Genomic DNA, 72,089 nt, shown 5'->3' with positions numbered 1-72,089 from the left:
TCTACACACAGAATCAATGGGAGCTATCATAATGTGCTGTTTATTTAAAGTCATATTGACACCGGACTACACAGTGGGGAAAAGAGCAATATGAGTCCTTTCCTGATTTCTTGTATTATGTCATGCACATTGATGGTACCTCAAACTGCTCCATTGGATTTGTAGTTCACTTGATCAAGTGCCTAGTCTGAACTTATCTCACAGTTTACTGTGACAATTTATTAAAGTAATATCATGACACAATTTTGCCTAAATGTTGGGGTGGTTTCAAATAGAGGGGGGAAAGCTTGTAAGATGTAAGTCAGCAGCAGCAGTTTAGCAGATCAGAAGCTTAAGTGTAGCAGAAGAGCAAATAAGCTTCAAAAATACAGGAGTAGAATCAAGTTTAAAAGTTATAAAATAACTACATTACTATATAGGGAGGTAAAATTAGGGCCTAACTCTCTAACTCTCTGAAGCAGACATCTTGTCTCTCCATGCTCGCAGAACAAAATGGGGGGCTTGGGAGCTTGCTATGTGGTAGTAAACTAGAGAAAAGGGGAATGTCCCTGAGAAGTATCAGTCTAACAATCAGGGGAGCGAGAGAGAACAGAGACAGGGAAAGAGAGCAATGGGGGAAGGACTTTCCCTACCAGCTAACTCACTGGCCTATCACCTTACTGAGGACTGCAAACTTGTGTAGGATGAGGTTGAGTCGCAATACTAAATAGCACAGGATTGTGTTAAAGACAGGTGATAGAGATTTTTTTTTCATTTTGGTTTAAAATTACTGAAACAGTAAGTGTAACTTAATAATTATTATTGGATTAAATAAAAAGTACAATGCACTATTAATGAGACTGCCAGTGACAATTCAATAAATTCAACAATTTGGGACTGTGGCTCAGCTGGCTGGGAGTCAGCTGCATTAAGATCACTACTGACCGAAAGGTCATGGGTTCAAAGCCAGCCTAGGTCAGAGTGAGTGTCTGACCAATTTGTGTAGCTTGCTGTCGACCTTTGCAGCCCAAAAGACAGTTGCATCTGTCAAGTAGGAAATTTAGGTACCACTTTGTGGGGAGGCTAATTTAACTCATTTACGAAGCCATAAAAATCTCCAGGAAGTATGCAAAGAATGAGGAACTGACAGCTCCCCTGGTGGCCAGAAGCTGGAATATTAAATAGCCTCTGTGTGTCTGTCTATATATGTTGTGTATCTATGGCATTGAATGTTTGCCATGTATATGTACATTGTAGTCCGCCCTGAGTCCCCTGCAGGGTAAGAAAGGTGGAATATAAATACTGTAAATAAATAAATAAATAAATAAATAAATAAATATGTATCTTTGTTTAAAGAAATAAATGCATAAAATATGCTGTACAGTCTAAAGTTTACAGGCACAAAGAAGTAATAAAAGTAGAAGTAAATTAGAAATACCTTGTAAATTAGAAATACTGTAGGTTGTTTGTCCTCTTAGTTGTTATTGCTGTGTATTTTCAAATCATTTCTGACCAATGGAAATCCCAAAATGAACCTATCACAGGGTCTTATCAACAGAATTTATTCAAAGTGGGCTTGCTATTGGTTTCATCAGGTGCCGTACCACATGTCTCAGTTTTGCAGGAACAGTCCTCATTAATCCTGTCATTCCATTTTTTAAAAATGTCCCAGCATCTTTCTCCTGTCCCACTTTCACCTTTTGTCCTCAATTGTGCCAAACTGAATTCAACGTACAAAAGCAATTTTACTCCATTTAGTATAAGGAAGAGTAGATTAGGAGTCAGAATCTTGCTCTTCCCTTCGGCAAAAACAAACTGCTGCAGTTTTTCCTTGCTTCTCTGTTCTTCCTCATTAATAACATATGTCATCTTGGCCAGGCATGTCCTAGGTTTCATCTGTGAAAAGTTGGAGGATGTGCGTGAATTTGACATGTGCGTGAATTTGAGAAGGGAGAAAGAGACCAAAGAGTTGGGCCATTTGTGCTATACTTCTTTTGACCTAAAATACCATATCCAATTGCATAATAGTCATACTTTCTTTAGTTGGAAAAAATGGGTGTGACTATTACACGATGAAAAAAAATAGGTGCCTTGTGTTTGCAGGCTTCTTTAAAAAAAAAACAATCTTACCTCTAAGACGAAGAGTAGGGAGAAAGTTCCACATTTCCTCAAGCCCTTGTTCACAATGTGGGGCACACATCCGTCAGGGTGGGGGAGCAATTTGATTTTTAAAGGGGGGGGGGGGAATTCAATAATATTTATTTTATTGATCGTGTCAGAAACAATTGAGAATACAGTTATAATGCATAAAAAACTACAGACAAAGTTAAAAACTTGGCATTATACTACTTTGAGTGCCTCTGGTGTCATTGTAAGAAGGTTTTTTTTTTTTTTTCCCAAGATGGCGCTGTGAAGACACACAGCACTGCCAGCTCCAGGGGTGAGTTTAATCTGCCCCGTCTCCCCCCCCTCTCGCGGCTCCCTTTACCATCAAATTTGGGGAAGGCATCCCCCCTGAGTGATCCGGGGGGCAACGAGAAGGAAGAGGGCCTCCGAAGGCCGGAATAGCTGCGCGCCGCCGCCATTCCACCGCGGCCGGTCGCGCAACGCCGCCTTTCTTCCGCGGCTGCCCCCGCCGTCCGCTGCCACTCCATCGCCGGGAAAGCCACGGGACCTCCCGCTGACGCGCCCTCCCACCTCCCGCCATCCCGGGGGAGGTTGGTGTGAGGACTCACTGCTCGCCGCGGGGCCTATTCCATCCAGGCCCGTGGCCTGCTAGGCCGCACCGCGGCGTGCCCACCCCCTGCCATACCGGAGGGGGCGTGCCCACCCCCTGCCATCCCGTTCAGCCGATCCCTTGCGCGCCGCCGGAAGCCTCCCCAGCCGGGTGGAGAGCAAAAGGGCCCATTAGACCCAGCCGCGCAGCCACCGCCCCCTCCTTTACCACCTGGAGGGGGTGAAGAAGTAGAGCTTGTCAGCCGCGGCGCCTCCGGCCCCTCTGCAACATCGAGAAGGGGCCGTGGGAGAGCGCCGGGCTGCACTGCCTCTGCCCCCTCCCTTGTCATCCGGGAGGGGTGAAAGAGAGCCGGCTGCCCGCGATTCGATCCGGCCCCTCCGTCCATCAGGAAGGGGCCGTGGGAAGAGCTCCGCGCCACGTTCCGCCGCCCCCTTCCATCGGGAGGCGAGTGAAGTGAGCCGGCCAGCCGCGGCTCACCCGCCCCCCCCCCCCCGTTCCACCTAAGAAGGGGCCCAGAGAGAGCACTAACCACGCCGCCGCCGCCCCTCCCTGTCATCCGGTTGGGGTGAAGATTGCTCCAGCCAGCTGTGGCCTTTGTTGACCCTCCTGCACCGAGAGGGGGTCGAAGAGCTCCAGGAAGCTGCTGTTTCAAGTGCTCGAGTGTCTGCACTGGGAAGGAATTTTATCGCCATCTGACTCTTTTTTATTGTTTTATGTTTTGTTGTTTTATTATTTTTATTCTTACTCTATTTTCCCACTTTCTCTTTTTGGCTAGTGTTTTTTGGTTTTAGATTTAGGATAGTTGGCTATATGTTGCATGTTGTCTGTTTGGTTTTAATTGCTGAGTGTATGTTAGGAGGTCATAGTGATTTATAGGTTTTGATATTGGAGGATTGGATCGCCGGGGTGGGTTAGGGAAGAGGCCCAGGAGAGCGCATGAGTCTGGCTGTGACATAGAAATACTATATAGGAAGGTGCGGATGGTAGCTGAGTGTGTTTAGACTAGGGTGTGATAAAGTGATTCATAGGAATGTAGTGGATGTTTGTTGGGGTGTGTTTAGTCTAGTGAGAGAGTGAGTTGGCTTAGTCTAACTGTCCGAGTGATTTGTGGGAGAGGGTGGAGAGTGTGACATAGGAAGTGCGCATGATTACTGGGGGTGGTTAGCTTAGTGTGTGTGAGCGTAGGCTAGTGTGGCTGGTAGAGTGTATGGTGGGAGAGAGAGGAGTGTGTGGATCCTTGGAGTGCCTGGGAGTGGCTGGCTGTGTTGGAAGCGAATGTGAGTGAAGCGAGTGGGAGTGCCCAGATTGAGTGTTGTGAGAGCTACCTTTAGACATAGGAATGGATGTAGCAGAACCTCATGCGAAGAATGATCTTTTGCACTTTTACGACCTCCTGAGGGAATCGTTTAACCATGTGTTATTACAACTCAGGTTTTTAAACGAGAAAATGGACCACCTCCTTAGAGGTTTTGCCTCTTTCTCAGGAATTCCTGTGCAATCCTTTTCCCCAAAGACTGAGAACTCTTTGTGTGCAGATATAGCTAAGGACTTGTGCCAAAATGGGGAGAAAGGCACGTCGGATCTTGGGGTTCTTGGGGCTGAACGAGGAATGATTGATGAGTTGACTGAGGGAAGGGGAGAATCTTCGGGCAGTCATAGGATTGAGAACATCGTGGAGTGGCAGCGGTCTGTGATGGCCGCTCAGAGGACGATCAATAATACAACAACAGATCTTTTGGTTCAGCCAACCGCAGCCTGCAATCAGGACCAACATCTACAAACTGATATGTTCGCGGTGGACATTGCTGACCAAATGGTGAACAGAGGCAGATGGACCTCTAAGAGGGCAGTTTGTAATTCTTTGGCCCAAATCCTGGGTAAAAAACCACAGGAAATAAGACTAGAAGCCATAGTTTGGTTATGGAGGGACTACCAATCATCTGACCGTTCCTCCCGTCTTCAGATAACACCAGAAGACAATTCATGGCTCGGAGAGCTAATGGCAAAGCGCTCTGGCTTAAAGAAATGGGGCATTACCATCAGGAGGGTAGTTGTGGACCCACAGATACGCCCCTTGTTTGCTTCCGGGGTTCCTTTTCGCCATGCTCCATCAGGTCCCCATGTGAACTCCACAACTAGCTCTCCGGTTAGGGCCTCCCCCTCCCCCCCTCCTGGTTCATACCATTTTGAGACCCCATCTGCCCCGGTCGCCTCCACTCAACCAGCCACACTCCTTCGCTCGAGAACACTTCCCTTATTCAGCCCACTCAGCTCCCTTGATGTTTCATTATCTACCTCATCATCAGAAACATCCTTACCTAACGCCCAAGGGAGATTATTCCCCAGCCCGACTTCTTCCTCTGAGAGCTGACTAGTTACAGATCCTGGCCATGTAGGGGGTGGGAGGGTCCCAGAGGAAGGGGGTGCCATTCAAGTCGTGTGGGGGAGGAGAACAGCGGGTCACCAACATCCCAGGGAGAAGCGCAACAGAGTTCTTGCGACCCTGGAGAAGGTAGGTAGTGGTAGGCTCCATGGCAGCCCCCTTGGTCTTAAGGTCCTGCTGATTAATGCCAGATCCGTTAATGGGAAGACCGCGGCCATCCAGGACTTGATCCTGGATGAGAGGGCGGATCTGGCATGCATCACCGAGACCTGGTTGGACGAGCTGGGGGGAGTAAATCTCACTCAGTTGTGTCCACCAGGTTTCGGAGTGCATCAGCAGGCCAGACAAGGGGGGCGGGGAGGAGGGGTCGCAGTAGTCTTTCGGCAATCCATCGCCGTGATCAGATGCGCTGTTCCGCAGGCTTCTGGGTTTGAGTGTGTCCACTTGAAAGTGGGGAGCCGTGACAGTGTGGGGTTCCTGCTGGTGTACCGCCCACCCCGCGACCCAGTAGTTTCCCTGTCTGAGCTAGCGGAGGTGGTCTCTAATTCGGCCTTGGTCTCCCAGCGCCTGGTGGTGCTGGGAGACTTTAACATCCACGCCGAGACCACCCTATCTGGTGCAGCTCAGGACTTTATGGCCACCATGTCGACCATAGGACTGTCACAAATAATATCTGGCCCCACTCATCAAGCTGGACACACTCTTGACCTTGTTTTTGTGGCGGACAACGAAATGATCAGAGTGGAAGATCAAAACATCCTTCCAGTGTCATGGTCTGACCATCATCTGATCACATTTAGACTTATTGCGACCCTAAACCTCCGCAGGGGTGGAGGACAAATTAAGATGGTCCGCCCTAGGAGACTGATGGATCCGGACGGATTCCTGAGGAATCTTAGGGTTCTTCCTGCCTTGGAGCCTGGCGATTCTATCGACGCCTTGGTAACTCTCTATAATGGGGAGATGGCCAGGGCGTTAGATACGATCGCACCTGAACGCCCCATCTCGTTGCGTCGTGACAGGCCATCTCCTTGGTTCACCAAGGAGCTGGCTGTGATGAAGCATACGAGAAGGGGGCTAGAGCGCAAATGGAGGAAATCTCGAGTTGTATCTGATCGAACACGGGCTAGAGCCTCTCTTAAGGCATACTCCGTGGCTATACGGGTGGCCAGGAAATCATTCACGACCGCTCGTATAGCATCTGCAGCAAATAGATCATCGGAGCTGTTTCGGGTCGTGGGAGAACTCCTCCACCCACCTGTGGTGGAGGAGGTCCCTGACGACCCCACAGCTAGGTGTCGCGATTTCGCACACCATTTTGCAGATAAAGTCGCCCAGATACGTCTCGAGCTCGACTCCAATTCCATCGCAGTGCCAGAAGAGGTGACGGAGGCACCTGCTTGTCCAATTTTGTGGGATTCTTTTAGGCTTGTCCTTCCTGAAACCGTGGAGGAGATTCTTGGGGCTGTGAGAGCGACCACCTCATCTCTAGACCCATGCCCATCTTGGCTCATAAAATCAGCCAGAGGGGGGTTGCTTGACTGGTTTGTAATGATTATCAATGCATCGTTGGAGCAAGGAATTTTTCCATCTAATTTGAAGCAGGCCGTGGTTCGCCCACTCATTAAAAAAGCTTCCCTTGACTCCACGGTGCTGAATAACTACAGGCCGATCTCCAACCTCCCCTTTTTGGGTAAGGTGCTGGAGAGGGTGGTCGCCTCTCAGCTCCAGGGTTTCCTAGACGATACCAACTACCTAGATCAGTCACAGTCTGGTTTCAGGCCTGGTCATGGCACCGAGACAGCCTTGGTCGCCTTGGTGGATGACCTCCGCAGAGAGCTGGACAGGGGGAGTGTGACTCTGCTGGTTCTCTTGGACATCTCAGCGGCTTTCGATACCATCGATCATGGTATCCTTCTGGGTCGTCTCTCCGGGATGGGCCTTGGGGGCACGGTTCTGTCGTGGCTCCAGTCCTTCCTGGAGGGACGAACTCAGATGGTGAAGCTGGGAGACGCCTGCTCTGACCCCTGGCCTTTGTCCTGTGGGGTCCCGCAAGGCTCCATTTTGTCGCCCATGCTTTTTAACATCTACATGAAACCACTGGGAGAGGTCATCCGGAGTTTTGGAGTTGGGTGCCATCTCTACGCGGATGACACACAACTCTACTACTCCTTTCCACCTAATTCCAAGGAGGCTTCTCAGGTGCTAGACGAGTGCCTGGCCGCTGTGTCGATCTGGATGAGGAAGAACAAGCTGAAGATCAATCCCGACAAGACAGAGGTCCTCCTGGTCGATCGTAAACCGGATCGGGGTATAGGGTGGTCACCTGTGTTGGACGGGGTTACACTCCCCCTAAAGCCACAGGTCCGCAGTTTGGGTGTCCTCTTGGATTCTTCGCTTACACTTGAGGCTCAGGTGTCGGCGGTATCTGGGAGGGCCTTTGCGCAACTGAGACTTGTGCGCCAACTGCGACCATACCTCGTGAAGGCTGATCTGGCCGGGGTGGTCCACGCCTTGGTCACCTCTAGAATGGATTACTGCAATGCGCTCTACGTGGGGCTGCCCTTGAAGACGGCTCGGAAACTTCAATTGGTCCAGCGGGCAGCAGCCAGGATGCTAACCGGGGCTCATTATCAAGAGAGGTCTACCCCTCTGTTTAAGGAGCTCCACTGGCTGCCATTTATTTTCCGAGCCCAATTCAAGGTGCAGGTGCTCACCTACAAAGCCCTAAACGGTTTGGGACCACCCTACCTGCGTGACCGCATCACCATCTACGAACCCACACGCTCGCTCCGGTCATCTGGAGAGGCCTTGCTCGTGATCCCACCCACGTCGCAAGCGCGTCTGGTGGGGACACGGGACAGGGCCTTTTCTGTGGCGGCCCCCCCGACTTTGGAACGCCCTCCCAAAAGATCTCAGACAGGCCCCTACTCTAGCCGTTTTCAGAAGGAATTTAAAAACTTGGCTGTTCCGTTGTGCCTTCTCAGACTAGGAATCCCCACCCCAAGTCCTAGTAGCACCTTAACATAACTAATCGTCGCTGCACACCGCACTTTTAATCCTACGTGCCTCCTGCCATTTCAGCACTTTTAACCTTTGTACCCCAGTGCGCCGGCCGAACCAGTTTTAATAATGTCTTGATGTATTGCTATTGTCGTTATTTTGCTTATTGTTTTGATTTGCTTTGTTATTGTTGTGTTATGTTTTCTATTGTGTTGTGTTTTGAGGCTTTGGCCTGTGTAAGCCGCATCGAGTCCTGCGGGAGATGCTAGCGGGGTACAAATAAAGTTAATAATAAAAATAATAATAATAAGGTCCTCCATTGTGCATGGGGCAGGGCTCAGGCTGCATTGTAGTAAGTGGTCTGTGTGGCTCTTCTGTGTGGCTCTTCTCCACACTTGCATGTCGTGGACTTCATTTTGTAACAACATTTCTTTAGATTAGATCGAGCATGGTCTAGTCCATGAGGTTACGAACATTTCTTTAGATTAGATCTGGATCTTGTGGTACTACAGCACAGTCTGTTCAGAGTCTTCTAATGACTTCCTCACACAGAGAATGAATCCACTTTAAATCCAGTTTCTGCCTCCTGTAGAACTCCTGTAGAATTCAGGGGTTTGTAGTTTAGTGAGGCTGTTAAATGCTCCTCCCTGAACTACAAACCCCAGAATTCTGCAGGAGGCAGCGCCCAGATTTAAATTGGATTAATTCTCTAACAAGTTGCCCAGCCTTCTGTGTGCCATGGAGGGAATTTCTCATCTGCTCTCGGCCACCGATTGAGGTTCCGGGGTTTAACCTGCCACTTTTGGACTCTCGTTTGCTGAGGTATTCAGCAACTATCTCTGTAGATCTTAGAAAGCTATTTCTTGATTTAAGATGTTGGCTGATATCCAAACAGAAGATGGGCCAGAGATGTCACTGCCTTGGTCCTTTCATTACTAGCTGCTACGTCCCAATGACTATCAGGTGGTGAAATATAGGCTAAATAGTATAATTTCTCCAATTCGAGAATGAGCTATCCAAAGCTTTTTGTGTGTGTGCTAGAGTTACACTTTAAAAATCTATCTGTTGGATTTGGAAACAAATTTAACATAAGAACAAACCTGCAGCACCTATCTTGTTTGTAACTTGGGGACTGCCTGTATACAAATATATATTGTGACATGAACAATATTACCCTAAATTTGATGCAGATGACTCAAATAAATTCATTCTTTTTTCTCTCTCTTTCATGGATGCCATGCATAGACTTTTAGGCTGCATCCACAAGAAGAAGGAGGAGCTTGCTTTTTGAATAAGAATTCTATGTCACAGGGGCAGGGACATATGGGCGGAGCGGGGGCATTTTGGGGGTGCTGGGGGGGGGCAGGTCCCAAAAAAGGCTAGGAACCATTGGTTTGAAACTGTCTTAGAGAGGGAAAGGGGGGAGGTTCTGTGTTTTTGTTTTGTTTAAGGGAGGAAAGGGGGGGAAACCCACTTTGGGATCCAAAACTGGAGGGAGGAGGTTGTGACAATTACATGGTGGCAACCATTAACGTGGTGAAAGATAGTACCTCAGAGTTGTTGTGAGGACAGGCAAAGAAAGACTCATATAACCCACCTTATGTCATTCAGAAGAAAAGGAAGAAAATGGTCATATTATTACCTCACCTCATACACATATGTGGTTTGGGTCCAGATGATCTGAAGAAGCCTGTCTCCCTTTATGAGCCCCTCGAGGCTCTAAAATAATCCGGAGAGGCCCTTCTCTCTGTCCCACCATCTTCCCAGGCTTTTTTTTTTTTTTGGTGTGAACCTGGGAGACAGGGCCTTTTGGGTAGCTGCCTCCAGACACTGGAACTCCTCCATAAAAAGGCTGGGATGGCTCTGTCCTTGCTCCTTTTCTGTCAGCAGGTCAAGCTTTTGCAAACTGACTAGAGGTGCCCTGCAACTCTGTTCTTCAGGTTTGTTGTAGACGTTTTGATGGATTTTGAAGCTATTCTCACTTCATAATTTTTAAATCTTATCTTTATTATATATATTTTTTCTGGCTTATTACTGTTTTCCATTTATAATGTATATAATATGTTGTGAGCTATAGGGCCAAAGGCACCGGATCCCAGGGCTTGGAAGCTAAGCAGTCAGCCCGGAGTAGTACTTGGAAGAGAGACCACCAACAAATATCAGGTGCTCTGGTCCCGCTTCCCAAAGAAAGGAATTGGCAAAACTACCTCTTAAATATTCCTTGCCTAAGAAAACCCCATGAAATTAATGGGGTCACCATAAGTCCACTGGCAGTTTGAAGGCATAGACACAAATACAACGTGAGAAGTTAGCTAGATTCATACTTGAGGAACTTAAAAAGTACTAGAAAGGCGTTTTCTGGGATAAAATGACCAGAGAGGCATTCTCTGAAGTAAATTACTAGAGAGGTATTGTCTGAGTTAAAATTCTAGAGTTCTCTGAGGTAAAATTACTAGACTTTTGCTTTAGGTAAAATTACTAGAGTTCTCTGACTAAAATTACTAATGAGTTATTACTTGAGGTAAAATTACTAGTTTTCCAAGGTAAAATTACCAGACAGGTATTGCTTGAGGTAAAAGTACTAGTTTCTGAGGTAAAATAACTAGAGAGGTATTACTTGAGGTAAAATTACAAGTTCTCTGAAGTAAAATCACTGGAGTGGTATTGCTTGAGGTAACATTACTAGTTCCCTGAGGTAAAATCCCTGGAGTGATATTGCTTGAGGTAATATTACTAGTTCTCGAATGTAAATTCACTAGAGAGGTATTGCTTGGGGTAGAATTACTAGTTTTCTGAAGTAAAATCGCTAGAGGTATTGCTTGAGGTAAAATTACTAGTTCTCGGAGGTAAAATCACTAGAGAGGTATTGCTTGAGGCAGGCCCGTAGCCAGGATTTTGATCTTTGGGGGTGGGGGGCTCAGGATCTACCCTAGCAAACCTTTAGTATCGTTACCCCAATACCCCCATGCATATGGGATATATTGAGCATGGTGATCATATCATGATATGAATAAACATCAGTTTATAATGTAGCAGCAAGTCCTTCTCACTGACCAGCCGGCTATGAGCCTGGCTTGAGGTAAAATTACTAGTTCTCGGAGGTAAAATCACTAGAGAGGTATTGCTTGAGATAAAATTACTAGTTCTCGGAGGTAAAATCACTAGAGAGGTATTGCTTGAGGTACAATTACTAATTCTCGAAGGTAAAATCACTAGAGAGGTATTGCTTGAGGTACAATTACTAATTCTTGAAGGTAAAATCACTAGAGAGGTATTGCTTTAGGTAGTTCTCTGAGAAGTAGAATCACTAGAGAGGTAGTGCTTTGAGGTAAAATTACTAATTCTCAGTTAAAATCAGGAGAGGTACTGCTTGAAGTAAAATCACTAGCAGGCCTGTAGCCAGGATTTTGCTTGGGGGGGGGGGGGGGCTGAGTTTGGTTCGGGGTAAAGGCTGAGTCTGAGTGAAAGAGGGTCTACCCTAGCAAGCCTTTTGTATCGTTACCCCAATACCCCCATGCATATGGGAAATATTGAGCATGGTGATCAGATCATGATATGAATAAACATAACAGTTTAAATAATGTAGCAGTAAGGCCATCTCGCAGACCACCATCAGAATTTCGGGGGGGGGGGGGCTGAAGCCCCCAAGCCCACCCCCCCCCCACCCCGGCTACATGCCTGGCTTGAAGTAAAAATGCTAGTTCTCTGAGGTAAAATCACTAGAGGTATTGCTTGAGGTAAAAATACAAATTCTCTGAGGCAAAATCACTAGAGAGGTATTGCTTTGAGGTAAAATTACTAATTCTCAGTTAAAATCAAGAGGTACTGCTTGAAGTGAAATCACTAGTTTTCTGGGGTAAACTCACCAGACAGGTATTGCTTGAGGTAAAAATACAAATTCTCTGAGGCAAAATCACTAGAGAGGTACTGCTTGAAGTGAAATCACTAGTTTTATGAGGTAAAATTACCAGACAGGTATTGCTTGAGGTAAAAGTACTAGTTTCTGAGGTAAAATCACTGAAGAGGTATTGCTTGAGATATAATTACTGATTGTCTGAGGTAAAATCACTAGAGAAGTATTGCTTGAGGTAAAATTACTAGTTCTCGGAGTTAAAATCATCAGAGAGGTACTGCTTGAGGTAAAATGACTGGTTTTCTGAGGTAAAATCACCAAAGGTAAAAGAATATTAGATTTTTAAGGATTATATCACTAGAGAGGTGGTGGCTGAAGTTACTAGAAAGAAAAAAAGAATTTGTGGCTTTTCCTTTGCTCTCAAACTGGCTCAAAGGCAACAATAATCTCTCCTTCCTCAGATTCCCGCTCAAAACAACACACTGAAGAGAAAGGAGGAGAAGAGGGCGTGGCTGCTTTCTTTCTTTTTTTTACGACGCCCGCGAGGCCTGCGCTCGCTTTACGGCGGCGCTCCAGAGGGGGAGGCTGAACTGAGGCTGCCTTTACGACGCTCGCTTTACGGCTCTCTTCAGAGGAGAGCCAAGGGTCTTGCAGGAAGGGAGAGAGGGGAGCGGAGGGGCTGCTCCCTCTCCTCCACGGGACTCGGGGGACATGGTGAGTGGGCTTTTGGTGGGCCTTCGACAGGAGAAAGGGTCATGGTCATGGGGTTGTGTGTTTTCTGGTCTGTATGGGCCATGCTTTAGAAGCATTCTCTCCTGACGTTTCGCTTAAGCGGCTGAGGGGCAAAAGGAAGGGGCCTGAGGCCTCACAACCTCTGAGGATGCCTGCCATAGATGTGGGCGAAATGTCAGGAGAGAATGCTTCTGAAAAAAATGGCCCCTTACAGCCCGGGGAACACAACAACCCAGTGATTCTGGCCATGAAAGCCTTACAATACATTGGTCATGGTCATAATTCCTAAATTCTCAATTTTTTTCCTTTCACTTTTCATATCCAGGTTAAGGAGTAATGGTTGCCTTCCCTGAACCATAAACAACATTGCTATGCATGTATATGTGTGATATCATACTGAAAAATATCCCCTTGACACACACACACATACATATATATATATATATATATATATATATATATATATATATATATATATATAAAAAGAGAGGAAGAAAAGGGGTTACTTATAATATATATTAAATGACCAGTGCAAAATATTATGACATCCCCGGTGGGCGCAGTGCATTGTTGACCGAAAGGTTTCAGGTTCGATTCCAGGGAGCAGCATGAGCTCCTGCTGTTAGCCCTAGCTTCTGCCAACCTAGCAGTTTGAAAACATGCAAATGTGAGTAGATCAATAGGTACCGCTCCGGCGGGAAGGTAACAGCGCTCCATGCAGTCATGCCGGCCACATGACTTTGGAGGTTTTTCTTTTTGTTTATTTTCGGTCGTGTCAGGAGCGACTTGAGAAACTGCAAGTCCCTTCTGATGTGAGAGAACTGGCCGTCTGCAGGGACATTGCCCAGGGGATGATTTGATGTTTTTATCATCCTTGTGGGAGGCTTCTCTCATGTCCCCACATGAGAAATAAAGGTAGCTCATTCGCCTCTCCCCGGATTTGAACCTGCAACCTGTCGGTCTTCAGTCCTGCCGGCTCAGGGGTTTAACCCACTGCGCCACGGGGGCTCCACCTTGGAGGTGTCTACGGACAACGCCGGCTCTTCGGCTTAGAAATGGAGATGAGCAGCACACCCCAGAGTCAGACATGACTGGACTTAATGTCAGGGGACAACCTTTACCTTTTATGATATCTGTCCTGCAGACTCAGGCCTGTGTTTTCCTGATTGCATCCTGCCTATTTGGAACGTGGCCTTCGTCTTTTCCTATTACTTTCCCTTGCATTATGATCTTTTCTAGTTTATTTATTGGATCAAGGGTCTGGAGAACAAGCCCTATGAGGAGCGGCTTAAAGAGCTGGGCATGTTTACCCTGAAGAAGAAAAGGCTGAGAGGAGACATGATAGCCATGTATAAATATGTGAGAGGAAGCCACAGGGAGGAGGGAGCAAGCTTGTTTCCTGCTGCCCTGGAGACTAGACACCAAGTTAAACATGAGCCAACAACGTGATGTGGTGGCAAAAAAAGCCAATGGGATTTTGGCCTGCATCAATAGGAGCATAGTGTCTAGATCTAGGGTAGTCATGCTACCCCTCTATTCAGCCTTGGTTAGACCACACCTGGAATATTGTGTCCAGTTCTGGGCACCACAATTGAAGAGAGATATTGACAAGCTGGAATGTGTCCAGAGGAGGGCAACTAAAATGATCAAGGGTCTGGAGAACAAGTCCTATGAGGAGCTGCTTAAAGAGCTGGGCATGTTTAGCCTGAAGAAGAGAAGGTTGAGGGGAGACATGATAGCCATGTATAAATACGTGAGAGGAAGTCATAGGGAGGAGGGAGTAAGCTTGTTTTCCGCTGCCCTGGAGACTAGGACGTGGAACAATGGCTTCAGACTATAAGAGAGGAGATTCCATCTGAACATTAGGAAGAACTTCCTGACTGTGAGAGCCGTTCAGCAGTGGAACTCTCTGCCTCGGAGTGTGGTGGAGGCTCCTTCTTTGTGTTTCGCCCACATCTATGGCAGACATCCTCAGATGTTCTGGCCTCACAATCTCTGAGGATGCCTGCCATAGATGTGGGCAAAACGTCAGGGGAGAATGTTTCTGGAACATGACCATACTGCCCGGAAAACACATAATAAACTTTATTTGTATCCCGTCCTATCTCCGCAATGGGAACTCTGGGTGGCCAATAACGTTCAGCCAACAAATAATAAGACATGTATTTTGGAAAATGGCAGCATTCATAACCTTTTGGAAAAACATCTTTTGGAGATCGTAACTTAGAAAAGCATGGCCTTTCAAAGAAAAGCCAAAAACTCTTTAGAGTAGAATCTTCTCTTGTGATATACAACCAGATTATGCAAGGCAATGGTTTTGATACTCCAAATCATCTGAGTCCCAATAGTATTTATATGGTATGTATGGAAATATGCTACTTTTCATTTTATGGTATTGCTTGTCCCCTTCCCTTTCTTTTTGTAGGCTAGTACTATGATAGCGGTTGGTCTGACAATAGCTGCTGCTGGATATGCAGGTTTGTATTTGGACTCCATGATTTATTTCTCCCTGGGTTGAACAAAACACCATATAGTCCAGTGAGGACTGGCCTGCTAGCCTCCAAGGGCTACTTTGGTGCAAAAGCAATGGCTAAGTGCCAAATCTGTACATTTTTAGTGACTCTTGCTATTGACCTCTTTTCATTTGTCTACCAATTTATTTTAATGTATGCCATTTTCTATGCCTTGAGTTAGATACTATGTTAGGAAAAAGATGTTCAATATAAAACTATGTAAACCCAAAACTGTTGTCTCCCGGGGGTCTTTGAATTTGTACTCCTTTTTAATTGTGATCTTTGTTGTGGTATATATGTCTGTTGAGGTGTGTAATTCCAACGACTGTTCTCCTTGGAACTGGTGGGTTTTTAGCTATTTTTGAGAATTGAGTTTTATTGCTGTAAACCAACTACCTTTGTTTTTTTATATTGCTCAACATAGTTTATAGGTGGTATCTCTGATTTAGTAGTAAAAAGTGGTAAAGGCAAGGAAGTAAGCAGTCTCCTGGTACAGGGTGTGATTCAAGGATCTATGGCACTTAGTATATGAAATAATTAGTTCTCTAAGTGGGATCATTTCTTTTAAAAAAATCCTCACAATTACACTTTAAAAAAGATCCTGCACAAAGAAGACAGTGTGACTACACTCACAGGGTTATGTAATGATGGCACATTAGTGAACAGTACACAAATAAACATGCAAACAAATACAAAATGCATGTTTGCAGTGCTCAATACTAATCTCTACTTGCAATGTACAGTGGCTTCATTTGCACACTGGCACATTATATGAAACTCTGCTTTTGCCACCTTTGGTGAATGTGGAATTTTGCCATGGCTAGAAAAGTAGACATATATGTTTGGGTATTTATGCGTATGTAATACATCAACAGGATGCCAGCTTTAATTTAGGTTTCCTTTTATGGTATCTATTGAACTGTATCTCTGCTGTCAGGAGTACTTTCTTTATTGTCAGCAGTAGAAGAAAACATGATGCGAGTTTATGGGACTCAATGACCTTATGTAGCCCTTGTCTAGTTTAAATTAGTCTGAAAACTCTACAGAAGGGTGAGTTGGTTAACCCACAAGTGTAAAATTTCCTGCGCATTTACTGTTTTTGGTTATGGACTCTTGAAAGTAGTGTACATTGATTTCCTTGATTTGTCGTAGCCACCATCTTCACTCAGGATTAACCAGAGCACTAAATGTATTCATGCAATGGTTGTAGAATAATTACATTTTCTGGGAAGACTAATGGAAAGGAGGTATCAGTGATAGTTTAGTACTTGGGAGGAATGTATGCACCTGTCTGCAGGCTCTTGCACCCGTTGTATTAGTATTTGGAAGCATTGTGTCTCATCAAGACTCTCCTAGAAATGCCGTGCTGTCCAGCAGCACCATCTCAATCAGTCTCAAAGTAGCTGAATTTGAATTCTTCCCTTTCTTTGAGGTCGTTATGCACTGCAGGCAATGAAGCAAATGGAGCCACAAGTAAAGCAAGCTCTTCAGTCCCTGCCCAAAGCTGTGAGTTTGTTTTACTGAATTTTCTTTGGCAGCAATATTGTTTTCAACTTTTTTGAAAAAAAATCTATTATTTGACAGTGAACAAAAATAATTAACTGCGCAAGAATTTGGGATGTTGAAGATAGTTTGTAATTATAGTGAGCCATATGCATTTTATCAGTTTTTGTCTCAAATGGGGAAGAAAGGCCAAAGTAAATGGGAGTGAAGGATGAGAATCAGCAGCAAGTAGTATACTAAGTTGCAAAGTAGTGTAGATGTAGATGGTCTCTTCCATCCTTTTTCCAAAATTCGTGATGTGGATTTTGAATTTCCTTGCCCATTGATGATGACATCGCTTAACACTTTTATTAATACTGGTGTGTATCTTATTTCAGGCCTTCAGTGGTTATTACAGAGGAGGATTCGAAACCAAAATGAGCAAGCGGGAAGCTGCTTTAATATTAGGAGTGAGGTAAACAAATCAGAGCATTGTTTTCCAAAGATTTGGGGGGGGGGGGGGGAGGCAGAAAAACAGGCCTTAGTGACTTTCCTTAGATGTTGTCATGGTTGGAATGTTGAATTTAAAATTGAAGAGGAGACAATCTAGTCCACATAATGGTATAGCTTTTGAAGATTACTGGCTTTCTGAAGCAAGCAAACTGTAATTCAATGCAGACTCTGACTGCTAGAGGTACTGCTAATGGCACGGGCACTTGAGATAACTGATGGCATGCATGATAAATGGTAAATGTTTGTTGCTTAAATACAGCCATCTTCAAGGCTCCCAGATAAACAAATAGATGGATTTGGAGAACTAGTATTTTGTTGTATACTTAAACAGGTTGGACATCCCTTATCCAGAATTCCAAAACCGTCCACATCAATGGCTGATATACTGACTGCTTCCTGGCGCTTCAGTGCACAGAACCTTTGCTTCATGCACCAAAATATTTTAATTTTTGTTTTATGAATTATTTGTTTAGACTAGGATCTCTCATTATGTACACATATCTAAATATAGGTGGCTCAAAACATTTCTGGTAAGGGATACTCAAACTGTATCAGTGCTAGTGGGAATCAACAATAGGGCCTGTGAAAAAAATGCTTTTATCTATTAGTTTACATAGTTAAAGAGTGCTCAGGTATAATGGATTCTGTGTACCTGCTAATAGATGTTTCTATGTATTATTGTGTAGCTCAGAAATTCTTGTTAAATGCTTTTAAGCTGTTTCGACCTCATTATGAACATAAGGCAAACTTATGAGTGTTTTCTTGACAAGTTTTATTCAGAAGACATTTGCCATTCCCTCTAAGCAGAGAGTGGGTTTTCACCCAGTGGGTTTCATGGGCTGAGTGAGGATTCAAATCCTGATCTTTATGGTCATATTTCAACTCTCAAATTATTTACACCAATTGTCTTACACCAATTGTCTTAATTGATATAAGACTACAATAATACTGAACGATTTTCCATTAACTGCCATTTTGTTAGCTGGGAAAAATAATCTGTCTCTATCACTTACACCTGACAAACTTATTACAGATTGCTAGTTCTTCATATGTAGCTTTCGAAGATTAAATTGATCTTGGTTTTCTTTTTAATCTATTAGTCCTACAGCAAATAAAGGAAAAATTAGAGAAGCTCACAGACGAATCATGCTATTAAACCATCCTGATAAAGGTAAATCAAAATACATTTTGCAGGGATTGGAGATTTCATTCTAATCTAGAATTCAGCTATGCTGTGGAATTAAATGGGAAGTTTTGGGGGCCTCTCTGGATTTTTCAGCGCCTGGAAAGGCTTTTATTTTGGAAAGCATTGTTATGTTAATACGAACTTTGCATATACATCATTATTTGTGCCAGGCATCCTCTAAAATCATTTTTAAAGGTCACCCTATGCTTTATATCAGTTTTAGGCAGATACAGATGTATATTATCTTCAGCAAAAAACAGGACAAATATTCCTCTTATGGATTATGACATACATATTTTTCTTTCTAACAGGTGGATCTCCATATGTGGCAGCCAAAATTAACGAAGCTAAAGATTTGCTGGAGGGTCAAGCTAAAAAGTGAAAAGACACACCTAATCAGTGATTGAAAGTGTATTGTTAAAATAATCCAAAGAGCAATGGGAAAAGGGTACCTGCCATGAGGGACTTCCATTGTAGGTGATCCTCCTTATTTTCAAAAATAAATCTTATCTGCAGTGTCTAGTAAAAGAATTAAGGCAGCTAGACACATGCACAGCAGTTGCATTGGGTCAGTTTGATTAAGTCAGACTCTGGTATCGGAGGTTCCTGCTGCTATGATTTGGGATGTCAAGGTTTACGCAGATAATGTTGACATCCAGGACTGGATTAAGAAAATTGTTCGATAAAATGTGGCATTTTAAAATATTTATCAGGTAAAAATGATGACAATTGTATGAATTATCATGGAATTTATCTCAACCTGATGCATTTAGCTGTTCTATATCTTTCCCTGTTTCTGAGCAATAAAAGTGTTATCGTTTTATTTCAGTGCAATGTTAGATCATCTTTAGGGTAACCAAATTGAGATTTGTTGCAGGGGTTTTGTTTGTTTAGTTCCATTCGTTCTTCAAAACACCAAGGACTTAAGTCAGCAATCTCTTTGACAGACCCACAAGGCATTTGAACTATTTTCTTCCAAGTAACGGCATTTTTCTCCACCAAGAAAGACCCAACTTCACATTCTGTGTCATCCTTACCCTCATTTTATGAACTTTTAAAGATGACACATCAGTAACTGCTAAAAGAAACAGGAATAACACCATAGATTTTTTTAAAAAGCAAAGCTGGATGTTATTATAGCTCCAATATAGAAACTTTTACCTTTACGTTCTGAACACTAATTCTGTATATAGTCTATATTCTATAGTTGTCCAAGCTATGAAGAGAAATACAACTAAGCCTTTTGTTTTTATCTTCTGTTTCACCGTGGTAAGTCCAGCTTACAGATCTGTCCTCCTTAAAAGCTTTGCATATGTCACTAATCACGCATCCAGGACTATACAATCCAGATTTCCCTAATAGTATACTATCAACAAAAAAGGCTACAGGACTATCCTGAAAAAAATCTTCAATTTCATGGGCCTAACAGGACAAAATGTTTCATTATTGTATTACTTCATTTGGCTTAGCTGGCTGCCAAAGCTCAAAAAAGACAGCAAGTGCCTCATGGTTCACAATCTAAAACCAGAGAGAAACAGGATTGGAAGGAAAATAAGCAAATGCAGGCATTAAACTCCTAATATTGTTCACTAGGCAACAGAGCTAGACTCAAATGCAATATAATAAATTTCTTTTTTCTCATAGCCTCAAATGTTTGTTGTTACACAGAGTAAGTATTAGCACTGAAGCATCTCAGGTGTCAGACTATGGCTACCTTCCAGGGAGGAAAGGATTCTTAGATGGTTTCTACTCCATCAAGGCTTAGTCAATGATAGGAACATGATAGAAGGCAGCAGCTCTCTGGCTATAGTAACAACTGCCCCACCATATTGTGGACCATTTTAAAGGGAGGGGGGGAGGAATTCTGTATTTATTTCAATTCTGGAAAGCTGATGCATCACTTCCACTTAAATATAACCTTAATTTGCCATTTCCCCTGCAACCTTTAGAAGGGTAATATCAGGAAACTAAACATGAGCAAATTCAAAGCTATGTTGATTCCAGTTTCTTTCATCCAGAATAAGCAGACTTTCAATCACAAAAGGAACGGAGAAAGTGCACAGAGAATGAGTGTGCATCTACACTATAGAATTAATGCAGTTTGACACTACTTTTAACTGCCATAGCTCAATGCGATGGAATAATGCAAGTTGTAGTTTTACCCTGTCTTTAGCCTTCTCTGCCATAGTCTTGCCTCACTAAGCTACAAATCCCAGGGTTCCACAGTATTGAGCCATAGCAGTCAAAATGCATTAATTCAACAGTGTATGCACCCTAGGTGACATGGGACATTAAATCTGACATTTCATTCAGATATGAGATAATCATGTTGTATTCGACAGTTCTGTTTCCAGGATAAAGAGAATGTTATTGTGGTATAAAGACATCAAACCCTATTTATAAATAAATATAATTTTCAAATATCACTACAAAGCAAACATTCCCCTAAAGTTTCTAGGTCAAGTTAAGCAGCATGGCTAAAAGCTGTGAATGGATTTCCAAGGTTTTTTTAGTGAAAACTAGTAAGGGGAACTACTTCAGAGTTCCGCTGATATGGGAGGGGATTTCAGCATTTCTTCCCAGTACAGTAAGAAATTTGCAATAATACAAACAAAATTATTGAGATCAAGAAAATAATCTTTTCCAGAGGCATCCAACCTTTAAAGGAAAAACAGGCCATATAGTAAAGATGTACCTTTTCATGTCACCTGATCTATATGGATTAGGAGAGGCAGCACCCTAACCAAAGCAAAAGTTTTGATTCCGAATTTAATAAATTATTGTAATGAATTCATAACTGTGTCAAGTATTTAAGGATCAACCAATGGAAGATCAAAGTTTATTTATTTTTCTACCAGCATACAAAAACATATTGCACATCAAACAACCAAAACAAAAATAAAAATACTCTAAGGACTAACGTATGTAGTTTATACAGAATAAACTTTCTGGAAATTGATCTTTTCAGTAGTTCTGGTTTTGTCTTATATGGACATGACTATTTCAGCTTAAATGTTTTAACTAAAGCTGTGTTTGATTTTTAAATACTGTACAGTTTAATAAATAAATCAAACAAAGCCTCAATGTAGAACAGTCACTGCCAATGTCACCCAATATCCCTGCAGGTTGAGAATTTAATAAATGTATTCCAGTGGTCTGCAGTTTTTCCCCACTACATACAGCATTTAAAAAACACGTATTAAAACAGACCAGTTTCCAGACTAAACTAATGGAGAAATTACAGTTCAGTGCAAAATATTTTTAGACTGCATTTTTCTAGTTTTCCTCAGGTGAAGAAGTGGTTGCATATTATTAAAAATGTAACAAAAGCAGCTAATGCTTTCATAAAGAAGGTTATGTTAGGGATTCCCCTTCCCCCCACATCTCTGCCATATTTTGAAAACAAAATAACATTTCCTATAGCCAGCAATTTGTTTTTATTTAAATGTTACATATACTATTCTCAAGGCACATCTGATGATATTTATAACACAGTAGGTGTCAAAGTATGTTCAACATTGGATTTCTTCAGGATCCCTCCCTGTTCTGTTTTCCAAAATGGAGGAACTGAAAGTGCGGTGTCAAGACTCGCAATCCATATTCTATCTTTGGCAAGCTTATACAAGCACTATTGTAAAATGTAATGTAAAAGAACTGTAAACTAGGAACTCTGTTTATGAAACACCATTCAACACAGCTTCTTCCTGTTTATTTCCGTCTTCTTGTACAGTACTAGGACTTTCTTCAGGACTGTGCTGCAGCTTTGAAGGCTCAGTTCCAGGAACAACTGCAGGACCATTTATGGCCTTTTCAGGAACAACAACTTCTTCAATTACATCTTTTGCCTTTTGAAAGAAAAAATAGAAAGGAGTAGTGACTGGACCACTTTTTAAAAAACCATATCACAAGTTAAACTAACTTCTCCACTCTTCTTTGTTCAATCATTCCAAGGAAACAGAGCAGTGATTGGTTCTTGAGTTGTTTTGGACTTCAACTCCCAGAAGTTCCAGCTTGACCAATGATCAGAAATTCTGGGAGCTGAAATTCAAAACTGGAAGACCAAACTTTGAGAAACACTGAGATCGTATTTTGTATTTTTAGGAGGAGCTAGTTAACGAATAAGACACTGCAAGTAGATGATCTATCAAAACCACAGTTGTTAGTAACAGGCTATTTATTTATTTATTTATTTATTTACTGTACTTGTATACCGCGATTTCTCAGCCTAAATGGCGACCCAATGCGGTTTACAACAAACTACAACAATCAACAATATACAATTTAAAACCATAAAACACAATACACATTATTAGCACATCAATAACCATCCAGTGCATCTCCTAACTAAAATCATGATCCAGTTTTCGTCGTCCATTTTACCAGTCCTTTGATCGTTACATTCAATTGCACCGAATTAACCAAATGCCTGTTCGAACATCCAGGTTTTTAGTCTTCTTCGGAAAACCATCAGCGAGGGGGCTGCTCTTATCTCCATGGGGAGGGCGTTCCATAGCCGAGGGGCCACCACAGAAAAGGCCCTGTCTCTCGTCCCCGCCAGCCACACCTGTGAAGCAGGCGGGATAGAGAGCAGGGCCTCCTCAGAAGATCTTAGGGTCCTAGTGGGCTGATAGGCCGAGATACATTCGGATAGGTAGGTTGGGCCAGAACCGTTTAGGGCTTTAAAGGCCAACGCCAGCACTTTGAATTGAGCCCGGTAGCAAATCGGTAGCCAGTGGAGCTGGTGCAGCAGAGGAGTTGTATGCTCCCTGCGCTCCGCTCCTGTTAGTATCAAGGCTGCCGACCGTTGGACTAATTGGAGCTTCCGAGCCGTCTTCAAAGGCAACCCCACGTAGAGAGCGTTGCAGTAGTCTAAACGGGATGTAACCAGAGCGTGGACTACCGTGGCCAAGTCAGACTTCCCAAGGTACAGGCGCAGTTGGCGCACGAGTTTTAACTGTGCAAATGCTCCCCTGGTCACCGCCGAAACATGGGGTTCCAGGCTCAGCGATGAGTCCAGGATCACACCCAAACTGCGAACCTGCGTCTTCAGGGGGAGTGCGACCCCATCCAACACAGGCTGTAACCCTATACCCTGTTCGGCCTTACGACTGACCAGGAGTACCTCTGTCTTGTCTGGATTCAATTTCAATTTGTTCTCCCCCATCCAGACCGTCACAGCGGCCAAGCACCGGTTCAGGACCTGGACAGCCTCCTTAGTAGCAGGTGGAAAGGAGTGACAGAGTTGGACATCATCTGCATACAGGTGACATTGCACTCCGAAACTCCGGATGATCTCACCCAGCGGCTTCATGTAGATGTTAAACAACATGGGAGACAATATTGAACCCTGAGGAACCCCACAAGACAAAGGTTGTGGGGTTGAACAGGAGTCCCCCAGTAACACCTTCTGAGACCGACCCTCAAGGAATGAGCGGAGCCACTGTAAAACAGTCCCTCCAAGACCCATTCCTGTGAGGCGTCCCAGAAGGATACCGTGGTCGACGGTATCGAAGGCCGCTGAGAGGTCCAGCAGCACCAACAGGGACACACTCCCCCTGTCGAGCTCCCGGTGCAGATCATCCACTAAGGCGACCAAGGCTGTCTCGGTACCATGCCCCGGCCTAAAGCCAGACTGTGCCGGGTCCAGATAATCCGTGTCTACCAAGAATGCCTGGAGTTGTGAGGCCACCAGGCGTTCCAAGACTGCCCAAAAAGGGAAGATTGGAAACAGGCCAATAGTTGACGAATTGAGCGGGGTCCAGTGATGGTTTTTTCAACAGCGGTTTTATCACAGCTTGCTTTAAGCTGGCTGGAATTTTGCCTTCCCGAAGGGAGGCATTAACCACCACCTTCACCCACTCGGCCAATCCCCCTCTGGCCTCCTTCAGAAGCCAGGATGGGCAGGGGTCTAGGATGCATGTGGTAGCTCTCATTCCTCCAAGCACCTTGTCCACATCCTCGGATTGAACCAATTGAAATGAATCCATCAAATCCGGACAAGCAGATGCTCGTGTTACATCCTCAGAGACTGCCGTTAATATGGTATCCAGACCAGAGCGGATCAAAGCGACTTTGTCTGCAAAGAACTGAGCAAAAGCTTCACAGCGAGCTACCGAGTCGTCAGGGCACCCATCCTGCATGGTGGGTTTTAACAGGCCTCTGACAACTCGGAACAGTTCGGCCGGACGGTTCTTTGCAGACGCAATAGTGGCCGCAAATAAAGTCTTCTTTGCGGCTTTTATTGCCGCGGCATATGCCCTTAGAAAGGACACAAACCGTGTTCGATTTGGCTCGCTCGGATCCGAACGCCACACGCTCTCTAGTTCCCTCTTCTTTCGCTTCAACGCTGCCAGCTCCTTAGTAAACCAAGGGGCTGGTTTAGCTCGGCTACTTGAGAGGGGACGTTCTGGAGCGATCGTGTCTATTGCCCTAGCCATCTCCCTATTCCAGAGAGTGACCAGGGCATCAACAGGATCACCAACCGAGGTGGCGGGGAATTCCCCAAGAGCCGTCAGGAATCCATCCGGATCCATAAGCCTCCTGGGGCGGACCAGCTTAATGGGTCCTCCACCTCTGCGGAGGTTAGGGGGTGCAGTGAGTCTAAAGCTGACCAGGTGGTGGTTGGTCCATGGCAACGGAGAGATGGATAACTCCTCAACACCGCCACCTTCCTCCCATCCCTGGCAGAAAACCAAGTCCAATGTATCTCCAGCACTGTGGGTGGGGCCAGATACCTGTTGGGACAGCCCCATGGTTGCCATGGCAGACATGAAGTCCTGAGCCGCTCCCGATAAGGCGGCCTCGGCATGGACATTGAAGTCCCCCAGCACTAGCAGCCGTTGGGACTCCAATGCCAGGTCCGAGACCACCCCCGCTAGCTCAGGCAGGGAGACTGAGGTGCAGCGAGGTGGGCGGTACACCAACAGAATCCCTAATCTGTCCCGGTCACCCACCCTCAGGTGGACGCATTCAAAATTTGTTGACTGCGGGATGGGGGCGCTAGTCAGAAGAATGGAATCTCTATAGACCACTGCAACTCCGCCTCCCCGCCCTCCGGATCTCGGTTGGTGCTGCACAGAGAAACCTGGTGGGCAAAGTTGGGTCAAGTTCACTCCTCCAGCTTCATCCAACCAGGTCTCTGTGATGCACGCCAGATCTGCCCGTTCATCCAGGATCAGATCCTGGATGAAAGCTGTTTTACCATTGACAGATCTGGCGTTCAACAGCACCACCTTCAACCCGGAGGGACCGCCATCCTGGTTACACCAACTTACCACATCAGGAGACCGCTTTGGAATTACTAATGTTGATCCACGTTCCCTAGGCCGAATTAAAGGTCTCCCTTTCCCGTATCTCCCCCTCCCCACCACGACTTCTATGGGGGCTCCCCGGCTGATGGAACACCCTTCCTCCTCCATGACGCAATCTGCATTCATTTGATTTGAAGGTCACTTATTCATGGGATCATCATAAATCAACAACAGTTAACAAGAATAAATTGTTATGTTCACCTTCAAATGTAGTGATCAATTGATCAATGTATTTTACCCAATCAGCTTTACCTTACTCCTTTTAAAATCCAGTGTTTTAAAATTACTTTGTGGTCACGGGGGGGGGGGGGGGAGGGGGGATTAAGTATTTACATAAGTAAGCCATTACGTATTTTCATTTTTCTTACCACTTCTTTCTTGGTTTTGGCCAGTGCTTCCCTTGGGAGATTTCTTTGTCTACTCTGAGATTCTGCCCTTGATATATAATCTGCAACTGTTACTACAAAGGAAAGAACATTTTTTGAAAATTACTACATATTGAAAAACCAGGAAATCATTGATGTCAATCCCAAAAGGCCCATTTTGAGAACCCCTTCTAAGGTTGAGATTTCTTTACCCACCAAGCAAGACAGATTCTGATGCTCACTCCCATAAACAGTACTAAAGGTCCTCTGATTTGTAGCTTTCAAAGAAATACACTTTTTCAGTGAAATTACTTGACAACTTATCCTAAAGCTCTTTACTGAGAGTTAGTCCTAATGAAGTCAATAATCATGTGTTTCTAAGGGACTTTCCATTTATCATTTAAATTCAAAAGGACCATTAGGAAATGTGAGAATTCTACTCATTACTCTTGTTTTCAGAAAAGGACTGCACAGGTATAATACCAATTGTACCCGAATTACATTCTCCCAATTTTCAGCTGACATTCTGATCCTTCATAAGAGGGCTGTAAGACCCAGGTAAGAGAGTTTACATAACCTTTGCAACACTAATGGTGCTGCAAAGCTCTTTGTAAGCAGTTCTTTAAAAAAATACCTACAGAAGGATAGCTGCATACATAATCACACTAGCGAGATTGGTAGGGAGAAACCTGAGATGCAACAGTGCCTCAATTTCAAAGTAAATATCACAATGTGGTCAGAAAAGGAAGAGAGTATTATGAGGCAGTAAACATTTGCAAGCAATTTAACAACAGTTCACATAAACCAGGAGTTGGCATCCTGGAAGTTAACCCCAACTAAAGTAGATCCAGTTGAGTGATTCAGTGCATCTACTCCGATCAGAACAGGATTTATATCTATGTTTCTGAAGATGCTTCACAGCATTAATCAAACCACATTTGCTCTTTCTGAAAAACATAAGATTTAGCAAATGCTAGGTAGCTTTCTGTACCTGTGTATGTGCCTTCGGGTTGCCCATCAACTTATGGCAACCCCGTGAAATTGACAGGATGTTATTAGGCAAGAATTACTCAGAAGTGGCTTTGCCAGTTTGTCCTTCTGAAATATAGCCTATATATATAGCACCTGCTATTTGTTGGTAGTCTCCAAAGCATTTACTAAAGCTATCTGTGCTTAGCTTTGAAGATCTGATGGTAATGGGTGCATCTAGAGCAGTGGTTCTCAACCTGTGGATCCCCAGATGTTTTGGCCTTCAACTCCCAGAAATCCTAACAGCTGGTAAAGTGGCTGAGGTTTCTGGGAGTTGTAGGCCAAAACACCTGGGGACCCATAGGTTGAGAACCACTGATCTAGAGTACTTCCTACAATCTTGCAAAAGTGAAAAACAAAAAGCAAATTAAGAAATCGCCATCATTCTTGCAATTTTGAGAAAAAAAATCTTTGATTGTTGTGGCATTTAGCTGATGAATACTATCTAGTTTCCTGCTGTACAGACATGCAATCTCATTTTAACATTTGACATGTATTTTAATTCTCAAAGGCTATCCAGTTGTTTTGTGTGAGGGGAGTCTGGAGCAAAGATACCACCTTATAATGAGTCACTGCTTGAGTAAAATGCATAAAATTTTAGAGAACACACAGAATACTCGGCATCCAAGTTATTGTAAGTGCAACAAATATAGGACAATTATCCACATATTAGAGTCCAGAATCTGGACTGGAGAAAACTACTCTTTAAATTAAGATATTAGTACACAAGAAATGCATCAAACAATACCAAACAAAAACATGCAACTAGTGTTGAAATTCAGTCATGACTCCTGTTAATTTTAAAATTCAGAGACCAAATGTTATCAGATTGATTCAAAGAACAGGACTGCAGGTAGCATGCAACATATTCCCCAAGAAGCATGAATGGAAGGAGCAAGGGAGAAACATGTCAAGAGGAAGGCTTGTCAAGCCAACCAATGTTGGGACCACCTTCCATCTGGAAATCGATGTCCTCACTGCGAAATAACATGCAAATCAAAAATAGGTCTCTACAGTCATTTATAGAACCGCCACCAAGACTAAACACTCAGCAAAGAGTGATAGCTCATGATGATTATTTCCTATAGTACTAGTAACTCAGTTAGAATCTCTTATTACTAAGAACAGATGCCAGAAGATACTGGGCAGTACTGCCTTTCAACAAGGCATAATCTTGAATGTCTGACGTCCATGGATATTTCTCCCTTGATTTCTACAGTTTTCATCCTGTTCAGTTTTCAAACTGTTCATCCTGAAGTTAGTTGTTAAGCAATCATTATGGACAAAAGGCAGCTGTACATATATTTAGGGAGTACAGAAACAGCAGACAAGGAGCATTCCTTCATGCTGGTGCCTGAGGAGGTGCACCTCCACTCAAGTTACCTGGCTGTCTATCTTCTGCCTGACCCCTGAAACGACGCCTGCGACTACGATTGCGTCGCTGGGGTTTTTTGTCTCTATCATCTGCAATTAAAAGTTTGGCCATGAACCATGTCAGTATTAAATTGTCTTCCTAGCACTCCCATGTGTAATGCAAAACACATTCAATGGAAAAAGCCTGAATGGTTAAAGCCTACTATTGATTCACAATCCAGGGACTGAAATAATTACAGCTTAAATCTACACTTAATATCTGATATTTATCAAAACAAGTTAACTATAATATTCAATCATATTGGAATTTCATGTCATTTGCAAAAACTGAATGCTATCAAAAAGTAGACGTTCTCAGATGTAGAATGTGGACTATTGCTCTAGAGCAGGCATGGGCAAACTGTGGCCCTCCAGGTGTTTTGAACTGCAACTCTCTTAATTCCTAACATCCAGTGGGCTGTTAGGAATTGTGAGAGTTGGAAGTCCAAAACACCTGGAGGGCCACAGTTTGCCCATGGCTGCCAAAGAGCCACACATATAAGAATTCTACTGATTTCTAAAAATATCTGGTGATCACAGCCTCAGAGCAAGAAACTTTCTCTCTTTTCCTGGCCTCAACTTCCCTCCAAAGTTCATTTAACAAGGTTCAACAACAATCACTCAAGTGCTAGAGGAAGACAAAAGAAACGTTATTTTTGGATTTGTTTACCTCAGTAAACCGGTGCCCAAGATAAAAAGTATAATTGAACTGACCATCCCACTTTAAAATGACTGCACTTCATGGCAGATGATGGTATGGAAGGTTGACTTCTGAAAGGGTTCAACATATATTCTTTCATCCCATCACTATGAAATGGTAAAGTATACACAGTGACAGGATAATAAAACATACATTCTAACCCATTTGGGCAGCTGAATGCCATATTCCTTTTCCCATCTAAAAGCATGCAAAAAGCAATCTCTAATACACTCAACAGAAAATACTGTACAGCCCTTCTAGATCGCATTTAACCCAAGTATTCTGGTTTCAATATGGAATTGAAGTCTGCAGAAGATGAGTAAACTACAGAAAGGAAATAAAGAACTAGTTAATAAAATTCAACAGGTAGCTCTAATCTGAAGGTGGCAGTGGGCATTCAGTTTGGCCGACATACCTAAGCCATTTTCATTAACTGATGCTGTGTCAGATTCTGTTAGCCCATCCATTAAGACAGCATCTTCATCAGTCCTTCGTCTGCGAGATCGCCTACGCCGGTTACTGCTGTGATGTGACTCACTTGCATCTGTGTCTGCGGTCTGGTCAGACTCTGTGTTATCAAGCAAACTGTAAGGATTGCTGTCTGGGTCTTTCAGCACTATAGTAAATTAGAAATAAACAAGTATCACATAAGAGTCATTAGTGATAGACTTTTTAATGGTGGTTTTATATCTACACCTAACCTAGCAATCCTTAATGTACAGGGAAATAGTAGTCTAATTCAAGATAAACATCTTAGGAACCACTTCTTGACTTCACTAACAGCCAAGTCCAGAAAAGAAGGCACTAAAGAATGTCAGAATTGATCTTGAAAGAAAAAATGAGAAATTATTAAGTGAGAGAGAGACAGAGTGGTACAGACTTCCTAGAGGCAGGACACACCAAGGACCTTACTCAGTATACCCAAACATCTCTGGGTGCAAGCAAATTCTGAAGCAGCCAGTCATTGGGTTTATTCAAAATTTAAAATACAAAGTAAAACTTGTTTCAATTTTTTTTGGGGGGGGGAGGGGCTGTCTTCAAACTGACATCAACTCAGAAAGGAAATTATCTGAGTGTCATGATTTATTGTAATTAATTTGGGAGGTATCAAGACTTCTAAACAACAAGTACACACACTTGGGTGTAATTTCCAGATCAATGTAATCAACTGAAGAGACTGCAGCACAAGGCTGTTGACAAACACGTGTTGCTGCATAATTTTAACACGCAGTTAAACTACGTACCAGAACTGATAGAGGACTTCCCACCCCGGGGGCCACCTCTTCCGCGGCCCCCAGAAACACTGCGCCCTCTTCCCCCTGGTGGCCGCCTTCTGCTGTCACGCTGGGGCCGGCTCTCTCTTTCGTCATCACCAGCTAATGACCAATCACTCAATTCATCTTTCCTTTCTGATTCTGTTTCAGAGGGATTAGATAGCTCAGAATTTGTTCCTTTAGAAAAAAGAGAGAACAGGCAGTTGAGATATGATTCATGAGGCGAGATAACATCAAAATATCAAAGGCACTCAAACGACAACAGCTGTTAAGACAATTCGTTTCTCAAAAGTTACCTATTGTAACTTGATTTTTTTTCTAAATCAGAGTAACTAAAACCTTGAACAACATTCTGGAGTTTAGTTAGATTGTACAGGTCCTTTTCTGTTATGGTTGCATACAGTTGTTTAAAAAAAGCATGTGGCTAAACTGAAGTAAGCACACAACCTATTCTTATTTAATCTGTTTTAATCATTGGGTTTTAAATTAACCATCACGATATTTTAAGAGTTAATATGCACTGGTAATACATTCATAAACTATTTCAACACAAACTTTACATATACATCTTGGACTCGGACATGATTCCATGATAATGACAGCAGACAAACAACTTCTAACACTATTCAAGTTACTAAAGCAGTTTTTAATCATTCTTCCTTGAATATACGCACCATAACCAGAGGTGTAATTGGGACCTCTCCGTCCTCTACCTCTTCCACTGTAGGATCTAGAGCCTTGCACAGAGGAAGGGGTGCTCTCATCAGTGGTATAGCCCTTCTCTTTTTCAGGACCCCTGGTAGATGAAGGCCTGAAACCCATGCCAATTTGACGCAGCTGCTCATCAATTTGGAGCCTCTCCATCCGCAGCTGTTCCACTTCCTATATTGAGAGTCAAAGTCATTCCCCTCTGATGCTTAAAAAGCAAACATTTCACATACTCTGTAAACAATCAAATTCACTGACAATGAGGTTTACCCTAAAACACAATCTCACAGTGATTGAATAGCAGTTAAGTGATTATTTTCTTATATGTCATCCTGAGATCTTTTGATATAGGACAGGACAGAAATATTTTAATAGATAAAAATAAAAATCAGGTAGTTAATCAAAATGAAAACAAAGTGCCTTTCTGCTGCACCTCACTTCTTCAGACAATTCCCTTCTTTACTTGTTGCTCTCTGCACATCTTCTAAACCAGTGGTTCTCAACCTGTGGGTCCCCAGATGTTTTGGCCTTCAACTCCCAGAAATCCTAACAGTCGGTAAACTGGCTGGAATTTCTGGAAATTCTAGATCAAAACACTTGAGGAACCACAGGTTTAGAACCACTGTTCTAAACCTTCTCCAGTGAACAAAAGATTTCAGAAGCTGTGTTTGGGAATCTGCTGCAGAAGAAGGGGAAGAGAATCCCAATAACACTGTAGTTGAATATAGAGGTACACCAACATATCTCAGCTCAAGATGGTCTGACACACTGCAATATTCTGGTTTTATTTCGAACAGGTTTGATTTACATTGCTCCCAGGACACTTTGACAATTTTAAATGCATTCAAATAGAATCAATATGAATCTTCAGCTATACAATAGATGCAGATTAGCTCCTTATTAAATTCACATTTATTTAAAACATGTACTCCTATACAGGTAAAAGCACATTGCAAAAAAGACCCAAGAATCTCAATACTTTGCCAAAAGGTGAAGCAATTTTAGTATGATTTTAGTGAACATCTCAGAATACATTCCATTTCAGTTTCCACCCTACATTTCACTGTGGCCATATCAATCGATTGGTATTCCACCAATTTTATAGAATTCAAAGGCATTTGATTTAATGAGGTATACAAGGCTGAGGGAGCACAACTATTCCATCTCACTGTGTATATACAACATTATTGATTATGTCTCACAATAGTTTCATATAGAAAATAATGTATAAAAACATTTTAAAGGGCAGGTTAATTTAAAAAAAATGGAGTTTTCCTCAATGCTTACCTTTAAGTAGGCAATATGGTATTCAAGAAGTACTTGTACATTCCCAATGCTTTCTTTTGTACCCACAAAGACAAATGGAACCATACCCTACAAATAAATAATATCAATTCAAATAGACATAAACCAAGTTGTGAGCAAGCTATGTTGACTGTCCACTGTAATGTTCTATACAGTTAAATCCAGTTCACTGTGCTAGACTTATAATAAATGGGTTTTTTAAAATAGTTTTACAAAGTTTCTAAGCATGCCTCTTTCCACTGTGCACAGAAATATCCGAATTCCCCACCTGCTTCTGTGTTTTACCACCATAGGACTTTCCCACCTGCTTTCTCCACCCTGAAAGTTTTATTTGAAGCAGTTGTGTTTGTGATGGTTGCTTAAGGCAGGATACTGACTAGATACTGACTACTACCACAAGTGGGACCTTCTCCCTTTAACCATTCATTATAAGCACTAAAATTTGTATTTTTCTCCCCCCCCCTTCCCTGACCCCCCTTCCCTTTCCCCCCCACTACTTCCCTCATGTCTTTTACCCCATCTTGGACTCAATATCCTAGTATTTCCAAGCTTTCCTTTCAAGTATTGTTCCCCCTCTTTCAATGTTATAATTGAAAATCAATAAAGAAAATTGAAAATGAAATTTGTATTTTTCTCCCTTTGTTCTCTATGCTTTATTCCTTGTATGTTGCAGATTGTAAACTGAAGAGTAGGGGCTTTCACACCACTTTTAATGCAAGCCACCACAACATCTAAAATGGCAATTCTTTATTTGTGCCTTCAGTTGATTTATTAACTCCGTAAGTTCCACACCCAGACTGAGTTATGTGATGCTACTGTTCCTGAAACTATCTGTTAAACTTCACAATATATATGTGTGTGTAGAAATATCACTGACAGAAAACCACTTGAACTGAAAAAGTTAAATCATACATCTTCTCTGGGCAGTTTGTTCTCGTTGTCGCCTTCAATTCTCACTCGCACTACTCCAGATTTGTCCACAATCTCCTGAATAACTTTTCCATTTTTTCCAATAACTTTCCCTTTAGCAAAATAAAGAAGATTGCATGTTACTACTACTACTACTTCTGCAGATAATTTCTCAAATAAATTATCAAAAAGCATTAATGAATTAACAAATGATTGAAAAATAATTAATATACACCACAGCAATAAATGAACTGCAAATGCTCTTCCCATTTGTGTTATCTGTGTAGCTAATTCTTTGAATAAGATTTGGAACATATCAAAGGAAACACAAAGAACCTATTTATTCAGTTATTGAGAATAATGGCCAATACATGGATCTTAGAGCAAATTAAACCCAACTACCTAGAAGGGTCTATCCCTAGGCGAGTTATCCCATTAGAGAAGAATATAAAGTGGGAAGGAAGACTGTATAACAAGTGGATATACTCAATCAAAGAAGATGCCGCTCTGGGATTGGAAGACCTGACTAGAAAGGAAGCATCTTCCACTTAAAAGTTCCATTCTCAGAGGACAGGAAGAGAGCTGCATTCATATGTGGCTTCTCCAATGAAATAAAACATGTTCCTCCAGTCAATCTTTTCAGCCAACTGAAACTGAAAATTTTATGAAATATTACATACCGACAAGACTTCTAGGAACTTGAATAAAGTCCTCCACAAATTCCAAATAGCTTCTAGCTTTTTTTACTGCCTCAGCACTCTGGAAATCAACAGAGACCATTTGTGAACACAACACATTAAAATTTAAAACTTTTTCTAAAAGTTAAATCTTTAGACAGCATTACATAGATATGAAATACAAACAAAGTATATATCTTTTTATTTCTTATTAGCGATACAAGAACAAACTCCTGGTGAGCTATGCCTAACAGTCAACTCTAAACATAAAGCTGAGGAAAGACCACGCTTCCACATTATGTAAAATAGAAATTATGTACTATTGGGAAATAAAAATCTCTGCAGTACTGTGAAAATGAAATTGGTGCAGGTTAAAATTGCAGACAAGAATAAATAGAATAGCTGTATGTTTCTGAATGATCAGGACTCTTTGCATACAGGGAAATTAAGTTTCTGTTTCAAAGAAGAATTTGCTAAACTTTATACAAATGTTTAAGAGCTTTAGACACTTATTTCAATTATTTTTTAAATGGGTACCACTATCCTAAGCAGCCTGTTATTATTGACGTATTATTAGAGTTTGAAGCAAAGTTTAGAGTAAGGATAGAAAGCATATTAGTTGTTATTTCATCCCAGGATAAAAAGCAGCCAGAAAAACACTGCTAGGAGAAACAAACATTTGCATAATTTTCTCTCAGAGTTCAAATGACCCAAAATGCTGCAGATGAATTATTCTGTGTAAAAAACACTTTGTGCTGACAACAATAAAACGTATTTTTCTACACAGAATAATTCATCCACACCACTATGGAACACAGGAGAAAATGTTCATTTTTGCCTTGAAGTTGCAAGAAAACTGCTATAATTATTTGCCACTTAATGCAAGTCCCTCACAGTTTGAAGATCCCTGCTTTGTAATGGAAAGATGATGCATTTGCATCTCCTATCTGGAGAGTTATCACATCACAATTACTTCATTGGTTAGCATTTCTGTCATACTGGCTAAAACAAACAAACAAACAAAACCCAAAGCTCTGCACACTAATGCTTTCTGTTTTTCACTAGAATACAAACAGGACAACAGATAAGACATTGCCCATATTTAAGATAACTGCATGAAAAGTTCGTGGGAGTTAAAGCCAATATTTGGCTCCAAGGAAGCTGAGTATAGGGTTGATGTGAGTTTTCTGGGCTGTAAAACTCACAGCAACCCAGTGATTTTGGCCATGAAAGCCTTCAACAATACAAGTTGAATATAGTGTTTGAAGCAGGCCTCTCATACAAGCTATTGTAAGATGTGAAGATGCCATTGAAGTACAGAAAAAGAGAAAAACCTGTACAATCATTTTAAATGGTTACTTTTCCAGTTTCACTAGATATGCTAATATGGAATATTCTGTCTATAAGCTTTTTTATCCAGACCTAAAGCAAAAGGCATTACTCCAGTTTAGACAAAAATAATAATAACCTGTTCTGTTCCACGCGGAAGGGGAATCATTATCTTATCAGCTATTGTTGACAATTAACCCCTAACATATGTTCAAAGACCAACACAGTTGTTATAAATCCATGTGGAAGATACAACTGAAAATGAAACAGCAAAACTTGCACCATACAGATATCAATAAAATTATGTAAGCAGAAGGGGGAGGAGGATACCAAAAGGGCTCTATATACCATCACCAACAAATTTATGATAGACTCTCAAGAATTTTTGGAATCTGTGTATTTATCTCATGCCAGATTAAAACCCCAAAAGCAGAGTAACATGCAGCTGCTATAAATAAGACTCCCATTTTTTTCTGTTTACCTCTCCATAGATCCTGAAAGTTCCAGTGTCTTCCTCAAGCTCAATTGCAGTAACTCCTGGCACTTTTCTTGCTTGCTGTATGTTGCTGCCATGTGTTCCTATTGCAAGTCCCATCAAATCTTCTCTGACAACAAATTCCTCGTGAAATGCTGCAGCAAGCTGTTTTGTGCACTAGGAAGGAGGAAAAATATTTTTCCCTCAGTAAGAAATGCTTCAAAAATTAGGATGAGTAAATGATTCTATAACAACTATACATATAAGAGCAACTCACTTCTAAATGTTTTGTGGCTTCCTCATTTCTTGACATGAGCATTAACTTAGTTCGAATGCTGCGCAAATGCATGTCACTCAGAATACCAACCCGTTTCACTGTTGCTTCACTGGGAGACTGCAAAAAATGTGACACAAGAGTATTTTTTTATTTTACAAAGCAGTTTTATTTTGTTTTCACTTTATTTATTGGGAAGTTTTATTTAATGACTGTCATAAACTTACATTTCTGAAAGAATGGATACTCCTTTAAGGAGAACAAAATTACAAGGATTTAACTAGCACAAATGTATTTAACTAGCATATATACCAAGCATTGTCTAGGCATTGGAAGGGCCCTTCTTTCTCTTTCTTTCCTTCCATCCCCTCAGAACCTTTCCTCCTTCCTTTCTCTTCCTTTCTTTCTTCCCTTTTTCTTTCTCTCCCCCTTCTTTCCTTTCTTTTCCTTCTTTTTCCCTTTCCTTCCTTCCTTCTTTTCCCTTCCCTTTCTCCCTTCTCCAACTCTGAGAGGACCTACCTCACAATGTCTCCATGGCAACATGGCTTTCTTTGTGGCTCTTTCCTTCCTTCCCCTAATAAATGTCATATTTCTTTCCCAGTAAATATCAGAGAACCATTTCAGCTATCAGCCAATCCTTCACCTAGTAATAGCATATCCAGTGATATTACAATGGGCCACTTCATCTAACAACAGACTTCGTGGTACAAACAGGTGGACGGACAGACGAGCATATAGATACTTAATATGGTTTTTAGAAAGATGGTAAGATCCAAGTTGTTTTATATCACTGGAGAACAAACAAGGTATGCAGGAGTACTTTTCTTCTTGTAGTTTGAAATATAAATGGCACAAAGCAATGTCCACTCTATTATAACAGCAGTGGCATTTCTGCAAGAAATCTCTGCTTTTTTGCAGCTGTTTTGCTTCCCCAAGAGATGCAGAACAAGCACCCGAAATGGTGCAGAATGGGTTGGACCTCTGGAGCTGTGTTCTGCTGGCAAATCTTAATCCCACAAGCAGAGTAAGTTTTAAGAAGAAGGGGAGAAGCCAAAAGAGCAAATAAGTCCAAAGTATAGTCCAATGTCAAGGGAGGGAGAAGGCAGCAAATAAATTGTACAGTCTGAAGTCAAGAGATGGAGAAAGGCAGTAAGTCATTTGGAGTCCAAGTCTGAAAAACCGTTAGAAGGCAACAAGTAGCAAAGCATATTAGCACACAGAGAAAAAGGTTCCTAGCTGCAGGCAATGGCAGAAAAAAGGAACTGAGGATCAGCTCCATCCGTGGCTACTTATACTCCATGGGGACAGTGGATGCGGCCTCCGTCAAAATGTTTCATTTTAGAGATCTAAAAGGTTCTGAACTGCAACTGTGTGGCCAATGCGTATGTGCAATTTCACAGACACCATGAAGAAGAAAGAGGAAAATTTGTCTTATATCTTACCAATACGATCAACTGAGTTGTTTCAGCCTGGTAAAAAATTCTGCAGGCTCCTACAGCTTTCTTAAAATCCTTATGGGCACTTTCATTAGCACACCTAGCAACATTAAGCATAAATCAATTTATGTGGCACAGTTAATAGGCATGCTGCTATATCTATGTAAAAAAAGCTATGCAACATTTGAAGACGCACTTCCTGCCAAGCAAACACTGTAAAAATACAACATAATGGGTTTTGGAGCAAATAAGCACAGGCCAGCTATTTACTAAATACATCTTTAATTACAAATAAATATATAAACTTGCAAGCTACATAACCCTTAATGAGAAAAGAAGAGAACAGCACATTAAGATACACAATGAAACTCAAGAAACATCAATAAAAAAACTGGTCTCTTAAAAATACAGCAATTTTAATCTTCATCATAAATTGATGAAAATTCTATAGAAAACACAACTAGTTTTGCAACGTTTTAAAAATCTTTCTCTTCAGCTTTTTATCAATATATAAGATACAGACATAATGAAACTGTATGGCAATATACTCACGCGTCCCTTAGATCTTCAGGAACTTCTACTGCACACTTGAAAAATGTATTCTTGTTTACTGTTTTATTTTGATTCACAGGCCGAAGTCGTTCAAATGTGACTATCTCATTATAGGTGGCATCACAGGCAGCATATTCAATCACGTAGAACTGAGAAACAAAGGTTTTAAAGGAAATTTCAATTATAAATAAAGGCTGGCATACTGTTAGTGAAATATGATCCTGGTTGGCATTAAGTCAGACTTATATCACTACACCTCACTTTTCCAGTCACGATAAAGGTCTGAATCACAGTGACCAAAATCACTCCCAAGCCACCTTTTCTCATCTGCAGAACCACATGCCCAGCTATCCCCTGGTCAGTGAAAATTAGGGGCAGCAACATATAAACAAGCCAGGCCTAAAGCTGGACACACAACTAAATGTGTTTCAGGGCTGAACGCCGTCAACATATTGTGCAGTTTTCCATTCTTTCCTGAAACTTTTTGAGGTTTAACTCCAGAAGATAATGTCTTTGTTCTGGACAGAGATCCAGGGAAACAACTGGATGTTGTCTGTTGCTTCCCCCACTCTCCAGCAAGGAAGGTAGGTGACTTCAGGGGCTTGCAGCTGAGAAAAGTTGGGTTTGGGAGAGGACTTGGACAGGAGCCTAACATTGTTAAGTAAGAACAACAAGTAAAATTACTATGTTTCCCACTCAACAACGAATTTGCTTCCATCTTTTGGGGTGTATTATTATATTTTATAATATCATTTGTCCCTAAAGCACAGCATTCTTCCACAGGTCTTATTTTCTCCTAACAACCACAGAAGGATACAAAGTAGCACCTAGCACAAGGTTTCTCACTGGACTCTTAAAGAACCTGGTTTTCATTATCTGATGGCAATCATATCAGCTTTTGTTAATTTATTTCTCTACATGAAAAGCAGAAGCCTGATACACATTTAAAATGGGACTTTTGAATCTTCCCCAACCCAGTGTTCTCAAAGTGTTGTCAATGTCAAATTTCAGTGTTCGTTTCCATATTAGTAGGAACTAATGGGAACTGCAATCCAAAATAACTGAGCAGCGTTATTTAGGTATGGCTGCCCTAGATAAGAAAATCAAAATGAAACCACAGAAGAATTTATTACGATTAGGGGGGAGATTTTTTTCTCCAAAAAGTGTGTAATTGGAGTAAAATTAAGATTAGACTTCCACTGTATTTCCCTCACCAAGACAACTATGTATTAGCAACGAATACCCTGGTTTGTCTCAAAACAGTATAAACTATGTGTCAACACATTAGCATTTCTAACCCCTTAAAGTCCCCAAGGTGTTCCAGCTTTTTTAGGTAGCGGAGGGGAGTGGCAGGCAAGGTTATTAAGACTTCTGCAATTTACTTGAGCATTCCCTCCTTCTCTACTGCAAGACATTACATACAGGTGTACTAGTTTATTTGTGCCAAATCTCAAGTTTTATATCTACTTACCTCCCCTTTCATCATTCGCACTTTTGCAAGCCACCACCCACAAGGTTCTTGGTCATTTGCTCTTGAGTAAACCTAAAAATAAATCACACAGCATATGTGAACTATGGAGAACATGCTTTAATCTCTGCATTACAGCACAGGTCCCATTCATGCTAATAATGTAGACACAGGGCTGCCTAATAAAAGCTGAATTACCTGAGGAATCCCTATGGCCACATATGCAACCTCTTCACTCCTCAAGTAAATAAACCATAAAGACTTCAAGTAACATTCTCTTCCCATGCCATCAAACTCTTAAGTCTTAACTAAGGTTAATAATTTCTGAACAAGAGAAGCCTGGTTATGAGATAAAGGTAGCTTTAGTTGCTTTGGTGGATGACCAATGCTTGGAGAAAAATGGGGGCAGCATGTCCGTTTTGCTAGGCCCCTTAGCAACTTTTCAGACCATGGTATCCTTCTGGATCACCCTGCTAGGATTGGACTTTGGGGAACTGAATTACAGCCACTCCAATCCCTCCTGGAGGGTTGATCCTAGAAGGTACTGCTGGAGGAACCCCTGCTGGACCCCATTGTACGCAGGGTTCCCTGGGTTATTCAACATATATAGGGAGAGGTTGTTAGGTGATCAGAATACAGATAACAACTACTACATTCCAGCAGAAACCAAGTAAAATTGTTTTGGTCCTAAGTGCCTATCATTGGTAATGGACGGGATGAGGGTGAACAAATTGAAACGTAAACCAGACAAGACAAAGCTACTCCTAGTTAGCTGAATGGCAGATCTGGGAATAGGGATTCAGCCTGATCTGGGTGGGATTACACTTCCACTGAAGATGCAAATGCACAGTTAGACTACACTCCTGGTTTCAATTCTGTGCCTAGTAGCTCAGGTTTTAGCTGTGGCTAGGAATACATTCTACACACTCTGGAATTCTGCCTTTGAAGAGTGTTTGGAAACTTCAACTGGTCCAATGAGTTTGAGTCAGACTGCTAAATGGGGCTAGCTATAGGAAACATGCAACTCCTTTGTTGGAACACCTTCACTGACTACTTCTCGTTTCTGGGCACAATTCAAAGTGCTCGTTTTGATCTTAAAAGGCCCATATGGCTTGAGTCTGTGTTATTTGAAGGGCTGTATTTGCCCTTATGAACCACCAATGTTTTAAGATCTGCTGAGGAATTCCTTCTGTCTGTTTGACCACACTAACAGTCTGCTAGAGCACTGTTGACTCCTGCTAGGTGAAAGGCTGCTAATCAAATGTGGCATAGTACACACCAGTGCCACAATCATAAGGCCATAAAAACTAACAGGATTTTGCTGGGTTCTTTCCATGGCACTACCCCTTTGAATTTTTCATTCACTTCAATTTAGTTGAGGAAGATGATAAGTTCAACTAAAAGATGTCTAGAAATAAGCCCACTTGATATACCACTAGTTTCTGAGTTCATGAAGTGCCATTTAAACATCTGTTGTTTTGTGCAAACTCACCTCCACTTCATCTCCTTCACCAATTTCTTTTTTGATATCAGGTGGTGGTGGTAATCTTACTTCATTGAAAGGAACCTGACGTTCTGGTTGCCAACTAAAAGTTCAACAGATATTTTAAAGATATGTCAGTGTCAACAAGAAAAGTGAGCTACAATCAACAATTAATACCACTTTGGAGCAATATACTTTGATATGAATGCTAAATAAAAAAGGTATATTGACATATTTTAATGCTGAATTCGGAAATCTATTATTATTTATATTACTAAACCATAATATCTTTACTAAGCTGCCTCCCCATTTGTGGCTCAGGCCATAGTGAGAAAAAATTGGAATTATCTGTAAATCTTTTACACATGTACTTTTCAGTTATTTTCATCCTTACCATCTGAAAGAAGTGTACAGTTTGTTTGCACTTAAGAACAAACCATGGCCCTGTGTTAATGTATGCACTCAGAAAATTCTGGCTATTCTAATTGAACTTATATAACATAAAAGGCTCTGAAGTTACAATTCGATTCTGGTTTCATTAACTTTCAAAGCTTGAGCACACTACAGAATTGTGGTCTGTCCTAAAATACAAGTTTGAAGCCTTCTTTTCTCTCATGATATAAGGAGGAATGTGCCAAAGAATATACTTCACTTTTCCTCTCAATCTTTTAAATCTGATCTCAACATGGGTGAAAATATCCTGAAAAGACAGGAGAGGGATTCTTAAACATCTCTACTTTTGCCAAACGGAGAAAATTTTGTGACTTTCTTCACTGTTAAATTTCTGTTCAAATGCATAAAACTGTTAAAACTGTTAAGAAAGTAAACCATAATAATAGGTTCAAAAACACGAAGCCACAAATTGACCCTATTCCAAAGGATGCCTATCTCTGGATCACACTTCCCAACATGGTCCCAGAGGCAGAAAATATGTATCGTTGAAAGCTTTCATGGCTGGAATCACTGGGTTGTTGTAGGTTTTTCGGGCTATATGGCCATGTTCTAGACCAGGGGTCAGGAACCTTCGGCTCTCCAGGTGTGGTGGACTTCAACTCCCACAATTCCTTGAGGCTCGGCATTTGCCCCAAAGGCTTACCTTGGCCCAACGAGGTTTGTTTGGCTCTACGTTACGCTCGTCTCTCCCCCTTTGCTGCCCGTCCTCCATGAAAAAGAGCCAAACAAACCTCGTTGGGCCAAGGTAAGCCTTTGGGGCGAATGCCGAGCCTCAAGGAATTGTGGGAGTTGAAGTCCACCACAGCTGGAGAGCCGAAGGTTCCCTATGCCTGTTCTAGACGCATTCTTTCCTGATGTTTTGCCTGCATCTATGGCAGGCATCCTCAGAGGTTGTGAGGTCACAACCTCTGAGGATGCCTGCCACAGATGCAGGCAAAACGTCAGGAGAGAATACTTCTAGAACATGGACATATAGCCCGAAAAACCTACAACAACCTGGAAGAAACTATATTCAGTATTTAAAGGTTTCTGAAAACATATCTGTTTAATGTTGGTCTTCCCAAGCCAATAATAACTGGCCTGTTTACAGTGTTATTTGCTATATTACAGTATTATCTTTTAAAGTTAGCTTCTATACTGATTTACATTTTTATGCTTAATTTTATTCTATAAATCATAATGTAATGAACAACTCGGTATTACATTTTTAAAATGTTTCCTTTCCAATTTACATTCTACTGTATTTTCAGTCAAGATGTTATGGAAGAACACATTCCTTTCATAGCGAATAAGACTGTCTTATGTTACAGATAACAGTGCACTCTTAAATTAAAAATGAAAATAATTTATCTTCTGTAAAATATTTTTCAATAGACAATACTTACTTATTTTCAAATACGACAGTGAGTGAATCCTCATGAACATCTTTGATGAATCCCTAGATTAAAGGATAAAACATGTTAGCATTTATGGGGGGGACGGACCTATTTTACTGCAAAATGACATCTCCCATAGTATAACAAACTTAAGAAGAATTTCTACTCTTCATAGAGAACCAAAACATTGCTAAGTGCAAAGGACTGTAAATTCCTGTTATACAGATGCAAGCAATTTTACTACCAACTCGCCCAAGCTTTTGAGAAAGCTGAATTAACATATTGCAATCATTACTAGCAGGCACTGATCAGAAAATTTTCCACATTATATGTATTGATATACATATATACATATTCATAGTTGTCTTGACTGTTGTTCTGCAATCAATCATATAAGATGGACTAAATATAGGATATGAAGTTCCAGTCATTCCTCAAAAGAAATCAGCACTGCAAAATTGCCAGTAAGTTGCCAATACCCACCAAGTCCTATACATCCTTTAGTGAAAATACTCAACTAGAGTATTGGATAAGCTTTGTCTCAACTTGAAATGGGGCTGACAAACTGTACAATGAAATAATCTTAAGGTATGATATGTCTTACCAAAAAAAAAAAAAAACACGACTAGGCTGTAGAGACTTAGAATATCACTTTAAGAATGTGCTTCCACAGTATTGTTTCAGGTGCAGTCACTTTTTGTTCAATACAACAAAATTAATTACTATTTTATGTAGATTATACTTTTGCAATTAAATAATTGCTACATAAACTTTTAAAAGTATTTGAAGACACAGATTGAGTATTCCTTATCCAAACTGCTTGGGAACAGAAGCATTTCATATACTTGCATGTATGTACATACTGACATATTTTGAAAATGTGATCCAAGTCTGAACACAAAATTTGTTTATATTTCATATACATATAACCTTCAAGTAATTTTATATGCAATACTTTTCATAATTTTGTGCAATGGATGCTGACTCATAAGTAAGCAAAGAGGCCACCATTTCTGAAACCCATGTGGACAATTTGGGGGTAATGTATTTTGGAATTCTGAATAACGGATGCTCAACCAGTAATATTTGAACCAAACATGCTGAATCAAGTAATATTATTCAGAGGATTAGACATTTTTCTACTTTTCCTGAAAAACAAAACAAAACACATAACTAGAGTCAATCAACACCAGTTCTTCAACATGTATGTGAGGTTTTTGGGTGTTTGCCCCAATACATGTCATTTCAGAACTACTTACATTGAACCACGTTTGCATTTTTACTATCTCCAGTATGGAAATATGTTTTAGAACTATTCTATGTCTCATTTTTGCATAATTAGCTTGCAATGTTTGGTATCAAAAACAATTGGGGCATAACACTAAATACCCACGACTTTTCATTGTGGGAAAGAGCATTGCTCTCAAAAAAAAAAAAAAAAGGCCTGAAAGACCCAAGACCAAATTCTGCCAAGAGATCCAGGAAAATCAACAAGATCAATAGCCAAGTGAAGATAATCCATAAGGACAATTAAATCAGTTTCACTCCAAAATCTAGAAAAAGACTGACTGAAATTAATTACACTTGATTTAATTATTAGGGTAGATTCAGTATCAGCGGTTCTAAATGTTACTTAAGCATTAAATTTTGAGACTGACTAGTTATTCAGTTATTCTCTGATGTCAGAGTTAAAAGATATCTTTACCTAGAAATATTCTAACCAAGAAGTCCATGGATTATTCCTTTCACTGAGGCAACACTCTGTATAAACTCTTTAATGGAGTATGCTAATAACACAAGCTAACCTTCATTTCAAAACATATAAATTCATATTTTTATTTAAATTATTTTTATAAAATATAAATCATATTTCAATATTGCTGTGTAATCAGAGGATCAAAACTGTTGTGTAACCATAGAGACAGAGAACTTGTTATCCCTTTCCCTGATATTTGTGGGCTCAGTTCATGCAGAAGATTTTCAATAATATAAATATAAAAAATGATTCCATACAACTCTCATGATTCCATACCATGAGCCATGGCAGTGGTGTCAAAGTGCGTGAATTCCATATGCAGATGAACCCAGAAACAGCCTTTGCAAAGACAAAATGTGAAGTATATCTGAAGATAATCCAAACATGCTTGTTAACAATGAATGTTTGGATTGAATGTGTATGATTGTAGCATATTGAATGTGTATGATTGTAACATATGAAATATAATATGTAAACCAATTTACAGTCGTGATTTATATACAATATCTCATTGTACACTTGTTCCGCATTTGTGCAGACTGAATATCCCTTATCCAGAAATCCAAAATCTGAAATGCTCCAAAATTCAAAAATGGCTGAAATAGTGACATCTTTGCCTTGTGATTGCTGTCTGATGCACAATATTATTTAAAATATTGTGTATGAAATTATCTTCAGCTATGTGCATAAGGTGCTTATGAAACATAAATACATATTGTGTTTAAATTTGGATCTCATCTCCATTATCTCATTACAGATGTGCAAACATTCCCAAATCCAAAACACCTGCTAATAGTCCAAAGTACTTTTTCACAACTCATCACATTCACGAATACAGTCCTCTACCTGTTGTCTCAGTTTATGCAGGAACCTCACACTATTATCCTGTTGGATACATTATTCAAGTACAGGCAGTCCCTAAGTTATGAACAAGATAGGTTCTGTGGATTTGTTTTTAAGTTGAATCTGCATGTAAATCAGAATAGGTACATATGTTGAGTATAACTCCAGACAAAGTGTGTGTGTGTATGCTTTTTATACCACAGGCAAGGGTTTGTTTTGCCGTCTGTGCTCCTGTTCAGAAGATTTCACCTTACTTTCTGTCTCTGTGATAATTGGATTTGGAAAATTTTGGATTGTCGTTGAAATAAGGATTGTGCTAAAGCTTCAGTGGTGAAACCTCTTCCCTTCCAAGGGTTACATTTCTCTCACTTCCTGTTGTCTCATCCCATTCTTAACTATGAGTCATTTGTAAGTTGAATGTTTGTAACTCAGGGACTACTACCTGACTAATCATTTCAAATCTGTGAATGTTAACGAAATTATGGCTAAAAATAATCTTTTCCCCTAGTGATTTAACAGTAATGTTTAAATTGTTTAAAGTGATCCCTTCCGAGAAACTATTTATATCAGGATTTACGTCAAATCAACTCTGCCCTAGTAAGCTCAAAATACCCACAGAGTTAAAGTCTCCAGAACATAAAAGTAGAGCAAAACACTCCAAGGATCTCAACAATATCTTAAAACTGCACTGAGTATCTCCTAAGAAACTGCAATAAGAGGTAGTTTTCAATGTCTCTGGTATGAACACATTTTCTAATCTAGTATCAACCAAGTAATACAATTTCAAAACTACACAAAATTCCCAGAATGTATAGTTTTCCCCTTGAATCCCAATTCTCCAGCCTGGGACATGATATCTTTGCTCCAGTTGAATATGCTTAATCTTTATCAAAGCCTTTATCAGACCATGAGTCTGTATTCAGTGTGTGATCTTCCAAGGATAATCAGGTACCCGAACCTGGAAGGCAGAAAGCTAGATTTAATAGCCCTTATTATGTTCTTACAGCTCGTGAACTTGCAGTTTCTGCTAAATATCCCACAATCTCATATCTTTCACTTCTCTTTCCTTGACAAAGAATCCCAACTATTTAAAAGTAAAACTCCCCAATATGCAGGGATGTATTCACCCAAAGTAAGCAACATAATATAATCTTTGGGAGTTCGTGATGCTTCACAGACAAGATTCAAGATCAGCTAGAAAGGCTTCTGCTGCTTAATTTCTCTATCCCTAAGCATAAACTTCGCATACACATAAAGTTATTTGCACATAATATTTGCATCAGGGATCTGTGGAAGAGATCCAGAATCCTATACAGCAGAATGAATATGAAAACATCTCACAAAAAGCTGGGTTGCCTTACCAAAGTTTGAAATAACACAATTTTCACCTTAAAACTTTATACACACAGCCCATACACTGTAAAACCTTTAAATCCAGAGTCAAAAATGCCCTTTACTGGATGACAGAGTTGCAAGCTACCATACCTACATTACACACAGGTTTTTTCCAACCAAGAAATAGGAAAATGCTCACAGAAGCCACATTTTTAAGTAGAAATAAGATATTACAGAGGGACAAAAAGAGTCACATGTGATTAAAGCTTTAATGCCTATACAAATACCAAGTTTGACTAAACACTGAAAATACTGAACCCGACATAACCTACTGTCGTAAGTACCCCCCAACTCTCTGTACGTGATTTGCCTTAGGGTTGCTATAATTCAGAAACAACTGGAAGGTATACAATAATAAAAAATATGCGCCACTGCATAGAGGGGTAGAAGAAAAACTGATAAAAGGGGTGTTGTGAAGTGTTTTAGGTATGTGAATATGGTTTTAAAGGTTCATTCTTAATAGTTTCAATATTTAATAGTTCCTTGAGAAGCCAGATCTGCCCACAGTGGTACATGTCTTATTTACATCCCATCTGGATTACTTCAGCTGATCCAAAAAGCTGCAGCCAGGTTGTTCATTGGGGCTGGCAACAAGAAGCAGACAAAACCCCTGATGAGGTAGCTCCACTGGCTGCCGGTTTGTTACCAGGCACAATTCAAAGTGCTGGTTATGACCTTTAAAGCCCTAGGTCAGTGCTTCTCAACCTGTGGGTCCCTGGTGTTTTGGCCTACAACTCCCAGAAATCCCAGCCAGGATTTCTGGAAGTTGAAGGCCAAAATATCGGGGGCCACTGCCCTAGATGGTTTAGGCCCAAGCTATTTGGCCTACCACATCCCCTTGTACAAACTTGTCCTGGCCCTGTCGTCTTCAGGAGAGGCCCTTCTCTCGGTCCCATTTCAAGCTCAACTGGTGGGAACAAGAGAGAGGGCCTTCCTTCTCAGTGGCTGACCCTTGTCTTTGGAACTCCCTGCCCAGGGAAGCCAGAATGGCCCCCTCCCTGCTGTCCTTCAGGCAGTAGGTTAAACCTTATATTGAGGTAGGCTATTAAAGAAGACAGTTTCTAAGATTGTCAGAGGCTGTTGTGATTTTATATGCTTTTAATGATGTTCAATACTATTTTAATACTTGTATATTTGTATATTTTAAGTTATATTGCAATGCTTTTGTTATGAGCTGCTATGAGTCTCCATATGGAGAGAAAAAGTGGGATATAAATAACTGTAATTTATCCTTATTTTCGTCTATTATTTTTCATGTATTCCCAGCAAGGAGGTTTCTGGATTTAATGGTATCAAGAAACCTACTTCCTCTTACTCCATCTTTGTGCAACTTTGCACTATGGATCTAAGAAACCCCTCTCCTTCAGCCTTTCTAAAACAAGGAGCACACAGAAAAGGAAGCTTGTTGTCTTGGATGCTGTGTGAAAGAGACTTTGTATAATGGTAGACAGGCAAGCCTACAAATTCCTTCAGACCTAGGAGGTCCCACTATAGTATCTCAGAAGTTCCAAGTTGTCTTCTACAGCTTCAAAGTTGAAAGAAATTTTGCATGTTTGTTAGTCTTATTAACAAGGCAGCACAAGAAGCTATGGTGGACAAAGCAAATGAGGATTATTTGTATAAGTACATCATGGGAATACCAACTAGCTTAAAATATGGTTACACTAGTTGTAAGCTAGATGCCCCTTTATTTCTTTTGTAGAACTGGGGTCTCTTTCTCTGGAGTTCTTCAAAAAGAGACTAGCCAGTTATCTGCTGAGCAAGCTCTAGATCCATTTCCTGCATGGAGCAGGGAAGGTGGAATGGACTTGATGATCTATGGGACTCTTTTCAGTTCTGTGATTCTATGATTTACTGAGGTATATGAGCATACTTGAAGTCTCCAGGAAATGTAGTCCAGGGTTTGGGGGTCCTCTGCCATCAAGTCTATGCAGATGCCAACCAATTCCATTACTCCTTGCCACCTCAATACAAGCATGTTCCTGCAGTTCTAAACTACTGGTTGCCATCAGTAAAAAAAACTGAATGAGGATGAACGCATTTAAATTTTATTGAGACAAAACAAAAGTGGTCCTCGTCAGTCAATAGTTAAGAGACAAAGGAAAAAATATTCAGACTGTGCTGTGTGGAGTTATGTTCCCTTTGAAATTGAAAACGCAAGTTCACAGCTTGGGTATCCGCCTGGACTCACTCATGAGCCCGGAGGCTCTGGTTTCACCACTGACCAGAATTGCATCTGGACAATTAAGGTTTGTGCACCAGGTCCATCCATTTGCAGATATGTCTAATCTGGCTGTGGTGGCAAATGTCCTAGTTACATCCCATTTGGATATAACGTGTTCTACGTGGTGCTACCTTTGAAGAGTACTCAGAAAATTCAGTTGGATCTGAATGGCACTCAGGCTACTCGCTGGGATTAGTTATAAAGAGCATACAACTTCTTGTTACACTTGCAACTTGTCTACTTTTGGACACAATACAAAGAACTGGTCATAAATCCTGTATCCTCAGGTTCAGGTTATCTGGAGAAACGTAAACCTGTCCATATCTTCAAGGGAGGCCCTTCATTCTACCACCCTCACAGGTGTATTTACTGGTGGGAACATTGCAGCTGGACTTCTTGATGGCTGATTTCAAGTGCTGGAACTCCCTTCCTTGAGAGGCGAAGACGGCTCTCTCCATACTATCTTTCCACAAGCAGGTGAATACTTTTTGTCCTTGAGGAAAGTACTGCTTGTGGGGAAAGGGTGTAATAATGTGCTGTATTTGATTATGTTTTTAAATGACTTCAATTTTAACTTTTGTAAGTTTTAGCAAGATTGATTTCCACCTGTTTTAACTTTCTATGCTGCCAGTGCTGGAGAAAAGATGGAATATTTAAAGCACAAGTGAAGACCTATCTCTTCTGGCAGGCCTACCCAGACACTTTTAATTATGAATTTTAAACTTCCACTCTGTCAAACTTTTATTTTAAGTATTTTATGGATATATGTTTTAATATGTGTATTTTACGGAGTGCTTTTAAATGATTATGTGTTCTAGCAATGTTGTAACCCTCCTTGAGCCACAAGGAGAGACAGGTAAGACATAAAATTATTATGTTAGGAAACAAATGAATAAATCCTACATTAATCATGCTATCTTGGAAAAAAGTGATTTCTCACATCAGGAATGCTTGGCACCTATGGAGATGAAGGCCTGGAAAAGTATGTTTTACTCACCAGGAGCTCAACCAGTCTAAAATTTTAAAGAATCTAAAAACAGAACTTTTGACATTTGGCTAATGGATTATCACCCTCGAGCTAATCAGTAACATGCTGAAGTCCTTTAAATTTTTAAAGCAAGAGCAAAACAATAGTTCTTTTGAAAGCTTCTACTCTTGTCTAAAAATGTTAGTTATTCTGAAAATTATTATTATAATGATGCTTTTAAAAGTATATTAGAATTACCAATATTACTTTTCAACATGATATTACAATCATGTAAGAAGAAAGGAGTGGAAATTAGTTTTCATTTTAAAAGGGACAGGAAGCTCACACAAAGAGCATTTTAACTTTTAATGTCCTTTTCAGAGCCTCTACAGTCAAAATCAGATAGCCTAAAATAACCTTATAGCAATAAAACTCTAAGAGTAAAACAGCCAAACAAACCTTGAACTAAAAAAGACATATGAGTCAGGGGCAGCAGAGATCAAGCATACATAGCTGCAGGAATCACACATGGATCAAAGCAACCATTTGAAACAGACATTAAATCTTTTTCCCAAGACTGTAAAAATGTATGCATGCTTTGTGACTTTTGCCTTTACAAACTGAACACTACAATGGTTAATTCAAACGTGCAGTGGTTTAGCTTTGTATTGTACCAGCTCATTTCTAACTTCTTCTCAAACTATGAAAAACTTACATCTATACCGAATTTCTTATAGATTACAACTGCAAAGTTTTGCTCCATATGATTTGATCATTTCCTCATCAAACTAGTTCTCACAGGACAGTGCTCATTTCGGTCTCAGTCTCTAGTCCCAAATTTTACTCTGCAAAAAAGCTGCGTATTCTAAATGTATTTAAAAGTTTTTCATTTTTATATTTCACCTGAAGATTTAAAAACCTTCAGTAATTTTTCAGTAGATTCTAATATTCTGCTATATTGGACTATATTTAAACAATTCCAAGATTTTGTCAGGTGAATGGCCATGTTTATTAGTTCCTAAATTAGTCAAGCATTTTTCTGAATAAGGTTCTCAAAGTACCCAAAGGTTAGTTGCTGCTAAACAAATAGTCTTAAAACAAGGTATTCAAGAATTAGCTGTATCTGTTTTCTAAAACACTCCTACAATCATTGTTTTCAAAAGATACTCTACACATTAGGGCTGTTTGGTGCAGCTGAAACTCCCTAAATTTTGGGGAAAATGGACTCATAGCATCTTACCTCCCAAGTCCCCATGGATCTAGATTATAAAATTTATTTATTTATTTATTTATTAGATGCACTTATTGACCGCCATTCTCAGCCCTTACGGGCGACTCATGGCGGTGTACAGTACACATAAAAAGACAGTTACAGAGGCCAGTATCAACAACATATGACTATACAACAAATACAAACTACATAAAAATCCGCTTCGTCTCTTAGTAGAATCATAGCCAGTCTCATTTTCCTTATACCATTCCAGTTCTCATTACCGTAATGTTGTTGCTTACCACTTAATTAAATGCCCTCTCGAACAGCCAGGTCTTAAGGCTTTTTCGAAAGGACATGAGGGAGGGCGCCTGTCTGATGTGTGCCGGGAGAGTGTTCCACAGCCGGGGGGCCACCACCGAGAAGGCCCTCTCCCTCGTCCCCGCCAGCCGTGCCTGTGATGCAGGCAGGATCGAGAGAAGGGCCTCCCCAGACGATCTCAAGGTCCTCGTGGGCTCGTAGGCCAAGATGCGGTCAGAAAGGTATTTTGGGCCGGAACCGTTTAGGGCTTTGTAGGCCAAGACCAGCACCTTGAATTGGGTCCGGTAGCAAATCGGCAGCCAGTGAAGCTGGGACAACAAGGGCGTTGTGTGCTCCCTGCTACCCGCTCCAGTTAGTAACATGGCTGCCGCACGCTGGACCAGCTGAAGCTTCCGGGCCGTCTTCAAGGGCAGCCCCACGTAGAGAGCGTTGCAGTAATCCAGGCGGGATGTGACAAGAGCGTGTACCACCGTGGCCAAGTCAGACTTCCCGAGATACGGGCGCAGCTGGCGCACGAGCCTAAGCTGTGCAAATGCTCCCCTGGTCACCGCTGAAACCTGGGGATCCAGGCTCAACGATGAGTCCAGGGTCACACCCAAGCTGCGAACCTGCGCCTTCAAGGGGAGTGCGACCCCGTCCAGCACAGGCTGTAACCCTATATCCCGTTCGGCCTTGCGACTGACCAGGAGTACCTCTGTCTTGTCTGGATTTAATTTCAGTTTGTTCGCCCTCATCCAGACCGTTACAGCGGCCAGGCACCGGTTCAGGACCTCGACAGCCTCCTTAGTAGCAGGTGGGAAGGAGTGACAGAGTTGGACATCATCTGCGTACAGATGACACCGCACCCCGAAACTCCGGATGATCTCACCCAGCGGCTTCATGTAGATGTTAAATAGCATGGGGGACAGTATGGAACCCTGTGGCACCCCACAAGTCAAAGGTTGTGGTGCGGAACAGGAGTCCCCCAATGACACCTTCTGGGTGCGACCCTCCAGAAATGACCGGAGCCACCGCAAAGCAATGCCTCCAAGACCCATTTCCGCAAGGCGCCCCAGAAGGATACCGTGGTCGACGGTATCGAAGGCCGCTGAGAGGTCCAGGAGCACCAACAGGGACACACTCCCCCTGTCTAGCTCCCGGCGCAGATCATCCACTAAGGCGACCAAGACCGTCTCGGTACCATGCCCCGGTCTGAAACCAGACTGTGCCGGATCCAGATAATCCGTGTCTCTCAAGAATATCTGGAGTTGTGAGGCCACCACGCTTTCCATGACTTTGCCCAAAAAGGGGAGATTGGAAACAGGCCGAAAGTTGTCCAATTTAGTGTACAATGTATACTGTAAAAAAACATAAGCAGTGTGGGCATTTCATCAAAGTTCATAGAAATAGTAGAGAAGAAAAAAACCCTGTGGTTTGTATATGATAGTAATGCCTACGAATGTATAAACCATGAAAAACAATTATTCTTAAAAATATATATACCACAACATTTGATTGTCCCAATGCATAACCTGTACTCATGCTACTGTCAGGACAGAATTGGAAGAAACATAATAGTTTCCAGTTGGTAAGAGCTTCAAGCAATGCTACACTTTACCTCTTGATTTGTAAGCTGAATATATCACATGTAAAACTAAAATAGACTTGAAGGAAGGAGACATGAAAACTGAAGGAAGCCACATCACCAATTTAAAAAACGCAGATGACAGTATACAGCTAGCAAAAATGGTAGCATTGGAACCATTAATAAGAAATTCCAAAGGCAGGATAAGGAAAGCAAAAATAATGACCACAGATGATTTAACTAACTTTACAGTAGTTGATGAAGACATTGAAATAGTCAAAGATTTCCCTATCTTGGATAAGTAATTAATGAAAATAGAGACTGCAGTCAAGAAATCAGAAGACTAGGGGTGTGCATCCACACTACAGACTTAACATAATTTGGCACAACTTTAACTGTCATAGGTCAATGCTACAGAATCATGAAAGTTGTAGTTTTAGAAGATTTTTAGCCTTCTCTGCCAAAGAATGCTGGTGCCCCACTAAACTATAACTCCCACAATTTTATAGCACTAAGCCATGGCAATAGTGTCAAATTGTATTAATTCTACAGTGAAGATATACCCTAGAACTTAATTGGCAGCTATAAAGAAACTAGACAAGAGCACCAAGTGTCAAGATGTATCAATGAATACCAAAGTCATGATTGTCCATGACATCATATTTATTTATTTATTTATTTTCTGCATTTGTTGACCGCCGTTCTCAGCCCTAGGGCGACTCACGGCGGTGTACAACATATAAAAGGCAATTTAAAAAATGCAATAGCAAAAACAACATAACCATATGGTGTCATATTTATGGTTTTGAAAGCTGGACAATGAAAGGATAGGAAGAGAATCTGTTCATTTCATAGTAAGTCCAGAAATGTATCCCTCCGTGAATATGGGAGGTCATATTGTATATACAAAACAGTAGAGAAAGAGATTTCAAAATATTCATAAAAGTATTGTGAGTAGGATTATGCATTATTTCACCTTTGTCCCATAAAGCTTTTGTGAGCAGTCATTCTAATTTTATTCCACACAGATACAGATATACAATTTTTGGCCTTCATTACAGATATACAAAATTGAGGGTTAAAAAGAACCTGCTTGAGATGTGAGAGAGAAGCAGCTCACCCAAATATGTTCTCCACTTTGGGTTTCCATCTCACGAATTCAAGGTTTTCACATCTTAAATTTGCAATTCCACATAAAATCCATTATTAAAATCCAACAGTCTCTAATACAAATTCACATTTAAAAAAAGAACCTGTGTCCTTTGCCATCGGAGACAAGAGATTATGCCAGGGTTCAAACATCTTGGGATGTCAGTTGTAAACAAAAAAGTAACAAAAGCAATCAACAATTTTATCAATCACCTGAAGCTAGATACAAAAGCAACCCTCCAACTGATTACACATTCTTATAAGGCATTATGTACTGAACTGACTGCATTAGAATGAGTTGTCCTTTTTATAAACCATTTCTACACACCAGCCCTTTACAGAGTAAGATTCCAAGAATGTAATTTATCTTGATTTAAAGTACAATAATTAAGTACAATTACATTAAAAGAAATAATTCCCCAATATTCTGGAACTCTTTATGAGAAAGGGGGGAGGGGTTGTTTGTTAACCAGGAATCCCTGTCCTTTCCATAAGAATTAGGTGAAAGGCTCCTGCCATGTTGGTTTCAAAACACAACAAGCATTTCTTCTGAATGCTACCTTTTCCCAATTAACTTCTTTTAAAAAAACTGATATTTGCCCTATATGGGCAGTATTAATAATAAACACTAAAACAGACATTTATATTCAGCTATTGATAAAAATTAAAATAGTTTAGCAAAATATCCCAAAACAATACAATAAAAATTGTGAACATGACAAATGCAAGTGAAGTTAGCTATAGCATCACCACTTACAATTGAACACAGTCAGTGTGGCTCTACCCTTCTTCAGACATTACCCAGCTCACATCCACAAGCACCCCACTTTCCTGCACACAGAACAAGAGACTATTTACCCCTATATTTGTTAGTTATTCGTTCCTTCATCTCTAAAGAAATATTTCAGAAAAAAGTTTACATAGTTTGCATGAAGGCTTTACATATGAGCAATTATCCTGGAAAATCCAAGGTTTTATAAAAATCCTCCATTGTGAACAGAAAAATCTCCTTTTCAGCTATGTTGCTATTCAAATGAGGAAAGCGAAGATGGCTGAGGTATGTCTAAACATTATCCTGCCCATTATGGTGCATAAATGGTATATTGACAGATCCATAAACTGGCAGAAAGGAAATCTTTAAAACATTTTCTAGTTGGGTGGGTGGTGGTGGTGCTCGATTCCCCACCTTGACCTTCATAACAGAAACTCCTTCAGGACTATCTAAACTGCAACCATTTAGAGTTCTTTGGGAAAAGAATCTAGGTTGGACTACTTATACATGCATGCTTTTTATTAAAAAGGCTGCTTGCCGCTTTGGTCTAACTGTGCAATCCTAATTCAAAGATGTGCTAGCTATCTTCTACTAGCAAAAACCCCCTTATGCTATCTGATCTCAGAGATGTACCAAGAGAATCACTGCTGGCAGAACTGTCCTGCTGGGTGAGGAATATTGGCAGAGGAGCCAAAAACAGATTGGCAAAGAGGTAGGCCGAAATATGAAATTCAAGCCTCCTTCAGCCCAAGATTGATTACAATGATAGCAAAAAGTAGGCCAGAAGAGGGATTGCCCTAGTCATTTCCAACACACTTCATCACAACTTCAGTTAGAAGAATGTTGGCTCAGGTATCTTTTGGACAGTTATTTGCTCTCTGACATACAATTCTGGCCTGCTGAGCCCTCTTACCTACAGACAGTTATTTGGTGCCAATCAACTCAGGTTGCAAGGTTGGAATATACATACAGCTCTCCACTCCTAACAGAAAATTGAGGGAAATTGAGGGGTATTTTAAACATTCTCCATCTTACCTTGTAGTTACTACCATAAGTAGAGACTATTTCCTACCCATCCTCCTCTCCACTGCCATATGCAAGAGGGGGTATATACAATGCGATTAAAACAAGAAATAGAAAATATGAGTTTCCTCTCCAGAGTGAGAACTCTACATCAGAATGAGTGGGGCTGTGGCTTCAAGACACCTGTGGACTTAGGGCAACCCCATGAATTTCATAGGTTTTTCTTAAGCATGGAATATTCATGAGTATTCCTTGCCTAATTAAGTCCTATGATATTCATGAATTTTCCATAAGTCAACAGTCAACTCAATGGTGCATACCCTTTTCATGCCTTTACCAAAACTTAAACAAGATTAATGAACCTACTGACATGGAAGCAAGCAGGAGTTAGAAAACTGCATTACTATAATACCATATATCACAGCCAATGTATGCAAATTTCCCACAACGGCTCTATCACATGGCTGCTGAATGAGAACCAGGTAATTTGTCATGAGTTTAATCACAAAATCATAGAATAAAAGAGTTGGAAAAGACCATATGGTCCATCTAATCCAAGCTCCTGCCATGTAGGAAATACACAATCAAGTATCATCCAGTCTGTGTTTAAAAGCCACCAAGGGAGGAGCTTCCATCACAATCCAAGGCAGAAAGTTCCACTGTTGAACAGCTCTCACGGTGAGGAAGTTCTTTCTAATGCTTAGGCAGAATCTACTTTCCTCTAATTTTAATCCATTGTTTCGAAACCCAGTCTCTAGGGCAGCAGCAAACAAGCCTACTCCTTCTTCCTAATGACAGCCTTTCAAATATTTAAACATGGTGAACATGTCACCTCGCAACTTTCTCTTCTGCAGGCTTTAAGTCCCTTCTCACAGAGCATGGTCTCCAGAACTTTGATCATTTTAGTTGCCCTCCTCTGGACACCTTCCAGTTTCTCAATATCTCTCTTAAATTGAATTGGACACAGTATTCCAGGTGATGTCTGGCCAAAGCAGAATACAAAGGCACCATTACTTCCCTTGATCTAGACAGTATACCACTTTCAATTCAGCCTAAAATCCCATTGGTTTTTTTAGCTACTGCATCACACTGTTGGCTCATGTTCAGCTTCTTGTGCACTTTTAAAAATCGTGTCAGAAGCAACTTGAGAAACTGCAATTTGACATCATCTGCAAACATCATCAGCATGCCCTCTAAACCTCCATCCAAGTAGTTGATAAAGATGTTGAACAGTACTGGGCCCAGGACCAAACTCTGCGGCACTTCACTAGTCACGTCTTTCCAGGATAAAGAGGAATCATTGGTGGGAATCCTTTGGGTTCAGTCGCTTAACCAATTACAGATCCACTTAATAGTAGCCTTGCCTAGCCCACATCTTACTAGTCTGTTTGCAAGAAGACTATGGGGGACCTTGTCAAATGCCTTACTGAAATCAAGATTTGTTACAACCATAGAATTCCCTACAGTACAAGATGGCAGGTACTCTTGCACTACCTCTCACAAAAGTACCATATTGTTGCACTACCACAAGAGATAGTGCTAACACAAGAGAGTCTACCATCTTGTACAGGGCCTGCTAGCAGAGTACGGAGCCTCCTCCTCTGGCTCATAACTTGGATCACCATTCGCAAATCAGAACAGAAAATCAGAGAAGCAACAGCTCGTATCTTGGACTGCTCGTAAGTCAAGATTCCATTGTATAGGGAAAGTTCCTCCATCTTGTCAAGTAATCTTTTGAATTTTGATTCTCAAGAATTCAGCTATGTAGCTTGGCTGGAACTATCATCTCACCATGGCGAAGTCTAATGGAAGCTGCAGTTCAGTAACATCCGGAGTGGCATGTTCCCACTAAAGGTTAAACCTGACTAAAAAAGCCTCTATCAATGGTCCATGAAAAATAAATCCAAGCAAATTCCAGTTCAAAGAATCATTGGCTGGTCAGTTCTGAAAGTACTGGGAGTCTCTGAGTGACAAACATCTGACTTACAAATACAGTTAAAAACAGGACTGAGACAACAGAAAGTGAGAGAAAAGGGAAATTTGCTCCTGAAAGGGTTATCATGGGGAAAAGATATCTCCATTGAAGCTTTATCTCCAATCGTTTTTCCCACAACAAGCCATTTTTTTCAAAATTCAATTATAACAAGGACAGTGAAATCTTCCAAACTGGGACACAGGCAGCAAAGGAAACACCACAGGGGTGTTAAGCCTTCCTTATACTATCCAAAGCTAAATACATGTTTCAATGTTTCAACTTTGTGGTTTTTATACATTATAACTGTATGCTCAATTTGCTTCCAACACGATAAATAAATACACAGGAGTTCCGTCTCTTATTACTATTGGGTTGCCTTTATCTAGGTTCATAGGATATTTTGTATCCTACTAGCCAATCAAAAAACTTACTTTTCAGACGCAATAGCCCCCCCCCCCCCCCACCACCACCACCACATATTTATACAAGCAAAATGATGAGAATTAAGCTAGAGAGTCTGGATTACCAGATTACCCTGGGTAAGTCACATTCTCTCAGTCTCAGAAGATGGCGATAATAAAGAAAAGGATCTCTGCAAATCAGAGTATGTACCCAAACAGCTGACATTTCTCATCAGTAAGCACTAATATTGAATAAAACCCACAAAATAAACCAAAATAGTAGTGAGGAAAACCTTAATGTAGGCTGGAAACGAACCTAAATATCCCTACATTCTTCTGTATAAAAAGGTTAAAAAGTCACACATGCTCAAGTTAAGCATAGTGTTTGGGATACAATAATGTTTTCCATTAGATTCTGCTACTTCTGCCAGAACTGGTAATAGCCCATCCCTCTTCCAATTTTGTTGATCCTGAAGGGCTGTTCAAGAGGGTTAAAGCTCTGGTACCAGAGAACGCAGCTGCAGTAAAAGGAAGTTTTGATTCCACAGGTTCTGGAATTACAACAAGTTTGACAGACCCTAACTTTGTATTTAGTATGTACAAATATTTGAGCATTCCAGGAGTGAAAACTACGGCACAGCTTTATTATACATTCAAGGTCATAAAGAAAATCAAGGTATTATTTTCTAGAAATTTCAAACACTACTAACCAGTAGCGTCTTCTCTAGTTAAAAAAACAAAACCCTGCATTTTTAGGATGGAGAATTTGTTTACATTTTAATGTAGTGTTTACAAAATACCTCTTTTTGTAGAAAAGTGTTCTAGAAATAAATGACGCAAAGATACTACTTTATCATACAGCTGCGAAGCAGAAGCCATTCAGATCTGTGTACAAAGTGAAAACTGAAATGCAAATACAGTCAGACCTTCAAAACTGTACAGTTTTGCAAATGAGAAATTCTTGAACGTCTAGTATTACCTAATAAACAGCAAATACCATTAATAATATGGTTTCACATTGAAATTATTGATATTTAACAAGAAGGAACAAGAAGAAAAAAATACAGGAAATGATAATACTGTTGTAATTGTCCTGCATGTATGTCTAAATAGAAGGAACTTACACAGCAAAGATAAAACTTAACATTCACAATGCTGACAGCTATCAGCTCTCCTGTAAAGGAACACAGAGGCCTCACGCCATAAAAAGATACAGGATTTTCAAGCATCCAAGGCTTGGCTGAGGGAGCAAGACTGACAGGCAACAGCTGAGGGTATCCTGTATTGATCCTGCAACATCCTGGCATTCCAGAGAGGGTGGCAGTGAAGGAAGAGTTCTGATGACATAAATAAACTCTGAGCCCCTCAAAGTATTAAAGTTGCCCCACATTCCTAATTTTGTAAGCCTTATTTTAAACAAAGTACCCTATATTTTGTGTTATTAGAATTTCACCAACATCTACAGTAGAACTTAGATTTTATCCCACTTCACCCCACTGTAAAAATATTCTAAAAGCACCATACATTCCAATAAGTTCTTTTTAATTATCCCACGTGCGATTCCACGCATTCTGAGATTAATAAAACATTAGCAATTGATTTTTAAAAAAAATACTGTTATGACTAACAGAAGAGAGAATCCCCTATACACATTTACGAGTACTGCAAGACACAACCTACCCTTGTGCTTTCCCTTGGGGGCTACAAATACAGATTAAAATAACATACAATCCTGGAACAACCCTTTTCCACTCGTCGCTATTTATCTAATAGTTCAAGGAAACACACATACACACAACAAAACCCTGAGAAATGTTATTGAAGTGTTTTCAAATCTCCAAAGGGCATAGCCCTGCCCAACCCAAAGGAAACCCTTCACTTGTTCAGTTTCTAGGGCACACTTTAGGGGTGCGTAAGTCAAAAGATATTATGGGGCATACAACATACTCTACTACCACCATCCCTCTGCTCCCACACTCCCCAAAATGTATTACTTTCTCGTCCCAATATTGTTTTCTCTACCTAATTGCTCTCATATAATCCCCACAAACACACTTTGCCTTTACATTCATAAATATTTAAAGAACAAAAGAGAAGAGTCTTGTCTCCTTTTAATATTATGGGGCATACAACGTATTCACAAGGTGGCCTCTTCCATTCCCATTATCTCCTTACACCATAAAACCTATTTCCTTGACTCCCCTAGCCTTTCCTAGCCAACCACCCCATACAATACCCCCCCCCCCCACACACACATACACACTTACTTTTCACACATAAACATAAGATGGGTGGGGCAATAGTCAGAGGCATGGGATGTTTTAATAACCTTTGGGGGATTGAAAAGATTTTACATCTAATGTAACTATTTCCTATATATACTTCATATGATGCTATAGTATTGTAACTTTAAAACAAAACAGTTAAAAATAGAAAACCCTTTGTGACTTTTGGCCCACCTTTTGAAGAGAAAAGCCTTACCTCACTTAATATTATGGGAGGTACAATACAATATAGTGGGGAATACAGTGTACAATGCACTCCCCAAAACTTATTTTCTCCATAAAGATATTGAGGGAAGGAGATGTCTTACCTTGTTTAATATTATGGGGAATACAACATATTTATAAACTCCTCAAACATAGTCTAAAACTTATTTTCCCTCTTCCTTTATGTATATATTGAGGGAGGGACAGACAGATAAGCCTTACCTGGCTTAAAAGCATGGGGAATACAAGGTATTTATGTACTCAACAAACACAGTCCAAAACTTTCTTTCTTTCTCTGTATGTATGTATGTATGTATGTGTATAGAGAGAGGAGAGGGATACACCTCACCTGGTTTAATATTGTGGGGAATACAAGGTATTCATGAACTCATCAAACACAGCCCATATTTATTTTCCCTCTTTCTTTCCCTGGATATATGTCTGTAAGTAAATATATATATTGAGAGAGGAACAGATAACCTTGTCTGGCTTAATATCATGTGGAATATAATGTATTCATGAACTCCTCAAACATAACCCAAAACTTATTTTCCCTCTCTCTTTCTTTCTATGTATGTATGTAAATATGTTTATATATTGAGAGAGGGACAAATAAGTGTTCCCTGGCTTAATATTATGGGGAATACAATGTATCCATGAACTCCTCAAACACAACCAAAAACTAATTTTCCCTTTCTTTCTTTGTTTTAATAATTTTATTATGTATATCACTTCCATCTTTCTTTCTCTTACTACATACGTATGTAAATAAAAATAGAGAGAGAGAGAGAGAGAGAGAGAGGGACAGACAAGCCTTACCTTGTTTAATATTGTGGGGAATACAAGGTATTCCAACACTCGTTTTCCCTCTTTCTTTCAATGGTTTTATTATGTATGTCACCTCCCTCTTTCTCTCTCTCATTTTTTCTATGAATGTGTGTAAATAAATAAATATATAATGAGAGGGGGGCAGATAAGTCTTACCTGGCTTAATATTGTGTGGAATACAAGATATTGATGAACTCCTCAAACAGCCCAAAACTTATTTCCCCTATTAAAATTTAATAATTTTATCATGTATGTGACTTTCCTCTTTCTTTCTTTCTTTCTATGTTTGTAGGTATGTATGTATGTATGTGTGTGTGTATACAGATAGATACACACACAGAGAGAGAGAGAGAGATACACCTTACCTGGCCTGATATTATGGGGAATACAGAGTATGCATGAACTCCTTAAACACAAGTCAAAACTATGTATGCATGTACATAAGTAAATATATATATTGAGAGAGGAAGAGATAAGCCCTACCTGGCTTAATATTATGGGGAACATAAACTATTCATGGCATGTGTTACTTGGCTTAATACTGTAGAAATACAACGTTTTCCTGTGTGTGTGTGCGCATGTGTGTGTATACTAGCAGTCCCCTGCCACGTGTTGCTGTGGCCCAGTCGTGTATATGTGTTTTGTGTGTGTATATATGTGTGTGTATATTTGTGTTCTTGTGCATGCGTTGTAATGTATTTTTAATTTTTTTGCTTTTTAAGTCTCTTTCACTGTGTTTTTCAGTGTTTTTATGAGTGATGGCCACTCATTGACCTGATAGATGTATTGTGTCCAAATTTGGTGTCAGTTCGTCCAGTGGTTTTTGAGTTATGTTAATCCCACAAAGGTCCATTACATTTTTATTTATATAGATATAGAGGTATTGATAGGCCTTGCCTGCCTTAATATTGTGTGGAATACAATATGTTCACAAACTCTTCAAACACAGCCCATAAACGTATTTTCCCTCTTTTTTATAGTAATTTTTATTGTTTACTAGCTGTACCCACCACGCATTGCTGTGGCCAACCTTCCCTCCCTCTTTCTCTCCTTTCTTCACTCTCTCTTTACTTCCTTCCCTCTTTTTCTTTCCCTTCTTCTTTCTTCCTTCTCTACATTTTTCTTTCCTCCCTTCCTTTGCTCTCGAGTTCCATCCTTCTCTCTTTTCTTCCTTCCTTCCCTCTTTCTGTCTTTCATCCCTTCTCTCCTTCCTTCTCTCTTTCTTTCCTTTCTTCTATCACTTTATTTCCTTCTGTCCTCCCCCTTCTGTATATATGTTGTGTGTGTGTGTGTGTATATATATATGCATATATGTTTATATATATTTGTGTATATGTATATAATGTGTGTTTATGTATATATGTGTTTTTGTGCATGCGTTGTAATGTATTTTTTTTAATTATTATTATTTTGGCTTTTTAAATTCTCTTCCACTGTGTTTTTCAGTGTTTTTATGAGTGATGGCCACTAATTGGCCTGACAGATGTATTGTGTCCAAATTTGGTGTCAGTTTGTCCAGTGCATTTTGCGTTATATTAATCCCACAAACATACATTACATTTTTATTTATATAGATATATAGAGGGTTCAGTGTTTTAATGAGTGATGGACACTCATTGGCCCGATAGATGTATTGTATCCAAATTTGGTGTCAGTTTGCCCAGTGCTTTTTGAGTTATGTGAATTTCACAAACATACATTACATTTTTATTTATATAGATATATAGAGGGTTCAGTGTTTTATGAGTAATGGCCACTCATTGAGTCCAAATTTGGTGTCAGTTCGTCCAGTGCTTTTTGAGTTATATTAATTCCACAAACATACATTACATTTATATAGATAGAGGGTTCAGTGTTTTTATGAGTGATGGCCACTCATTGGCCTGATAGATGTATTGTGTCCAAATTTAGTGTCAGTTTGCCCAGTGCTTTTTGAGTTATATTAATCCCACACACGTACATTACATTTTTATTTATATAGATACATATAGATATAGAGGGATTGCCTGACTTAATATTGTGGGGAATATAATATATTCACAAACTCCTCAAACACAGCCCAAAACTTGTTTTCCCTCTTTGTTTTTTATAATAATTTCTATTGTGTATATTACTTCCTTCCTCTCCTTATGTATCTTATGTTTAGTCCCTATGTTCTGTGTATATTGTTTTATATGCTTTGATGTTTTATTTTAATGTTATGTTGTTTATTTTATTGCAATTTGTATTCATAGAATCATAGAATCAAAGAGTTGGAAGAGGCTCATGGGCCATCCAGTCCAACCCCCCTGCCAAGAAGCAGGAATATTGCATTCAAATCACCCCTTACAGATGGCCATCCAGCCTCTGTTTAAAAAGAAGGAACCTCCACCACACTCCAGGGTAGAGAGTTCCACTGCTGAACGGCTCTCACAATCAGGAAGTTCTTCCTCATGTTCAGATGGAATCTCCTCTCTTGTAGTTTGAAGTCATAGTTCCGCGTCCTAGTCTCCAAGGAAGCAGAAAACAAGCTTGCTCCCTCTCACATATTTATACATGGCTATCATATCTCCTCTCATTTGAGCTAAGCATGCCCAGCTCCTTAAGCCACTCCTCATGGGGCTTGTTCTCCAGACCCTTGACCATTTTAGTCGCCCTCCTCTGGACACCTTCCAGCTTGTCCCTATCTCTCTTGAATTGTGGTGCCCAGAATTGGACACAATATTCCAGGTGTGGTCTAACCAAAGCGGAATAGAGGGGTAGCATGACTTCCCTAGATCTAGACACTATGCTCCTATTGATGCACATACTTCTGACTTGCCTTTCTCCTATTTTCCATCCAAATCAAAGCAGTATTGTTATATTTTAATTCTTGTTCGGGTTAAGCCCCATGTAAGCCGCTCCGAGTCCCCATTGAGGAGATGGTGGCAGGGTACAAATAAAGTTTATTATTATTATGTATCTAAATATAGACATTGAGAGAGGGACATACACGCCTTACCTGGCTTAATGTTGTTTTTCTTAGGGGGGGATACAATGTATTGATAAAGTGGGCTTTTCTACCAACACAATAAAGTTTATTATTATTATTATTATTATTATTATTATTATGTATCTAAATATAGACATTGAGAGAGGGACATACACGCCTTACCTGGCTTAATGTTGTTGTTTTTTAGGGGAGATACAATGTATTGATGAAGTGGGCTTTTCTACCAACACAATAAAGTTTATTATTATTTTTATTACTACCAACACAATAAAGTTTATTATTATTATGTATCTAAACATAGACATTGAGAGAGGGACATACACGCCTTACCTGGCTTAATGTTATTTTTTTTAGGGGGGATACAATGTATTGATGAAAAGGGGTTTTCTACCAACACAAACAAAGCCCCAAACTTATAGAGGCATGGGCAGGTTCGGGCCCTCCCTCAAGGGGGTTTGGACTCCAACTCCCACCATTCCTAACAGCCTCAGGCCCCTTCCTTTTCCCCCTCAGCCGCTTAAGCGGCTGAAGGGGAAAAGGAAGGGGCCTGAATCTGTTAGGAATGGTGGGAGTTGGAGTCCCAAACCCGCTGAGGGAGGGCCCGAGCCTGCCCATGCCTGTTGTAGCTCCCCATGAGGGTTGAGGGCGGGCGGGCGAGCGAGGCCTTACCTTGTAGAAGGCCCCGTTGGAGCCGCGCACTTCCACCGCCAGCTCCTCCATGTTGGGGCCGCAAAGGACGCTGGGACGGGCTTCTCGAAGCGATCCCCACCTGAGGGGGAGGGGGAGGAGGGAGGAGCGGGAGGGGAGGGGGGAAGGGAGGAAGGAAGGAGAGAAGGAAGGCCAAGCAACCCTCGGGGTGCCCCCTCCTCACACCCGGCTGGGGGGAGGAGGAGGAGGAGGAGGAGGAGGGAGGGGGGAAGAGGAGGAGGAGGAGCGGCGCAAGCGAGGGGGCGGGGCTTCTTCTTCTTCTTCTCCCACCTCCGCCTGCCTCAGTCTCTGGCGGCGGGTCACAGGCGCGGAGGGATCTTCTTTTTTTCTCTGTGCGTGTGTGTGTCGTCCTACACCGACCTTCGAATCCTTCCGCTGTGCGCATGCGCCCTGCCTCGCTCCTGCGCGCGCGCCCAACGGCAAAGCTCTCCGCGCTTCTTTCTTTCTTCCCTTCCTTCCTTTGCTTCTTCATTCGCCTCAGAGGGCGAAGGCGGGGTGGGTGTGTTTCCTATTAGTCTCCACAGTTTCCTATTAGTCTCCACAGAGTCTCCTATTAGTCTCCTATTAGTACACTAATACTCCTAACAATATATTACTAATACTGATATATTAATAATATAAAAATACTTACTATTATTTGTGGGATTAAAGGTAGGTAGGTAGTCCCCTGACATTAAGTCCAGTCATGTCTGACTCTGGGGTGTGGTGCTCATCTCCATTTCTAAGCCGAAGAGCCAGCGCTGTCCGTAGACACCTCCAAGGTCATGTGGCCGGCATGACTGCATGGAGCGCCGTTATCTTCCCGCCGGAGCGGTACCTATTGATCTACTCACATTTGCATGTTTTCGAACTGCTAGGTTGGCAGAAGCTAGGGCTGACAGCGGAAGCTCACGCCGCTCCCCGGAATCGAACCTGCGACCTTTCGCTCAACAAGCTCAGCAGCTCAGTGCTTTAACCCACTGCGCCACCGGGGGCTCCATTTGTGGGATTAACATAACTCAAAAACCACTGGACGAATTGACACCAAATGTGGACACCTCTCAGGCCAACGAGTGACCGTCACTCACAAAAAAACATTCTGATCAAAAGGTCACGAGTTCAAAGCCAGCCCGGGTCGGAGTGAGCTTCCGACCAGTTGTGTAGCTTGTTGTCGACCTTTGCAACCCGAAAGATAGTTGCATCTGTCAAGTGCACTTCCACCGGGAAGTGGCAGCCAATAGTGAAAGGACCAAGGCAGAGACATCAGTTCATCGCCTGTTTGGATATCAGCCAAAAAAGAGAAAGGGAGTTTCAGAAAAAACATCTATTTCTGTTTCATTGACTATTCTAAAGCCTTTAACTGTGTGGATCATAATAAATTGTTCTTGGTGGGATGGGCATCCCAAGCCACCTTGCCTCTCTCCTGAGGAATCTGTACAAGGACCAAGTAGCAACAGTAAGAACGGACCACGGAACAACAGACTGGTTCAAGATTGGGAAAAGCGTACGGCAAGGCTGCATCCTCTCACCCAACCTTTTTAACTTGTATGCAGAACACATCATGCGATGTGCGGGGCTTGATGAATGCAAATCTGGGGTGAAAATTGCTGGAAGAAACATTAACAACTTCAGATATGCAGATGACACCACTCTGATGGCCGAAAGCGAGGAGGAGCTGAGGAGCCTTTTAATCAAGGTGAAAGAAGAAAGCGCAAAAGCTGGGTTGCAGCTAAACATCAAAAAAACCAAGATCATGGCAACAAGAATGATTGACAACTGGGAAATAGAGGGAGAAAATGTGGAGGCCGTGACAGACTTTGTATTTCTAGGTGCAAAGATGACTGCAGATGCAGACTGTGGCCAGGAAATCAGAAGACGCTTACTTCTTGGGAGGAGAGCAATGTCCAATCTCGATAAAATAGTAAAGAGTAGAGACATTTATTATTTATTTATTTATTTATTAGATGCACTTATTGACCGCCATTCTCAGCCCTTACGGGCGACTCATGGCGGTGTACAGTACACATAAAAAGACAGTTACAGAGGCCAGTATCAACAACATATGACTATACAACAAATACAAACTACATAAAAATCCGCTTCGTCTCTTAATAGAATCATAGCCAGTCTCATTTTCCTTATACCATTCCAGTTCTCATTACCGTAATGTTGTTGCTTAGCACTTAATTAAATGCCCTCTCGAACAGCCAGGTCTTAAGGCTTTTTCGAAAGGACATGAGGGAGGGCGCCTGTCTGATGTGTGCCGGGAGAGTGTTCCACAGCCGGGGGGCCACCACCGAGAAGGCCCTCTCCCTCGTCCCCGCCAGCCGTGCCTGTGATGCAGGCGGGATCGAGAGAAGGGCCTCCCCAGACGATCTCAAGGTCCTCGTGGGCTCGTAGGCCAAGATGCGGTCAGAAAGGTATTTTGGGCCGGAACCGTTTAGGGCTTTGTAGGCCAAGACCAGCACCTTGAATTGGGTCCGGTAGCAAATCGGCAGCCAGTGAAGCTGGGACAACAAGGGCGTTGTGTGCTCCCTGCTACCCGCTCCAGTTAGTAACATGGCTGCCGCACGCTGGACCAGCTGAAGCTTCCGGGCCGTCTTCAAGGGCAGCCCCACGTAGAGAGCGTTGCAGTAATCCAGGCGGGATGTGACAAGAGCGTGTACCACCGTGGCCAAGTCAGACTTCCCGAGATACGGGCGCAGCTGGCGCACAAGCCTAAGCTGTGCAAATGCTCCCCTGGTCACCGCTGAAACCTGGGGATCCAGGCTCAACGATGAGTCCAGGGTCACACCCAAGCTGCGAACCTGCGCCTTCAAGGGGAGTGCGACCCCGTCCAGCACAGGCTGTAACCCTATATCCCGTTCGGCCTTGCGACTGACCAGGAGTACCTCTGTCTTGTCTGGATTTAGTTTCAGTTTGTTCGCCCTCATCCAGACCGTTACAGCGGCCAGGCACCGGTTCAGGACCTCGACGGCCTCCTTAGTAGCAGGTGGGAAGGAGTGACAGAGTTGGACATCATCTGCGTACAGATGACACCGCACCCCGAAACTCCGGATGATCTCACCCAGCGGCTTCATGTAGATGTTAAATAGCATGGGGGACAGTATGGAACCCTGTGGCACCCCACAAGTCAAAGGTTGTGGTGCGGAACAGGAGTCCCCCAATGACACCTTCTGGGTGCGACCCTCCAGAAATGACCGGAGCCACCGCAAAGCAATGCCTCCAAGACCCATTTCCGCAAGGCGCCCCAGAAGGATACCGTGGTCGACGGTATCGAAGGCCGCTGAGAGGTCCAGGAGCACCAACAGGGACACACTCCCCCTGTCTAGCTCCCGGCGCAGATCATCCACTAAGGCGACCAAGACCGTCTCGGTACCATGCCCCGGTCTGAAACCAGACTGTGCCGGATCCAGATAATCCGTGTCTCTCAAGAATACCTGGAGTTGTGAGGCCACCACGCTTTCCATGACTTTGCCCAAAAAGGGGAGATTGGAAACAGGCCGAAAGTTGTCCAATTTAGTGGGGTCCAGTGATGGCTTCTTCAACAGCGGCTTTATAATAGCCTGTTTTAGGCTCGCTGGAATCTTGCCTTCCCGAAGGGAGGCATTCACCACCACTGTTACCCACTCGGCCAATCCCCCTCTGGCCTCTCTCAGAAGCCAGGATGGGCAGGGGTCTAGGATGGACGTGGTGGGCCTCATTCCTCCAAGTATCTTGTCCACATCCTCGGGTTTCACAAACTGAAAAGAATCCAACAAAATAGGACAAGCAGGTGCTCTCGTTACATCCACAGAGTCTGCATCTAACGCGGCGTCCAGCCCAGAACGGATCAAGGCGACTTTGTCTGCGAAGAACCGAGCAAATGCTTCACAGCGCGCGACCGAATTGTCAGGGCTCCCACCTGCAGAGGCGGGAGTTAAAAGACCTCTGACAATCCGAAACAGCTCCGCCGGACGGTTCTTTGCAGACGCAATAGTGGCCGCAAAGAAAGTTTTCTTTGCGGTCTTTATTGCCGCGGCATATGCCCTAAGAGAGGACACAAACCGTGCTCGGTTTGACTCGCTCGGTTCCGAACGCCACACGCTCTCTAGTTCCCTCTTCCTTCGCTTCATAGCTGCCAGCTCCTCAGTAAACCAAGGGGCTGGTTTAGCTCGGCTACTTGAGAGGGGACGTTCCGGAGCAATCATGTCAATAGCCCTGGTCATCTCCCCATTCCAGAGAGCCACCAAGGCTTCGACATGGTCACCTACCGAGGTGGCGGGAAAATCCCCAAGAGCCGTCAGGAAGCCATTCGGATCCATCAGTCTCCTGGGGCGGACCATCTTAATGGGTCCTCCACCTTTGCAGAGGTTAGGGGGCGCAGTGAGCCTAAATCTGATCAGGAAGTGGTCGGTCCATGGCAACGGAGAGATGGACAACTCCTCCACACCGCCACCCTGTTCCCATCCCTGACAGAAAACCAAATCCAATGTGTGTCCAGCACAGTGGGTGGGGCCAGATATTTGTTGGGACAGCCCCATGGTTGCCATGGCAGACATGAAGTCCTGAGCTGCGCCTGTGAGGGTTGTCTCGGCATGGACGTTGAAGTCTCCCAGCACAAGAAGCCGTTGAGACTTCAATGCCAGGCTCGAGACCACCCCCGCTAGCTCAGGTAGGGAGACTGTAGTGCAGCGAGGTGGACGGTACACTACTAGAATCCCTATACTGTCCCGGTCACCCACCCTCAGGTAGACGCTTTCGAAATTTGCGGTCTGCGGGATGGGGCACCTGGTCAGATGGATGGAGTCCCTATAGACCACTGCGACCCCGCCTCCCCGCCCTCCGGATCTAGGTTGGTGCTGCACGGAGAAACCCGGAGGACAAAGCTGGGTCAGATTTACTCCTCCAGCTTCATCCAACCAGGTCTCCGTGATGCACGCCAGATCTGCCCGTTCGTCCAGGATTAAGTCCTGGATCCAGGTCGTTTTTCCGTTGACAGATCTGGCGTTCAACAGCACCACCTTCAGACCGGAGGGTCCGCTCACCTGGTTACACCAATTTACCTTAGGAGACCGATTTGGAATTTTGATTATAGATAAGTGGTCCGAATTTGGCCGAATTTGAGGTCTCCTTTTCCCGCATCTCCTCCTTCCCACCACGACCTCTATGGGGGCCCCTCGGCTAGTGGAACACCTCCCCTCCTCCATGCCGCTATTTCTGGCTAGGGTCTTAATCACACTTTCACCAGCTGTTTGGGATGTTGGCGTTTTATCTTGCCAATTGTGCTGGCCTTCTTCATCCCCCCTCCTCCCCTCATTGTTTCCCACAGGTTCCAGCCCACTACCTCCCCTGCCCCTTCCACCAGATAATAGTGACAGAGACAGTAAGCATAGGAGGGTGGGGGACCACATGGATGGAAATGGACACTTCGGTAGATGAAGGGTACCAGAGGCAAGCGTTAGCCGCGAAATAGGATGGTCCTTGAATACTAGAGTCTTAAAGTGCAAAGTGCAAGGTAAATTCCGCGGCTACCGAGTAATTCTTAAGGTGCAAGGTTTTTAAAGTGCAACAAGATATTAAAGTGCAACAGCCTCAACAGAAAATATTTGGCCCTCTATACTACTAAAGTGTGGCAGGAGGAGTTGGGAGGGGTAAAGTGCCACAGTTGGTAAAGTGCAAACAGTTGGCTACAGAACAGGCGCCACTAAGCGCTATATTATGGTCTTATTACCACATTAGCAGCAGAGGTAGGACGGATTATACCGACATCACTCTGGCAACAAAGATCCGCCTAGTCAAAGCCATGGTATTCCCTGTAGTAACCTACGGATGTGAGAGCTGGACCTTAGGGAAGGCTGAGCGGAGGAAGATAGATGCTTTTGAGCTGTGGTGTTGGAGGAAAGTTCTGAGAGTGCCTTGGACTGCGAGAAGATCCAACCAGTCCATCCTCCAGGAAATAAAGCCCGGCTGCTCATTGGAGGGAAGGATACTAGAGACAAAGTTGAAGTACTTTGTCCACATCATGAGGAGACAGGAAAGCCTAGAGAAGACAATGATGCTGGGGAAAGTGGAAGGCAAAAGGAAGAGGGGCCAACCAAGGGCAAGATGGATGGATGGCATCCTTGAAGTGACTGGACTGACCTTGAAGGAGCTGGGGGTGGTGACGGCCGACAGGGAGCTCTGGCGTGGGCTGGTCCATGAGGTCACGAAGAGTTGGAGACAACTGAACGAATGAACAACAACAATCCTAGTCATAGTACTTAATCTATATAAATATAAAAAATGTAATGTTTGTGGGATTAACATAACTCAAAAACCACTGGACGAGTTGACACCAAATTTGGACACCTCTCAAGCCAACGAGTGACCATCACTCACAAAAAAACCATTTTAAAACACAGCAAAAGAGACTTTAAAAGGCAAAAAACCAATTATTATTATTATTATTATTATTATTACTTTATTTGTACCCCACTAGCATCTCCCGAGGGATTTGATGCGGCTTACACAGGCCGAAGCCTCAAAAACACAATACAACAATACAATACCCAAGCAAATTAAAAACAGTTAAGCAGGAAAACAATAACAGTGACAATACAACAAAACACTATTAAA

At 41.8% G+C, this 72,089-nt stretch overlaps 2 protein-coding genes across 4 annotated transcripts; one reads left to right on the top strand and one right to left on the bottom strand.

Moving 5' to 3' along the window:
* Nucleotides 1-12,553: 12,553 nt before the first annotated feature.
* Nucleotides 12,554-19,204, top strand: DNAJC19 (DnaJ heat shock protein family (Hsp40) member C19). 2 transcript variants are annotated; one of them, XM_060767454.2, is made up of 6 exons: nucleotides 12,581-12,669; nucleotides 15,113-15,164; nucleotides 16,633-16,706; nucleotides 17,081-17,157; nucleotides 18,296-18,366; nucleotides 18,693-19,204. In XM_060767454.2, the coding sequence occupies exons 1-6, from the start codon at nucleotides 12,667-12,669 to the stop codon at nucleotides 18,761-18,763; spliced, it is 348 nt and encodes a 115-aa protein (XP_060623437.2). In that variant the 5' UTR covers nucleotides 12,581-12,666; the 3' UTR covers nucleotides 18,764-19,204. The 2 variants fall into 2 exon arrangements, with proteins under 2 accessions (XP_060623438.2, XP_060623437.2); XM_060767455.2 differs by lacking the exon at nucleotides 15,113-15,164 and having other exon boundaries at nucleotides 12,554-12,669.
* A 1,979-nt stretch (nucleotides 19,205-21,183) lies between these two features.
* FXR1 (FMR1 autosomal homolog 1) lies at nucleotides 21,184-65,820 on the bottom strand. 2 transcript variants are annotated; one of them, XM_060767456.2, is made up of 17 exons: nucleotides 65,475-65,820; nucleotides 42,927-42,979; nucleotides 41,098-41,191; nucleotides 39,609-39,680; nucleotides 38,138-38,286; nucleotides 37,592-37,685; nucleotides 36,153-36,269; nucleotides 35,882-36,052; nucleotides 34,075-34,153; nucleotides 33,398-33,507; nucleotides 32,468-32,554; nucleotides 31,147-31,354; nucleotides 30,443-30,649; nucleotides 29,614-29,814; nucleotides 28,469-28,549; nucleotides 26,060-26,151; nucleotides 21,184-22,226 (listed from the first exon to the last, which is right to left on the bottom strand). In XM_060767456.2, the coding sequence occupies exons 1-17, from the start codon at nucleotides 65,523-65,525 to the stop codon at nucleotides 22,056-22,058; spliced, it is 2,037 nt and encodes a 678-aa protein (XP_060623439.2). In that variant the 5' UTR covers nucleotides 65,526-65,820; the 3' UTR covers nucleotides 21,184-22,055. The 2 variants fall into 2 exon arrangements, with proteins under 2 accessions (XP_060623439.2, XP_060623440.2); XM_060767457.2 differs by lacking the exon at nucleotides 28,469-28,549 and having other exon boundaries at nucleotides 65,475-65,819.
* Between the last annotated feature and the right edge of the window lie 6,269 nt (nucleotides 65,821-72,089).

This window comes from Anolis sagrei, chromosome 3 (genome assembly GCF_037176765.1).
Source record: "Anolis sagrei isolate rAnoSag1 chromosome 3, rAnoSag1.mat, whole genome shotgun sequence".
Lineage (NCBI taxonomy): Eukaryota > Metazoa > Chordata > Lepidosauria > Squamata > Dactyloidae > Anolis > Anolis sagrei.
The sequence above is the reverse complement of the archived record's forward strand: the minus strand, read 5'-3'. Positions and strand labels throughout refer to the sequence as shown.

Excerpts from the sequence above, each read along its gene's own strand:
- FXR1 (XM_060767456.2), bottom strand. The coding sequence starts at position 65,525 with ATGGAGGAGCTGGCGGTGGAAGTGCGCGGCTCCAACGGGGCCTTCTAC. Across the intron at positions 36,053-36,152 it reads AAGCCACAAAACATTTAGAA|TGCACAAAACAGCTTGCTGC; the intron begins GTGAGTTGCTCT and ends CCTCCTTCCTAG. Across the intron at positions 22,227-26,059 it reads CCAAAACCAAGAAAGAAGTG|GCAAAAGATGTAATTGAAGA; the intron begins GTAAGAAAAATG and ends TTCTTTCAAAAG.
- DNAJC19 (XM_060767454.2), top strand. Across the intron at positions 15,165-16,632 it reads AGCTGCTGCTGGATATGCAG|GTCGTTATGCACTGCAGGCA; the intron begins GTTTGTATTTGG and ends CCTTTCTTTGAG. Across the intron at positions 18,367-18,692 it reads ATTAAACCATCCTGATAAAG|GTGGATCTCCATATGTGGCA; the intron begins GTAAATCAAAAT and ends TCTTTCTAACAG.